Here is a 72,089-nt window from a genome sequence, read left to right as displayed (position 1 = left end):
TCTGAGACTTGGTCATTTGTTGAGCTGTATTGATGTCAGCTAAAAATATAACTTTAAATTCATTTGATTAAGATAACACAGAAGGCTCTGTGTGGACACTCATATTTTTGATTATTTTTAAGTCACTTTAAATAGGCTTTAACTAAACCAACCAAAACAGAAGGATGCCCAAATGGAAGTTGGCACTAGTTTAATTAAATTGCAGCAACTCTCTGTATAAACAAGGCTTAAATATACAGACTGTAAATTACTTTTGACTGTAACATCACTCATTTCATTTTACAAAATCACAGGAGAAGCTCAGTTTCTCTTGTATTCAGCCAAAATGTAGATCAGTCATTCCATAGTAGATTTTGAGGAGCCCCTTAGCGATGTACAGAGAGCCTATGCTAAATAGAGAAAACACCAAAGCACTGTCATTAAATAATCTTGAATATATGACACACAAAAGCAGGATAAAAAATCAATAGCTTCTAGCCACTTGAGGATACTGTTTTGTAGAACAAGTATATACTGAAATTATTCTGTCTAATGTTAGTTACTCGTGACTTGGGTGAGTGAACACTGCAGTTGTCGAAAACTGGCTGGTTGGCTGGGGCCAAAGAGGGGTAGAATGAAGTTAAATTCAGTTGGCAGCCACTCACAGGTGGTGCTCCCAGGTCTCCATTTTGGGACAGTTCTCTTTAAAGTCTTTATCAACTATTTGGATAAGGGGATTGAGTTTGCAGATGGTACTAATCTAGGAGGGAGCATTGATCTGCTTGAGGCTAGGAAGGTTCTACAGAGGGATCTGGAAAAGATGGATCCATGGGACTAGGCCAATTGCATAACTCAAGAAGTCCTGGGTCCTGCCCTTGGGTCACAACAACCCAACATTATAGGCTTCTCTGCCTGGCAGAGGAGGTCCTGGGAATGTTGATCAACAGTGGGCTAAACAAGAGCCAACAGTGTGTTCAAGCAGCCAAGAAGAGTGACAGCAACCTGGCTTGTATCAGGAATAACGTGACAAGAACTGGGGAAGTGATTGTGCTGCTGTACTCAGCACTGGTTTGGTTACACCTTGAGCATTATGTCAGTTTTGGGCCACTCACTATAAGAAAGACAAGGAGGAGCTAGAGTGGGTCCAGAGAAGGGCAATAAAGCTAGCAGAAGCTTTGGAGAACCAGTCTTACAAGGAGTGGCTGACTGAACTGGGATTGTTTAGTCTGGAGAAAAGGAGGCTGAGGAGAGACCTTGTCACTCTACAACTCTCTGGGAGGAGGTTGTAGTGAGGTAGTATCAGTCTCTTGTTACTAGTAACAAGTGATGGGACAAGAAGAAATGGCCTCAAGTAGAATGAGGAAAGGATTAGATTAGATCAGATATTAGAAGAAACTTCTTCACTGAGAGAGCTATCAAACACTGAAATAGGCTCCCCAGAGAGGTGGTTGAATCACTATCCCTGGAGGTGTCTGGAAGATACATAGATGTGGTGCTTAGGGACATGATTTACTGGTGGATTTGGCAGTAAGTTAAAGGTTAGACTCAATGATTTCAAACCTGTTTCCAGACTAAATGATTCTTGAAAACTTAATGTTATTTAAAATACTGCAAATTTATTTTGGTAAATGTATTTCATACCCACCTTATCAAATATTTGCTTTAAGCCTTGAATCTCTATTATGTGAACACGTTGACAGTTAAGTATTCTCTACAATAGTGGTTGGGTGTCATATGAAAGTTAAGCAAAAATGCTATAATTTTAATTCTTAACTTTAGGAATCCAATGTTCTATTAATTAAAGACACTGTGGCCTTGCAATGTGAGATTTATGACAGACTGGTGTGCCAGGCAAACCTGATTTTCAATATGTTTCTTTCTTACAGTGCATCTCAAATTGAAGTTGTGGAAATGAGCTGTCTTACTCAACAGAGTATATTGAATTTAGCATAACAAGTATGCAGTGCAACTTAAAGAAGTATTTAATGGAAATAATACCTCTCGACTGGGGAACAGAATAATTTTCTTAACTAACTGCCTAAATCAGGTTTCAGCTACAGTACTAAGTAATGCCCTGGGTTTTGTCTAGTACTGTCCTATGCCATTTAACTGATAGAATTGGTATTTATAATCTTTTTGTTAAGCTTGACCTTGCCTTATGTATTTAAAGAAGTGCCTTCTACAAATCCTATCCTTTGTGCATCATAGTGCACCCAAAAGTGAATGGAAAAATAATTCGACTCCTTAAAATATTATCAAATGATTTTTCAATAAAGTTTCATATTCCTCCAATTCTGTTTCCCAAAAAAATTGATCTCAAGGATGAAAAAGGTCTGGAGTATTCCTGTTGCACCTCGATGATTGAAAAAATTCATTTAGTTTCAAACCTATCATACTTACAGACAAATTCCTTTTTTCAGGAGAGAAGAAAAATACTCTTAATGAAAATTCTTAGCCAACCTTAAATCTGTATATTAAAATCAGTGTTTCATTGTGTTTCTTTGAATTTTATTGTCAATGTTTTATTTTCTTTTTTTTTTCTGTTTTAACTTTATTGTTACCCTACTACTTGTTATTCAGATTCAATTTAGCATGATATTTAATAATTTAGCATGATATTTAATTGGTGAGAGTACTCAGGGCCGTACATTTGCTGAAGTAGTTGGTTCCACTGGTGTTGTATCACCTCAGTTTATTGTAGGGAAGCCAGGCACTGTACTAGACACAGTTAAATATTAAGAAATCTCTAGAATGAGCAAGCAGACCTGCAAAATCCAATGCTAGAAAATTCTTAGTTTTTCTGTGTATGTGTTGTTGTGATATTTTCTTCACACAAAATCTTATTAACAATGTGTTGATTTGCTCTCCACTCACACAATACTGAAGGATGAATACTTTTTAATAGTTCTCTAGCAGAACCATACACAATTCTTTGCTAGTGTTTTGCCCCTTTTGCCCTCATAGAATCATAGAATCAACCAGGTTGGAAGAGACCTCCAAGATCATCCAGTCCAACCTAGCACCCAGCCCTAGCCAGTCAACTAGACCACAGCACTAAGTGCCTCATCCAGGCTTTTCTTGAAGACCCCCAGGGACGGTGCCTCCACCACCTCCCTGGGCAGCCCATTCCAATGCCAATCACTCTCTCTGTGAAGAACTTCCTCCTAACATCCAGCCTATACCTACCCTGGCACAACTTGAGACTGTGTCCCCTCGTTCTATTGCTGGTTACCTGGGAGAAGAGGCCACCCCCCACCTGGCTACAATGTCCCTTCAGGTAGTTGTAGACAGTAATAAGATCACCCCTGAGCCTCCTCTTCTCCAGGCTAAACAGGCCCAGCTTCCTCAACCTCTCCTCATAGGATTTGTGCTCCAGGCTCCTCACCAGCTTTGTTGCCCTTCTCTGGACATGTTCCATCACCTCAACATCTTTCTTGAATTGAGGGGCCCAGAACTGGACACAGTACTCAAGGTGTGGCCTGACCAGTGCTGAGTACAGGGGCAGAATAACCTCCCTTGTCCTGCTGGCCTCACTGTTCCTGATGCATCATAAGGTCATGAAGCATCCAGGCAAATAATTGACATATACTGCCTTCTCTTTCGTATATCTTTATGTATTCTCAATCCTGGATTAAAGCAAACAAACAAACAAAGCCCCCCCAAACAAACAAACAAACAAACCCAAACAAACAAAACAACCCCACCAAAACCCAAAAAAAAACCCCCAAAAACCTGTCAGAAGAAAACATAAATGTTCAATCTCTACAGAAAGTTCATCTCTGTCTTGAATCAAAGCAGATCACTTTTCTTCCCTGTATGCCTTCAAGACTGGATGGAACTTCAAGAACTCAAAGAGTTCTGGAAAAGGAAGCAAACTGCTCTGGACAATGTAATATTATATTCCAGGTTACCCCCCCTTTGGAGAAAAACTGCTTGGCTTCTAATGACTCACCCACTTTGTCAGGAGCAATAAACTAGTTGTTAATTATGAGATGCCTGGCACAATACTTGGGCAAGGGGATTTGTAGGTTACAGCTAGTCCTGAAGTCATCTTGTGGTTATGGAACTTGACTGGGATTCAGAAATTCTGGGTTCAGTTCCCGGCAATGCCACAGAGTCCCGGGGGCAAGCCATTAAAGATCTTTGTGACTCAGTTCTAAGTCCAGAATTAGCCTTTGACACTGGAAGTTGCTATCTTTCCCAAGTGATAATGATCTGAAACTCTTTCCATGGTGCTCACTAATACTATATTCCTAAAAGACGTTTTCACAGTTTCTTCCCAACTACCAATTATAAAAGGAGTTTTAACTGAGAAAGAAACACCAAAGAAACAGATTCCAGAACAAAGCTTTAACTAATATTCATGTTTGCAGAACTATTTGGATATGTTTGGACTCACTCCCACACATCTGACTGGAACTGATCACAATCAGTAGTGGTTTCTTCAGTGGCTATGGCCAAATCACTTTATCTGTAAAAGAGGACTACTAATGCACATAAAAGAGGATTATCTAGAAAATTAGCTAGTGAGGGCAAATTATGGCATTGAATCATAGCCTACATAATTTGAACTGGATAAAGGGGAGGAAGGAGAAGGAGGAACAGAGAAGCAGGGCCTCCTGCAGCTATGGTGTTCACACTGTGCAAGGACAGTACTGCCATGACACTGTTAAAAGCAGGATTGTGCTAGTGTCAGCTCTGATGATCAGTATATTCTTACTTCTGGAACTGGTTAGCATCAGTATCCAGACAAAAATAGGTTTTCATGTCCCATCTAGTTAATCATCCTGGTGCACTATTCACAAGGTGAAAAAAACTTATATTGTCCCCTTTGTCACACTGTCACACAGACAAACCTCTGCTCTTTAGAAAAGCAGTGAAGAGGAGAAAGTTGTCACTGCTGGCTTCATATATGTTGTGGTTAGTAAGAGGAAAGAGAGCAGATCTCTGCTTTCTCTTCAACTTTTGTTTTGGTTTAGTTTGGGTGCACAACGAACTATTCTTCTCATGTTAGGGTGTTATTTTTCTCTATGGGGACTGTCTTACAGTATAGCTCTGCTTAGATAAGTTGCTCACACGATAGGTGATGAACTGGCAATGCAATGACTTTCACTAACCAAAGCTCTCTCATTTCAGTACTCTAATAGGTAGCCAATTCTAAGAACAACCCTGCCTGTCAAACACCCAATCCCTGGAACTGATTCTTTTTAAAACACATGTACCCAGAAAGAACAAAGTTAAATACAAACATATAGCAGGGAGACCAATTTTACTGTGGAAACACATCCTAGTTATACCATTATTTACATAGCATTTTCTGTTCTAGCTACACATACACTGGTGCAGCACTAAAAAGCAAGGCTTTTGTGTTAGTCATCTTAAAAAAGAGGAAAAGTACAGCATTAAACAATCAGACCACAGCAGTTTTGCCTGGTTTGTAAAAAAAATCTTCTATGGGATTTTCATAAATCTCACCTGAGTATGCAGCACTTATGCACCAAAGAAGTGTTTAGTAATCAAGGCATGTTACACTTATCTCAGTTCCTGTCTATACAACTACATTTAATTTGTGGCCTCGTCCGTCCTTTGATGCACAAATATCTGATTACCTACACAGACAACAGTTCTAGCTACTTTTTCAGTACAAGTAGTCAAATCATAGAATCATAGAATCATAATCAACCAGGTTGGAAGAGACCTCCAAGATCATCCAGTCCAATCTAGCACCCAGCCCTAACCAATCAACTAGACCATGGCACTAAGTGCCTCATCCAGTCTTTTCCTGAAGACCCCCAAGGATGGTGCCTCCACCACCTCCCTGGGCAGCCCATTCCAATGGGAAATCACTCTCTCTGTGAAGAACTTCTTCCTAATATCCAGCCTATACCTACCCTGGCACAACTTGAGACTGTGTATATATTGTTACATCAACACAGCTACAAATGATGAGTGGAATTCCCTAAATTAAGATCATTGTTAATAGTGAGTCACCCTAATTTTTTCATTTGCTGTTGAGGTATCCATTTTCCTAGTTTTTTCTTGGCTATCTAAATAAATAATGATATAATTAATAATAATGTTAAATGAAGAAAATCAAATTGGATTTAAGGATGGAGATTCTTGTGAGATTTCTGGAAAGGTTTGATATTATGTTTTATTTGTGAGGCAACGCTGTAATTTAGGAACTTTGGTATGAGGAACAGTGTGGCCAGTAGGGTGAGGGAGGTTATTCTTCCCCTGTACTCAGCACTGGTCAGACCACACCTTGAGTACTGTGTTCAGTTCTGGACCCCTCAATTCAAGAGAGATGTTGAGGTGCTGGAACGTGTCCAGAGAAGGGCAACAAGGCTGGTGAGGAGCCTGGAATACAAACCCTATGAGGAGAGGCTGAGGGAGCTGGGGTTGTTTAGCCTGGAGAAGTGGAGACTCAGGGGTGACCTCATTGTTGTCTACAACTACCTGAAGGGAGGCTGTAGCCAGGTGGGGGTTGGTCTCCTCTCCCAGACAACCACCAATAGAACAAGGGGACACAGTCTCAAGTTGTGTCGGGGGAAGTGTAGGCTGGATGTTAGGAGGAAGTTCTTGCCAGAGAGAGTGATTGGCATTGGAATGGGCTGCCCAGGGAGGTGGTGGAGTCACCATCCCTGGAGGTGTTCAAGAAAAGCCTGGATGAGGCACTCAGTGCCATGGTCTAGTTGACTGGCTAGGGCTGGGTGCTAGGTTGGACTGGATGACCTTGGCAGTCTCTTCCGACCTGGTTGATTCTATGACTCTATGATTTCTAATGCCTGGTATGGGTACTGTCCTCCACAACTCACAGAATTCTCAGTGCACACATTTGTTTATGAATTGCATTGCATGACAGTAAGTTTCCTAAAGAACTGTGATCCAGCACCAGTTATAGCTAATGGGAAAAAGAGAAGAACACAACAACAACAACAAAAAGCACCAAAAGTTAGTAAACTCAGATGGTGAGTACTTATAGAACTCATTGGTAGAAAAGTGGGAAGATTATTCATCCTAGTTACTAGAAGGAAAAAGCTGAGTATAGATTCCACTGGCTGAAATTAAATATATTCAGTGAGTGGTTGTAAAATGTCTCTTTTATAAAATCTTTCATTTAATGACACTAGACAATAATTTTGGATATGCTTTCATCTAAATTGTAGTTGTCTTTAATCAAAGAACAGAAAATCCTACCCGTTAAGCATTGAATAAATAAAGCAAAACAAAACATGAATAATTTAGCATTTTTTAATTATTTAATAATAATACAACAACCATAAGTCCCCTCAAAAGAATATTGATCTCTCTCCTCTTCCATGTTATAGTGACCTCAATAAATGTATTCAATTTTTGTGCCTGTAATTACAAATCTGCTTAGCTCCTTGCAGAATGAGAAGCTGTATTAAAGACAACCCACTGAAGGCAATGGGACAAATACTCATCAAGTCAGGCATGAATCTAAGATATTACAAGTTCAAAACCTAACTGATGAACTTTACTCACTTTGCACGAATCCTGTCCTTTGCAGTGGGACCCAATTTACATTTTTCTTAGTGAGTTTACAAAGCAATGGATTTATCATCTAGGGAGAATAATGAAAGAAGAAGGAATTAAAATGATCCATATGAGCTGCGTTTTCCTCTACTGCCTGCTTCAGTAGCTGTGATGGTTTGGGTGTTACCTGCCCCCCCACACTTAAGAAAGTCACTCAAACTAGCACAGTAGCCAAAGCACTTTAGCCTACACATCCTAATAACAACTTTAAGAGTGAGATATCTCTACAGCCAGGAAATCTGTACAGCTGACACATAACTGACTTATAAAACAAGTAGTGCTATTGAAAGTTTTTGGGTTGGTTTGTGGTTATCTCTTTTTGTTCTCTTTTTAATTCTCTGTCTGAGAGGAACATTAAAACCTGAGTTGTGGGGGCTGTGTTAAAACTACTTGGAAGAATGAAACATTTCTGTAAATTCCAGGTGTTTCTTTATAACAAGAAACCTTGAAAAATGGGCCCCAGCCCCACCCTACACAGGAAAGCCCAATAGCAGCAACATAGATTTCATATTTTTAGGGACAGAGAACACAGCTAGAGGTTTCAGTCTGCATATGCTGTCTAATATATGAGAAATCTTGGAGTCTTGATAGCCTTAATCCCTGCCACAGAAGTGTATAAAATTTCACAGCTAAGCTGCCAGAAAAGCCAAGACCACACCAGGAAAGCCGTCTGCTTACAAGAAGATACCTGCCAGGTCTTGTCTGCCAAAGTCTGGACTAATGAATGAATACACAATATCCCAATCAATCAAACTGGATTTGTCTTTGCCCCAGGTCTAGGTGAGGTCTGGTATGAGGTGACCATATCTGTCAAGCATGCAGTAGTTGTGGCCAAGAAACTGTCTGTGCATTTATGCATTTATCGAGGCAGATATGAATAGAAGTCTTTATTTTTTAACTAAATGTAGCATATATACACACACTGGCTGCATGTATTTAAATGTATAGTCGTATAAAGGGAAAGAAGGAGATATCTACAAAGGCACACTACCCAATTTAGATATGACTGCATGCATATACCTTTACTCACATATACACATAGTCCTTTGCTTTTTCTTCTCTGTTTTGTTTTGTTTGAGGGTATTTTTGGTTTATGGTTGTTGTTGTTGTTGTTGCTGAAAACAATTCCAATCTTGCATATATTTTTCAGTACAGGTACTAGGCTTGTGATTACATGAAACACTGAAAAATTCCAGACCACAGATGCATTTTTTTAACCGTGGCGGAAATTTCTGTTTCTGAAGTTTTAATCTTACTTAAGATTTCTGCCTGTCAGGTAAGTAGACTACATTTGCACATATAAATGTATTTGTATGAGAAAAAGTAAAGGTATAGTATGACAATAAGCTAACAATTTATGTAGCCCTTGCAGATGTATTAGTGACTATTTTTGTATATAGAGGTTCAGCCTGACAATGGTAACAGACCTGATGGTTGCTGTCATGTACAGGGGCTGCACAAAGCAGTAAGAGAATTTTACCCAGAGGTAATACCTTGTTCTTTTAACTGAGGCTTCCTGAAGGTAATAACTACTCCTAGCTTCCTGGGAACACACTTCTAGGTGCAGAAGAGAGCAGGGTGAATCAGTTAGTGGTCTGGTAAAAGTTAAAATGGTCATAGACTAGTCACAGATAAGCTGTCACTTAAGGGATGGTAAGATGATACTACTAAGATACTCAAATGAAGTGATAGTAGCCAGGTACACTGGTGTGGTAAGTAGAAGGTGTGACAGTAGAGTGCCTTTCCATTCTGTCGTGCTTCACTAATTCAAATCTATCATTGGGTCTGTCCTACCTCCAGGTTGGTCTAGTGACAGTGGTTCATCACCAGGCTCAGTGCATTGCAGAAAAGAGCTTTCATATAAAGTCTCAAAGATGTAGGAATGTTGACTCATACACATGGTGATTCAAAAGTGCCTTGGCTGACACATACTTTCATAGGCCCCTCCATATCCCCTTTAGTAGTTTAGTGGAGTGCTGTGAAGTGACAGCTGAGAGTCCCAGCCTTGCCCAGGAGTTTGGTTGCCTGGTCTCAACATCATTGTAAACATGGCACAGATAACTGTCCTACAGTGTTTAGCAAGGGCAGATATGCCTCTTTGCTTGAGAGCTGCCTTTAAGCTCAGGTTCTTGCTTTTGGCTCCTGACTACACTGCTACACTGACTTACTGGCTTCACTTTGGACCTGCCTCATCAATATGGACTTGAGGATGACCACCAAACTTTGACTAAAACCAGTAATTGCCCCTGCTTTATTCTTCTTGGTGGATGTTGTGGGCCTGCCCTGCACACTGGTGAGGCTTCCACCCTCATCTGCCCTGTCCCTGCCTCCAGCTCCTTAGGCTATCTGAGCAGCCTGCTCTTGCTGCAGCTTTGCAGTAAAAAAAGATTTCAGTGGGAGTCTTTAGGCTGGTGCTGAGAACTTTTGCAGTTATGATTTTTAATTAAAAATCTAAAACTTTGCTACGTAGTATAAATATGAAGAATGTTTAAAATCCTACACGTCAGTCAGTGTCTCTGCAGCTATGCCTACAGTTGCATAGAGAATATGGTACTCTCCAAAAAAACCCTGCTGAATACCCAGAAGTTATTTTAATGCAAACACTACATTTTCAAAGACAAGATGACTTCCACAGATATAGAGCCATTGTTAAGGAAGAAAGGTAGTATGGTGGCTACAGCAGTTGAACTTACTATCAAAAACTAGGGTTCAAGACCTCAGGCAGGTACATACATATATGATGATCCCAAAGCAGTTGCAGTCACCTTGTGTAATGTGAGTTAGTTAAGTCAACACTTCTTGTATGGTCAGTAGAGGGAAATGTCAGCCCTAAAGGACCAGTTATCTTAACACTGTTGTGGAGGGGAAATTAATGAATGTGAGATGGCATTTTTCCAAAATTAATATTGTTTATTAATTTTGCTATTCAGAACTCTCGCCACCCCTGACCACTAATTTTAATAATATTTAAATCCTTGCACGGTCATGGAAACATCCTATGGATAATATCTAGATCTAGTAATAACCAGTAAAATACATAAACATTAATCCAACTGGAAGAGAAGGCTCCCGTGGTCAAATGCCGCCCGTGGTCAATATGCTGCTTAACAAGAGGATGGACTCAAGGAGCTCTTTCTGCTCATGGCAGAAGGTAGTAGAGAATTACAAAGAGGCTTTTAAGCATTTACTCACAAATTATTATTACCCACTCGCAGAGCTTAGCCTCAGTCCAGACAGTGTCCAAATGCTCTCAGGGAACTCTGTCTTGTCAGATGTTGAGACTTAATTCTTCCCGGCTTCTGGGGAAAGGGGGCAGACAATCTCTGACCTTGTCTCCTGGCTTCTGTAAGCAGGACTTTCAGGTGTAGAGGCAGATGTCATGCAAGGTAGTTTCAGCACGATGTCACACTGACTACACAGGCTGGTCACACGCAGGTATCCAGGGTCTGCTCCCGGTAACTCGCGCCACCAAACAATAAGGCAGTAGGCAATTGCAGCAGGCAATGGCAGAGCACGGCTGAGCACAGCAGAGAGAGCACAGCAGAAAACACGGGAGCAAAGCAGGTTGTTTACCTGCGTATCTCCTTTTACCAATGTGGGCCAAGATTAATTTGCCTTTGGACACAGAATGGCCAATAAGGCTGACAGCCAAACCTTACCATATTAGGCAAAGCCATGGGCTCACTTTTACCCAAAGCTGGGAAAAACACAGGAAAGCAGAGGCCTTGCACAAGCTAAGCATCAGTATCTTGTTTACTACAGGACCCTGGACAGGCCAGACTCAGTGGCTACAGGTTCTTTTGTGTCCTTTTCTCATACTTGCCTCTCATAGAGCAGAAAAACATGCCTAGGCAAGGCAGGACATGTATAAGCCTATTTGGGGCCTGTCAGACCTACCACAACAAACATAACCAGAATCTACAAGCCACTAGAGATAGTTTATGGTCCTTATGAATATAAAAAGAGCCTAGAAAAGTAGATGAAATTGATTTTTAGACAATGAAGGTTAGGTGAGCTGCTTTTTTCATCTGTAAAATGGGGATAAATTCCTGAGTCTGTTAAGTAATAGGGAAAATTAAATGAAGACAGGTTTGGCTTTGGTGGCCTGTATTTAAAAATATGCCATCTCTTTCATGGGGAACGTTGAAATTGGTGAACATTGGATGCTCCATGTATTTTGGACTCACAGTCTGAACAGTGCACAACACCCGGTTGATTTTACTTGTTCCTCACCTACTGATTTGCAGTAACTTATTGACATCATTTTGGCTCCCAAGGCTACTGCTGAATCACCTCCAAGTACACATTCATATTAAACAAAGGGTCTGTTCTCCCCTAACTATGCAGATGTAACTTCTATTAACATTAATGAGAGTTATACATATGCATTGAAGGGAGAATAGACCCTGAGGGCATCATATGGATGGCCCGTCAATATTCTGTGGCTCTCAGTGGAACTTTGTACAGTATGGCACACAACATAATGGGTCCATTGACTTTGTATCACTCTAGGTCAGTAGTCCTAATATGATGTTAATAGAAAGCTTCTCATTAAGATCCTAATTATGTGTGTGGTAACAAGACACACACTATATCTTCTATATTGCTACTTCCAAACCACTACAGTGCATTTTCTCATAGGAACAATATAAGAGTGACCATATCAGATGACCTCTGCTACATGTTAGCAGCACTCATAAATCCTAATCTGTCAAATTCAATCTATTTTGTGACTAGAAGGACGTTTTAAATCTAGATACTTCAATCTTGAATCTGAGAGAGAAGTGTATTAATGTAGTGCTGATACAGCTATCAGATCAAATACATTTTTTCGTGATTCTGCCTAGGATGGATTAAAATGTAGGTCCCTGTGATCAAAGGGCAGTGAATGAAAGCACAAGACTTGTCTCTGTCCTCTAGTTGCATAAACTCAATGTGTTTGCCTCTTTTTTTATTCAGTCTGCAGCGTCTAACACACTATATTTGGGGCTGCAGGTGATGTTTCCCAAACTACCTGTACTATGTAAATGAACTGCTAAAACAACTGAAGTGTCTGATCTTTATCAGCCTGAAAGTGGAACAATCAAAACTATAGAAGCTGAGAAGCAGAGCAGTTCCCTGCAATTACCTGTTTTGAAGGAATACATTGGTTTGACATTCTTAAGAAGTCAAAAATGTCTGATTTCATTATATAATTTGTAGAAGTAAAAAAAGGCAAGTTAAACATTTGCCTATACAGATCATGTTTACACATGTTCAGAGAACTTCCCCAAAACTTTGCGTTCTCACCAACCATCATTTTTTTTGAGGCTTGTTCACTGTCGCAGGTTTGCAAACAAACTCAGAAACATGATCCAACTCAGCTTGCTTTGCTTTTGGGGGTCTCTCCATATTTCAGTGCTTCTGTATGTGTGTGTGTGCATGTGTATGTGTTTAATGAATACACAAATGCAGGAAAAGAAAAACCAAAAAGTTTCTGGTTTTCTCCCATAGGACACATGAATATGGCATTAAGCAAAGCTGTTTTGCCATATATCCTCAAAGCTACAGGAAGGTGAAATAGATGTTATATGCATTTCTGCAACATATCAATTCATCCTGCAGTGAGCTGAGCAAATAATTTGAAATGCATAAATCATCCAATGAATGTATCTTCTTTTCCTGCTCATGAAAAATCCACAAACAAAGCTCTCTTCCAACAAAAGGGGTTTGGCATTAAAAATATATTAGACCAGGACTTCTTTCAAAATTGTCACATGCTCTTTCTATTCTTGTGTGACTTTTCCCACACTTTTAAGGACCAGAACTGATCTTTGAACAGGTCACACCACTTGCAGGACACTGTCCTTTCCTTACCTATATATTTTCTGAAATCAAATTTATTTCCATCTATCCACTGAAAGGGGATCTTCGTTGATGGGAGAAGTAAACCATCTCAATTATTCCTCGCACTGTGCTCTCCTCCAATGCTCTGCTATTTATTTGTTCAGTTACATATATGTCTGCGTACCTTGCTGAATCAGGGCTACAAAGAAGAATGTAAATGTTTAAAGTCATCTCTGAGATAATCATGAACAGCTGCCTCCATATATTCCATATATGGTACTCAAGATGTGTAATGGAGTTACAAGTGCTTCCGTAAGTCATGTGGCACTGGTTTGCTCCCTGTTGAATGAGCAATCTCCTATGTGACTACTCAGGTTGTTGAAGGCCCACATATGACTTTGAAATTTGCTGTCCATGAAATGTCAAGAGAATTAAGCTCCACCATGTAAGTGTTTACTGTAATTGCGAATGAATGTAATAGTGAACATGGACCAGAAGGCTGTGCTAATGAGTGTCAAGGAATCTCAGCAAGAGGCTTTTTAGCAAAATCCTCAATCTGTGTTTTCTCCCAGCTCGTGTTGCTTTCAGATTACAAATGTCTGATGTGGTATAAGGTGCAGCTTCTAAATGCAGGTAGAGCAGAGTGAGAGTTTTGTGTGAGCAGATTTATTTACCAGTAATACAACTACAGATCAATCAAGTACCGAGAAGCAGGTGCCTCAGAGGATTTTGGCATTCCTCAGTTTGTTTTGTGAAACCATCCTAGGCTTATGATACTTAGGTAAAAAAGCTTATACAGCACTACATGTGCTTTTTATTTTATTTTTTTTTAAACAGGAAGAAAATTCTTCTTTTCAGATAATGATTTCCAAAGTTAATTTATTTCAATAAACTGATCAGGACATTTGAGTGATGGGTAGGTGGGGAATAAAATATTCCTCTCACACTTGAGAAGTAAGAAGTGTCCACACATTCAGAAATATTTACATTTTTCCAAACTGATTCAGTGGTTCTCTTGTTCCAGTGTCCTGGGGAACATGCTGGGAAAAGAGTGTGACTGAAAATGAAATAGAGAACTGTTGCAATTAAATGTAATTTTAAGTGGCATGAAATTAAGCAAGCCTAGAATAAGAAAATAAACAGAGTGGCCCCAGATTTTCCTTAGTATAAGTTCCCTGACTTCAGTAAAGTTACATGAAAAATATATTTGTACTCATTCACTCACTCACTCTCTGTGCTTGAATTCTTGAAGTCAGTTTAAAAAAGGAGAGTAACTCAAAGGGAGAGATAAAAAAAAATAGAGAAGTGTATGGAAATTAACGTTTCAGCTTTCAAAAATGTACATTTAATGAAAAGTTTGAAAATAACCAACCTTTCGTGCCCCAAAGAATTACTGAGAAAGATCTTCTGTGTTTGCAACCTTGTTGGCAGTCAGGCTGTCTTGGGCAGCAGTAATTTTCAGTCAGAGGGTTGCCATAAAAGTCTGAAAACCCACAGAGCTAATAGAAAACAGGCAGAGAAAGTGAAGTCTAAACCAGGAATTCATAGGCAGAGGCTTCCAAGCTCAGTTCAGCTGTGTGAGGTCTGGCTGAGTCACGCACTGCCACAGATTGGACTGGTACGTATAGAATAGCACCAGACTGAAGAATTTGGCATGTGAAGTCTAGGGTAGGGCTCCAAAAGCTTTCCCAGTGAGATTTCATCCAAGGGAGTATATTAGTCTCCCTGCCTGCTAGGGAGCATCCCTGGTTTTAATTCTCTGCCCTTCTATGTTTAAGTTCCCATAAATATCATGGAAATTGATTTGTGCATGTCCCTGCTCTAAACTGTGGCAATGATATGCATGATGCATCTTTACGCTTTCAGAGACTTTCTAGTGTGTAAATCAGTCACTGTGGACTGATACAGGCAAACCTTTAGGGAGTGCTACAAGAAGAGTAGTGAAAGAAGACTTACCAGGAAATGAGGGGAAGGAGATAGGTATGATTGCATTAACATACAAACATAGACTGAGAATAATATCCGTATGAGTCACTTACTAGAAGAAAAAAGGTTTGGACATTTGCTACTAGATATGTTTTCTCTCTAAGCTGTTGAGAAATACTTTAAAATAGACACAATTCCCAAACTGGTAAGAAACAAACAAACAAAAAGTCATCAATGTCATTTACTTAAGAATGAGACAATCTGCTTCTATTATTTTTTTTGACACTGTAAATGGGGGAGGGGTTTGGGGTTTTGCCTTTAAATTTTGTCGTTGTTGTTGTTGTTCGTGGTGTTTTTTTGTTGGGGGTGTGTGTGTATCTGATTTGTTTGGTTGGTTTGGATTTTTTTTTGTTTGGTTTGGTTTAGGTTTTTTGTGATACATTTTTCCACTCTAATGAGTAAACAGATGCTATCATTTGTGATTGTACAGATTGCATAATAACCTCACTTCTAGACATCATGACATGGCCCTGATTCTGGGTTGCTTTCTTCAGTGATGCTCATGATGGGACAAACGTCAGGGAAGCTGAATTTGACTGGCTTTCTTTTGTAGACCCTGACAGTGTCACACATCTCTTAAGTCTCTTTTTGTGGTTTAGGACACTGAGGCCACTGGGGTAAAAGCAAGAGGACACAGGCAAGCATGAAAAAGTAAAAAAAGAAAATAAAATCTAGGTGTTTATGATCTTGGTTAGGGTAGGCTAATGCCAAATACTATGCAAAAAGACAGTAAAAAGATTATGAAAACAAAGAGTATTTCTAATTTTAGAATAGAAAGGAAAATAAAAACAAAAAACACAATCAAGATGAGCTCTCTACCTGGAGACATCTGCAGATGCTGCCAATGAGTGTACTGTAAATGTCTGGGTGCTGCCTTGGGAATGGATCCACAAATGAAAAAGGGTCAGGGCTGGGAACAGAGACTTCAGGGCACACCTGCTCCCCCAAGCAGGCAGTACTCAGATCCAAGGTATCTGGTTGGTTCCTGTGTAGATGTTGTGCCAAGGTAAACCTCAGACACAAATCATCTCCCATTTTGTGAAAGTTCAGATATCTCTTTGCCTTCTTGGCTTCAAGTCATCTGCAGTAGCCGAGACCATCACAGGGAAAACGGTTCCAGCACACTGTAGTTATAGGAAAGACAGTTATTTTACCATCTAATATATGTGCAGTACTTTCCACAGCCTCAGAAAGAACTGAAAATGGAGATTAATATGAGAACTTCTAGGTGTGTTTTTTACTGGTAATGAGAAGATCTAGAAGAACCTAAGAGACATTGAAGTGTGAAACTCTAAAATGGCTACAAAAATTCAGTTCATGTGAATGGAAACTCCAAGCACCTGTACCATCTTGGAATGGTAGATTCTTGCAAGACAGGACTTTTTTTGGGAGGTTGGTATAGAAGTGAAATTAGAGGAGCTTTTTTGATCACCAGACAATGCTTTAGATGGATAAGTCAGAGGGTGTTCATCTGAGCTCTCATAAAGGTTTTGGACTTAGTTAGGTGTTTGGATTAGCTCTTATTTTAACTGGCTGCCCTTCCAAAGAAGACATTTACAGTTCATTCTCTGCAATACAGAACTAGGTGGCTTCCTCAGGGAGCCTGGTAGCCTTGCAGTCTATCTCTGGGTACAGTTACTCTGTTTGAGGAGCTTTTCAGAACAGCTGAGAATTGAGGGTGCTTTTCATGGACAACAATGAGTAGTAAGCTTACTATCTCAACAAGATCACCTCCTTGGGGACTGCTGTCCTCTTCCTCCGTATGTTATCTTTCCTTTGATAGGTTTTTGTTTTGGTTTGGAGCGGCCAGGGTGCCAGTGTTTGAACTGAGCTTGGTGTTGTCTTGGTAAGACTTTGAGTTCCAGTTGTAGATGATTTGCTGCTGGTGAATTTTGCTTTAACCATGGGTTAGAATGGTCATCTTGGTAGGATTTGAGATTGTTTTGATGCGTGTTGGTCACTTTAGCAGCAAAGAATTTCACAAATAAACTACAGCTTTGGATAGTAAAGTGTTCTAGACAACATCAATATTGTGTCAGCCTGTGATTCAAACTGTAATCTGTCCTGTGTGCTGAATGACTTTTTATCAGCTTTTTCTATTCGGTCTTGCAACAGTGTGATATTTGTCATTATTCCCAGCTTGCTAATACAAGGCAAGGAAGATCAAATTTACCCTTCTGTAATTTTCTTCTTATTTCCCTTCTTGGTAAGATTTGCGGTATGATGCTTGGTAGGTATAGGGACAGTGCCTGAAAATGTACCAGGACCTGGGTAAAAGTAGTGAGAAAGTGCAGAATAGTTCCCTTTTGCCTTTTCACTCCCTATATATATAGGCTGGACACATACTTGAGTGGTATTTTTGCCTGGTAAGAGTCCACTATGGGGGAAAATGCTTGGAATGGTTTATTAAGTTCACTTCAAAAAAAGACAATACTAAATTAGCTGGGTTCAGAGTTTTTCTATCCTCAGGAAGTTCTGTGGTTAAAAAAAGAAAATAAAAAACTGCTTAGTTCCTCAAATCTGAAAGCCAAGATATTCACACACAGCATGGACCAAATCCTGAAGAGCGTTATGATATGTTTCAGCTGTACAGGGACGCCAAAACCAGGAGGAATCTCCACACATGCACTGCAGAGAAAATCTCTGTGGCAGCTGTTCACATCGCCTCATGGAGGGAAGGGTGAGAAGTGGGTATTTTGGGGCCTGAATTAGTAGCTTTGAACAGCCCACAAAAGCACTGCAGCCAGCGGTGGTGTGGGGAGCAATGGGTCATGTCCACTAGTCCTCAGCCAACAGTCAGCAGCAGCCCAGCTACAAGCCAGGTTTGTAGTTTGGAGGCCCTGAAGCTCTCAGATTTGAGGGGTCTTTTCCCTCAGGCTTGTGGCACTTCGGACAACAAACTTTTCATCCAGCCTCTAGCCCATTTTTCAGGACCTGGTTATGAACTCATCACAAGGCAAGCTTCTCAGAGACAGCATCTTTTGATTACATAGAGAAAACACATTGCAATGTTAGGATTTCACTTCCCCTGCCTTCATGAACAATTTTTCTGTTCAAATATAGAAAAGTATCTATTTGGGGTTTTCCCTGGACTTGCATTTCAGTGGCATGACAGTGAAGCTGCCTGCAGAAGTCCACAAACTTTCTTACGCTCTGCAGCCTAAGTGGAAGCCTCAGTTGGGCAAATACAAAACGAAAAGTTCTGGTGCTCGTTACAATAGCAAAACCTTTTAATAGCACCAGAGAGGCAGGGGAACTTCACCAGATAGCTAAATCCATTGATCTCTAATCCGTTGGGCCATACTTACTGTGGAAGTCTTGCATGCATGGCTTCAGTCCAGAACCGCACGCTGCCAAAAAACGCTTAGTAGGTTAGCAGCCAACAAAAATGTAAGAGGTCTGCTCTGCATGTGGGAAACAACATAAAAAGAAGTGGCTTTCTAGCTTAGTCTGACAAATGCTAGCATATAACACTGATATTAAAATGAAATGGCAGAAATTCTCAATCATATCTTGGATGTACAAGGACTTATATGTACTAATTAAAAGGGACTGGGTGGCACTTTAGTCTGCTCTGTTGTAAGTTTCTTCTCAAGTACCCCAGTTCAAAACATTCCTCGGGGAATAAGTTGCTATTAATGTGCATTTCTTGCAAGATGAAACACTAAAAAGAGAGATCTGCACAAGGCAGATGCATTTCCTCCTCTATTTAGACACAAATACAGAAGTTATTCATACCAAATATATATATATATATTATTATCTGTCTCTGGTGACTCATCTTTTGGAGCTATAAAAACTAGCTAAATATGTTGATGACTTCATATTAGAGCCCATATCCAGATATTTCTTAATGCTTTTCTCTATAAATATCAATTAATTATGCTCACCAAAGATAGATATGTCTTAAATGAGAATTCATGTTATGCCTTCCAGGTACCATTGATAGTTTCAGGGACTCTGTAAAAGTAAATAGTCAATAAGTGATATCAGCACTTGTGACTTTCACTGTTTACTTGGTGTTCTCTGCTTTTCATCTTATTGGCATTTTTTCTGTGTATATGTACACACATCTCATATGGGATGTACGGAATATATGGAAACTACTTTTCAGAGTGGTTTAAAAAAAATATATATATATATATATTGGTGTGTCAAATGCAGTTCTTTTATAGCAGAGAACTGAAAAAAAAATTCAATTGACAAACACCCAAAACTGGATGAGCATCGATTTTTGTTTGTACTAGGGTGAATGAAAATCAAATGTATTCCCTCAGTCCTCTGACTACATCATTCAGTGATAATCCTTGCAGGCAAATTCCAGCTTTCTGGGGACTGGTGCAGCTCCTGTGCCTCTTGGGACTTTCTCCCAATAATTAGAATTGAAGATGGGGATGGTCACAGTTGATGTAAGATTATGGACACGTTTAATTTCTTTCAGAGGTACCTCTTAATCTGGCACCTGTTCCCAGGCACCCTGTACCAGGGTGACCTAGCAAAGTCAGACATGCTTGTTCTGCAGTTGGCACATCTCAGAAATCTAGAACAGGTTGTTGATACCATAATAGCCAGGATTTGTGAAACATTCTGTCTGGAATTTGTATGAACAAGAAAGACTCGTGTGTTTATAAATGCAAACTAGTTATGTCTAAGCCACGCTCTGAGCAAATATTTCTTATTTGAATTCTACCCTGTGTTTGTATTCACTTTCTAATTCCATCACATGGACAGAAGCCTTTGTCCAGAAGTAAGTTTTGAGTCATAATCAGCAGAAGACATGGCCAGAGCTACTTCCTTGTATGGGCCCAAGACACAGCACAGTGTGCTCTACAGAAACAGAACTCACATAATATATATATCCTGTGTCTTGCATCAGCTATATCAGCTCTGGTGCCCTTCTGGGAATGCTTTGGAGGCTGCAAAGTGTATAGGTCACCTGAGTTTGTATCATCCTATGGCAGAGTGGCTGGACCATGTTGTGATAGAGGTGTCCAGAGTCCACTGACTGAAACCTGCAAAGCTGAGCAGCAAATACACCAAGTGTTACTCTATTGTCTAAGCCAAGCCCTCAGAATGCTTTTTAAGGCCTGTTTCAGATGCCTCACTTCCCAAATCCAACACAATATGCCATTTTTGCAGAGGCAGTTTAATCAGATAGAGGCAAATCACTTGAATCTTCAGGAGACAATCATCAACTTTCAAGCTGGGCCTTTTTTAGGTAGACTTTTGGTACTGTAGCCATAAATTAGAATGGAACCACTAGCCACCACTGAGAAACATGTCATCTGCCTTGACTTGCTTGGATTGAAAGACAGTTCACAGAGTAAATATAAGCTAGTAATATCCTGTATTCATAATTACTACCTTTCTTTGCCCTCCCCCCCCCCTTTTTTTTTTGTGTTACTGACAAACCCTACAATAATCTCCAGTCCTAATTCTACAAGATCACTTACTTCTAGTTTACAATAATGAGATATTACAATATCATCTGGAATTCAGAGGCATTGACAGAATGCACTCCAGCACTGCATATTCTACCATACCACAGCACAATGGGATGTCCATTACTGGAAACCAAGTCTGTTCAATCTTGTTATGTCTTCCCAGAGCCAAATCTTACTTGATTTACTCACAAAAAAATTCCTATTGAATTCAGTGGACATTTTTGCCTCAGAAAGGAGTAGGGAAGAACCCTCCTTCATATTCTTTAATCATTTCACTGAGGAAGAGCCTGAGAATTCAAGATGTTGGGTTAATGTTGTGCAGCACAAGACCAAGTATCTTCTCAGGAGAGGTCCTGTAACCTCTAAGAAAAATTAATCAGGTGATTAAGACCCTGTGATTTCCAACAAGCTTTAGAATTTTGGTTTTGTTTTGTTAATATATTAGAGTAGAACTTCAACCAAATGCTTCCATTTATAAACTGGTTTGATTTTCAGCAAGGTTTTTATTGATTTTAGATAAACAGCACAAGCAGAGCATCAAAAACCAGCAGAAGAGCATTTATTTTGTTCACCCAAAAGTTGCAAGCAGAAATGAGAGTTTTGCACTATAGTACTTCAGACCAATTTCCCTTCCCAATTTTATGATGAAATTTTAGTAAAAAAGAAGATTTTTAAAAAACAACAAAGGTTTTTAATAACTCCAATAGCTGAGGGATATTCAAACCAAACCTAGGGTGCTGTCGCTTTCTGTTGGTTATTTCATCTAACAAGTTCATATGACTTGTTTAATCAGTTACTACTGTTCTCATAAATTACAAATGAACCTATTAGTGCATGAATTATACCTAGGTGATGACCTATTGATGATAATCCACTATGCCTTCTTTTTGAATCCCAAGATCTGGCCTGTTGAATACACGTTGATTTTATATGATAGAATAATTTATCACATTTTTTTGGAAAAGCCCATGAGTGAAGCTCTAGATTAGCTTGTAGAGTTGACATGCCCAAGTGAAAAAGTGCTGAGAATCCCTCAAGAGCATTTTGAGGTTTTCATGTGGGTTTCAGTAAAAGTAGTCACAAGGTTGTATCTCTGATCCTTTCTCCCACCACACTTAACCTAAGGACTAAAGTAGTAGGTTTGTCACTTAACTACACTTTTTGTGGCTTATTTCTTTTTTGCTTTCACAATGATTCATAAACTTTGGTGTCTGTTGCTTGTTTAAGAACCCAAACAGTAGCAGGTAGCCATAAATATCTTTCTTTTCCCAAAAGCCACAAGAGTATAAACCCAGGAAATCCACCTTCAAAGCTTTTAATGACTCTTTCACAAGGTCAAGTCGTCTTCAATAGACATATTTTTGTTGATGCATTTTCCAGTTCATGTTACCTAAGAAACTGTGAGTTGTTCTTGACACTTAATTGTATTCACTTCCTACTGCCAAAACACCAGATAAATATATATTGGTTTTGAGGAAGGCTTTTGGTCAGTGTTCTGTAAGAGATCAGTTTTTTAGGCTGTAAGGATGCGAGTCTGTGCTTTGCTTGGACTAAAAATCCTCCGGCTGATTTTATGGAGCAGTGTAATGCATCTACAGAGTCAATAGGAGTGCTCAGGTTGGAAGGTTAATGAATAAATGATAGTCCTCCTCCCTATTCATCTCTTCTGATGTTTGAGTGAATGGTTCCAGTAGTAATAATTATTTAATACAAATTTATATAAAGGAGATATGTGTCATGACACTACACTTGCATGCCTAATAACGCGCCCTACTTTGTGGGGAATAAGGTACTATTGCCGAAGGTATAAACAAGCAAGGAAAATAAGAGAAAGATGTCCTCTTCATTGACATTCCTCAAATTAACTCCATGTCACTTGAACTCCACAAATAACAGAATAACAACTTATTAAGGCCTTTTGTTGTTGGTTTGATCAATCACATTTTGCTGAAATAACTGTGAGGGGGAGATATTTACATCAGAATTAGTGAGCAGGATTGCACAGAGTTTCAAGAACATGCAATAAGTTTTTGGTAACCCATTTTTTAAAGTTGTGCCAGTATTGTCTTTCTAAACTGAAGGTGGCACCTTTCATCACGCCTCTGAGAATAATTACATTTCCTATGGACTGCTGCAAGTCATGGAAAATTCCTGCCTATAGGTTGGGTGGACTTTTGAGAGTGATCTCAGGCACTGAACTTCATAGCTGTGCCATGAGTAGCCTTAACTGGTAAAAAGGACCTACTCCTGAATATGTTTATATTGCCTCATCCAGGCTTTTCTTGAACGCCTCCAGGGACGGTGACTCCTCCACCTCCCTGGGCAGCCCGTTCCAATGCCAATCACTCTCTCTGTCAAGAACTTCCTCCTAACATCCAGCCTATACTTCCCCCGGCACAGCTTGAGGCTGTGTCCCCTCGTTCTCTTGCTGGTTGCCTGGGAGAAGAGACCAACCCCACCTCACTACAAGCTCCCTTCAGAAAATTAGGCATAGACATATAGAAATGTTTAGGTTAGAAAAGACCTTTAGGGTTATGGAATTCAATCATTAACACTGTGAAGTCCACCACTAAACTATGTCCTTAAGAGTCAGATCTATATATCTTTCAAATGTTTCCAGAGATGGTTACTCAATGACTTCCTTGGGCTGCTGAAGTGTTGAAGAATACACATCCAACATAAAATGTAGGTGTTACCAGAAGACATAGAAACATAGCATCGTTGTGGTTGGAAAATATCTTAAAGACCATCAAGTCCAATTGTTGGCCCAGCACTGCTAGGTCACCACTAAAGCTTGTCCCTGGACACCACATACACATATCTTTTAAATACTTCAAGAGATGATGACTACACTACTTCTCTGAATAGCTGTCCCTGTGCTTGACAACCTTCAGTGAAGAAACGTTTCCTAATATACAATCTAAACCTCTGCAACAGCCTGGTGTTGGTTCCTCTTCTACTGCTGTTACTTGGGAGAACAGACAGACTTTCATCTCACTAAAACCTCCTTTCAGGCAGCTGTAGAGAGGGAAAATTTGTCCCGTCAGTCTCTTTTTCTCCATGCTGAATGACCCCGTTTCCTCTGAAGACTTATTCTCTAGACCCTTTACTGGCTTTGTTGCCCATCTTTGGACATGGTCCAGTACATCAGTGTCCTTCTTGTAGTGAGTGCCTCAAAACTAAATATAGTATTTGAGGAGTGACCTCACGAATACTGAATACGTGGTGACAACTTTCTTCCCTGGTCCTGCTGACCACACTTTTTCTCACACAAGCTGGGATGCTGCTACCTTTCTTGGTCACCTCGGTACACAACAATGTCAGACTGACCTATGTGAACATATCCAAGTAATGTTGCTTATGTTGCCTAGGTAAGACAACAAAGTGTGGCAATACATCCCTTAACTCTGTGTTGTCCTGTGCTTGCAGCTTCAACTTCTTTGGTATTGCTGAATGGAGAAAAGTTGAGATATGCTGGAAAATATGCCTTGATTTTGCTGAGCATGTACTCCCTCACAAACTTTGCAGAAGGAACATTATCTATACCATGGCCATTTCTACAGTTCTATATGATGCAGTTTTTCATTCTAATGGGCCTAAACAGCTCACTAAAATGAGGGAGAAGTGGTCACTGTGGCTTAATTTTGAAGAAGTTTTTACAGTAACAATGCAGTTGACAGTTATGTATCAGGGAAGCTTTTAAATAGTTAGTTTAATAGTACAATGTCAACTCTATGTATAGCTCTTAAACAGGGAAGTAAATCCTAATTCCAGGTTGGTATCCTTAATTTCCACCAGGGAGTATTATGTTAAGTTCTTCACCTTCTTCTGCAAACACCCCCACTCTCCACCCCCCAGTTCTTTAAACTGGTGAACTGTGACAGAATTATTTTGCAAATTAACAAGTCTGCAAATTATTGTCATTTCCACTTTGCCATAACTCCTCAACTCCTCAAGAGTGTTAAGTACAAAACGGTTTAGCAAGGTAAGGTTTGTATATTCAAACAGCTAGATTAATGCACAAGAGTAATTTCTGGCTTTGGTTAAGCATCTCTAACCCTGAACTTCATGAAAGTAGCATTGATGAGTTGAACTATTAGGTGCTGAAGTGTACAGCAAGAAGAGATGATGTCTTTCATGTGATAATTGAAATCATTTCAATTCATTTCCTTCTTGGTTGGACAGAAACATGTTTTTAATAGTGAAGAAATCTTAAGGGAATCCATTGACCTAACCAGTCATATAATGGAAGAAGTTAATGGACAAAAATGATATTCATCTCCAGTTTATAATAGCATTTTCTTTTCACAAAATCAAAACCATACAAAAGCAAAGTACATTATAAGAGCAACTGCTGCTCTGGTAGATACATTACCTTTGTTTTATGTGACCATTATTGGGTTGGTGGGAAAATCAAATAATTAAAAAAATAAAATCAAAACAACAACAACAACAACACTTTTTTTTTCATTGTCAAGATAATAAATTATAAATTATGAAAGTCTAAGGCACTAAGCAACTTGTAAGCAACAGTCCTGTCTCTTAGCAACGAGCCAAGTAAAGCAGCTTGTTGATACGAACAGAGCAGACAGGATTGTTTTGCAATGATTACCACCAAGGAACTAGGAACAACATTTTAACACCTGCCTCAGGGCACTTCTGCACCTAGCTATCCATCTCTCCAGTGGCCCACAAAGCCTGGGCTGGATGCCAAGTGGCTTCTGAGTCCTGTCTCCTTCCCCAAGATAGCCCACTGCAACAAAAAGGACCCCAGAGGAAAGATCAGAGAGGTGGAGTTCAGGTGTGTTGGACACTTTCACTTGCTTCCATTTCTTTAAACGCTTTTTTACAAAGAAAGTGTGATCATTAGTGTCAATGTTTATTTTTTTTCCTCTCTCTGCCCCGTTAGTGATGTGTGCTAAGTGTCTAATCTATAGTTAGCATTATGAATGAATGCAGACAAGTCTTTGATATGAAGCCAACTTTTTTTTACTGTAGTTTTATTCTTAAATATGTGACATTGAGATTCAGAGCAACACTGCAATTAAAACCACTTAGTTGTTATTTTGCCACAGTGCTGACTTCAGAAACATACAAAGAAAATGTTTTCAGAGATAAAGTGCATCAGAATCAGACTTCAGAAACATACAAAGAAAATGTTTTCAGAGATAAAGTGCGTCAGAATCAGTCTGCTAAGACTGTGGACTAGCATTAGTGATGGTTCATTCATGCTCCCAGGTAAAATGCTATGACAGAGAAGGGAAGCTGTAGAGAAGGATGGTAAAAGTAAAGGGAAAAAAAAAGTTGATATGAAATCCAGGCTGGTGAGGCAAATAATTTTAGAAGAGGAGTGAAAGTGAGAGATTGGAGGGAAAAGAAATAAAATGGAGTGAAGGTGAGCAGAGCATGAAAACAAAAGATCGAAGTGGGACAGTGGAGAAATAAAGAGAGAGAAAATACCAGGAAGACATATGCCACGTTGCTGTTAGCAAAAGTAATTTCCCTTGCAGAAAAGAGTATAGGGAGTACTGCTAAAAGCAGAATTTAATTCTGAGCTGCTGGAAATCTATCATTGACTCATGAGACCTGGCAATTCTTCCAGTCCACTCTAAGCCCTAAGTGAGTTGGAGTGCTGATCAAAGCCTACAGGCCAGCTTAGCCTATAACCCTGTCTATCTCCATATTATACCTGAATTTATTAAGCAATACAACTGTGCTAAGCACTTTTCTATCAACATAACTTTCCTGCTGCTGCCTGGAATGCATATATGCCTTTTTTTTTTTCCCACTCTGGACCAAACTGTCCCATATTTGCTAAGAATACCTAAGGCTGAGTTAGGATACATAGCATGAGGTGTTGGCTTGCAGGCCAGACTCTCAGTGTAGAAAGCCAGACTTTTGTTACTTCTTTTTCTAATTTCATATTGAGAGCAGACTGATTTAAACTAAATTTGCTAAATATAACTACTGCCATAGCTGCACAGGCACATGAAACAAATGCATGGCTCGATCCACCTCAAGGAACTATTTGTTTTCCCTGATGCAAAATCCTGAAGGAATTGGTCATTGTGTCTTATACGATGTTGAGGCTCACCAGGCAAAAGTGGGCTTTCTCCTTCACTTTTCTTTTGGGTGATTGAATATGAAGTCCAGCTCACTTCACATCCTTATGTGAGATAGTTTAACACAGTACCTCGAGGCTCTGTGGTCCCAGAATGCAGCGCAGCTCACTGGCAGTAGTTCAGCTGAAGACTAAACATTTGGCTCAGTGACAGCAGAGCTGCCAAGAGTTGGCAACAAGAGACTCACAGGGAAGCAGCAGGCTGCTAAACCCTTTCACATTTTTAATTAGATCCACACACCCATGTCTTTGAGCTATCATAAATATACAGATGACATAGAGAGCATTATTTGGGGTAAGGGGAAAAAAAAGAGAAGAAAAGAAAAAACTGTACTGTGATATCTCTTACCTTATTAAAATAATTTACCTACAGCTAGTCTTTGGAACTGAGGGGGGGAAAGGGAGTTGTGACATTTAATTCAGATAAAAGTCTCTTCCTGGCTACAGTTGAATTCATCCTGTATATCAAAAATGCAGGGTCCTCAGGTGACTGACATACCAACTTAGTTGCAATACCATTGCCAGAAGAGGGCATTATTGGAAACTCCCATGCAATTTCCCAGAAGAGCTGTACGTTCAAGCTTGAAGTATTCTTAAGTGCGTATCTTGATATGACATTGTTCTTAAAACTATTTTTCTCTTGCACTGTCATTACTATTTTCAAAGCACACCTTGATATATTCAAAACCTTTTTATTTATATTTTATTATTTGATTAATTTCTGCAAAGACACTTTCCCAGTTCAGTTCTTCCTAACCTGTCTGTCTTCAAGATTCTCCTCCCTCCTCCTTCAAATAACAGTGAGGCTTGGTTGGCTGTTTAATTCAATTCCTTTTTTATTAACTATTACACAGAGCAATTCCTCTGCCACTCATCACTTCTTCTTTTTCTTTTCTTTTTTTTTACTCTGACACTGTTGAAAACTTCAACAAAGAAGACTGGGTAAGTTGGACTGGATGATCTTGGAGGTCTCTTCCAACCTCGTTGATTCTATGATTCTGTGATTCTATATATAATATATTTTGTGTTGGCAAATGGCATGATTCAGGAAAGCCCAATGTGTAGGAATAAAAGGTGCCACCTTCTGTCCAGGAGCAGCGAATCTCAAAGTGTTTTCGCTTGTCTTCAAAGTGTTTTCTCTTGTCTTCTTTGTTACAAAATCTAAATGTTTTATTCAGAATATAAACTGCAGCTGTATCATCAATGTGCAATATGAAACGTGTAAAATGGGCCTTTGCAACTGGCCCTGAAGGGTAAGAGTTTTCTTCTTCCATTTCTCCTAATTTTAAAGAAAACTTAATAAGGAAACAAAATCTTTGAAATGCTGGAGGGGGCAGGGGGGAAGGAATTGCATGCTGTCCTGCTTGCAAGCATAAATTTTATAAATAGACACTACAGCAAACATCAAAGAAATTGCTGTGCAGAGAAACCAACAGATCATGTATATTTTACATTGCCCATTTATTCCACACTGTGTTAGCCACACACTGCCATTTAACTCTGAATGTGCAAACCACAGTCTCTCCACTCTGGATGTTTGGAAAATTCTTCATGTCATCCTTGTTGTTTTCTTCTGTGTAAGTCAAACTTGGCTGTATGTTACTTCTCTGGATTTTCTCCTCACCACAAACTGAGAAGCTCAGAGTGACTTAGTCTTTCTGCATGCTTCAGAGCTCATGTGGGGTCCATGGCACATATTTCAATACTGAAGATCCACGACCATTACCAGCAAAACAGCTCTAAACTGTCACGTCCTCGGGAGCTTTATTTCTTCCTTAGTATTGACTGTGCTCTGCACCAAAGAGCTGCATGTATAGGAAATACATGTTAAAAATAGAAACAGGAGCGGGGTCTAAGGAGTAGGTTGGCCCTTAGGCTATGCAGAAGCAGAACTACTTGAGGTAGTTCCCTCCTCAGAATATAGAGGAAATGTTCAGCTTTGACCTTTCTTGGCCTTGCCTTTTCTTTACTCCTTCGTATGTCCACTGGAGTATTCCTGTGAAATGCTTAGATGCTCCACAGGGCAGCCGAAGGGAAAGGAAACATCCCAACATCTTTCCAGAAATTCAGAGCCTCTGGTACTATGAGGCGTTTCATTGACAAATTTAATTGAGGTGGACTGGGTCACTACAGGCCTTCATATAGGAGGGTCATAAGGTTTTAAAATAAGACATAAGTCAAAGCTGTTAAATCGTTGTGTGGAGGATTTTTTTAATATCTGTGAAATGTTTAGTAAAATGAGACTGCTGTCTTGCTTTGGGCTACTCGCGTGCAAGTGACCGAGTAAAACTCAAAATACAGGAAGAAAAAAACCACAAATTAGCCTCTGTTGCTGGTACCAGTAAGCTAACCTTCTTAGGGGCAGATCTATACATCTGAAGTGAAAAAGAAAGAAAAAGAAAAAAATCATAAATAGATGGTTAAATAACCTGCCTAGTGAATTAACCCTAGTTTTTTACCACACTACTGCATGCTAGTAGCTTGAGAATGAACATTTCATGGTTAAAAATGCAGAAATAGCATTTGCTAATAGTAGTACTTAGAATCATAGAATCAGTCAGGGTTGGAAGGGACCACAAGGATCATCTAGTTCCAGCTCCCCTGCCATGCTCAGGACACCCTACCCTAGATCAGGCTGGCCACAGCCTCATCCAGCCTGTCCTTAAACACCTGCAGGGATGGGGCCTCAACCACCTCCTTGGGTAACCCATTGCAGCCTCTCACTGCTCTCATACTGAACAACTTCGTCCTCACGTCCGGTCCTGAATCTCCCCACCTCTGACTTTGCTTCATTCCCCCTAGTCCTGTCACTCCCTGATAAACTCAAAAGTCCCTCCCCAGCTTTTTTTTTTTTCCCTTTTTACTTATAGTACTGTTTCTTATTAGAGGCACTCAGTGCCATGGTCTAGATGACTGGATAGGGCTGGGGGATAACTTGGACTGGATGATCTTGGAGGTCTCTTCCAACCTGGTTGATTCTATGATTCTATAATACAAAACACAGTTTTCTTTGATAGTAAAATCCTGTTGTTAATACCTTCTGTGTGAGTTGTGTCAGGATTAGGCACGTGAGTTTCAATGCAATTAATAGAAGAGATCTTGTACCTCAATTACATATATATTATTTAGAAGGAGATGTTTTATGAGAGATGTATTCTTTAGTGAAGCTTGGGCTTTAACTTTTTAGAGATTCAAAAGGAGGAGTGGTGCCTTTTTTGTTCCACCTCAATGTCTTTCTTCCTTATTTTTCTCTGGAAGTTACTATCTTGATACTAACCAGCCCCAAGCATGTTTATTATAACTGTCCAACGGTGGTAAATACCTGTGCTGATTCATTAAAGTTCTTGTTCAGATCTGATCAAACCCCGGATGTCAAATCCGTGGTCTGCCCGTGCAGGCTTACCCACACCACCTTCTTTCAGACATGCCAAGTTACTAGGCCTCTGGCTATTAACAGTTTGGTTCACAGGTTTCAGTAGAAAAACGGACAAGTGGAAATTAAGGATGGAAAATCCGCTTTAAATCATCTACTCCATCTCCATGTCACTGCTGGAAACTGCTAAATTTACAGACTTAGTTCTGTCATCAGTGCTAAAAGAGGTATCTGTGCACAGGCTTTGATGCATGCAGCAAGCTGTTAAGAAAGATAGGGGAGAGGGTGTGATTTTGACCGTTCCAGAACGAGTCATGACTGTGGGTATAGAAAGACCTAAGCTCATACACATTGTTGAAAACATTCCCATCAACTCTGGTAAGCCTAGGGTCAGCCCTAAGCGGAAGAGAACCAAGAATTCAGGCTTATGTTTCTTTTTTAGCAACAACCTCTTGTACCTACATACCCACAGACTGAAGTAAGACTACACAGACATGGCCTTTGACTATTCATTTACAGGTAGATGGTTTGAACTGGCTAGATACAAGACATCCCTCCAAACTAAAGCTGGATACTGCAGCACAGTAACATAGCTCAGCACCTTTCCCTGCAGAGATCATTCACTTGAGCATAACATATAAAACTTCAAGAGCACATTTGGTCCAGAGATGGTTTACCTATGAAGCTTGGAAAATGACGCAGAGTGAGTGTATGTCTGACTGTAAAACACTGTTGGCAAACAGTAAGTGAAGCACAACTTTCTAGTGTCCAAGCACAACATGGTTTCAGTGTTCCCTTTTTCCAGCATTGAAAGCAGACAGAGCAAAAAGCCTTTGTGCTGCCATAAATCTGGTTTAGAGATGCTCTGCTTTGACTCAGTCACCAATCAGTCCTTCTTGGATTTCTTTACTTACAAAAATGACTGAAGCATAGGTAGGTTTGACACATTCTCCCCTTACTCCAGTCCACCATCCTTACACCCCAGCCATGAAGGTAGCCTTTACACCAGACAACAGAGAGCACATCCCTGAGAGTCTATTACTGGGCACTGCTTGGTCCAATGCTCGCCATTACACTGGAGGGGTCAGATTTCTGTTCTGACAAACTGCAACTGAAAGTGTAACTCATTCCTGTCCCCAAAGTTTTCATGGTGGGGCTTATCCATTGCAATGTCATACTAAATTGCAAGAAAGGCTTTTTGACTCTGAAAAACTCTGTTCACTCATGTTTATTTCTCTGTGCTGTGCCATGTAGAAAGGCATGTCCAGGAAGTATTTATTTTAAAGTGACATCTTTCTCAGTCTCTTTCATCTTTTAATGAGACACAAAAATACACTAGTTTAAATCAACAGCACTGAATCCAATTAAAATATATGAGAAATGATATCTGTTTTACTGTCAGACTTTGCAGATGCCTCATGTCTTACAGGCAAAAAAAAAAAAAAACAACCCAAAAACCCAACCCTATACACTCGCCTGTCAAAATAAAATAATTTAAATACTAACTTATTTTTTTCCTGGTTTGTTATATAAAAAAAGAGCTATGCTTTTTAATTGTTAACATACATTCATATTGTCCTTATTTCTGTCAGCAAAATAGGTCTGAACAACACCGTTTTAGCAAGGAAATTTACTACAGCTATAAATAAAGTTATTATATTAGTAGTTGTAAAATGTTCCAATATACACTGGTGCTATTTCTCCAGTAAAGTTTTTAAACACACCATTTCGTGCTTTACATGTTATGAGCATGTGGTAATTTGGGATTAAGAAGACTATTTTCAGTCAAACCAGCTTTAATCAAGTCAAAAGCTAAACTTGCTCTCACAGAAGTTACAATAACATTATTCCAACCTCGTAAGACTGGAATCACGGCAATACATTCCTAAACAAATAAAATGGACACAAGAAACTTGCTTCTTGTTGCACACAAACAACCCTTTGCCCTATCATTCTGCAACAATCCTGTCACCCTGAACTTACTTGGAATAAGAAAATGTCCAGGGACTTTCCTGCTATGGAGACATCTATGTGATTTGGGGGTGGGGTGGTTTTCTAGGGGGAGGTTGTGGTGGAGGGGCAGCAGCCCCAAAACAGAGGCCTCTCTATGCCTCTACATGCCTGGACATGTTTTTCTGCCAGGGACCTATGGCAGTAAACAGGCTGTGACACACACATGCCCAGACCGTGTACCCCTGTGGTCCGCCCAGGTAATCCCCTATTGGGAGGGTCCAGGCAAACAGCTACTGCCTATTAAGGTAAGCTTTGGCTTACTGCCAACCTGATTGGTCACTTTAGATGGCCAAATGAGCCACGAATCTCAGCCCAGAGTCTATAAAGAGGGGTGCAAAGGAGCACCACGTGTTCAGAAAGTTCAAAGCATTCAGAGCATCCAGACTTAGAGGTCCAAGCTCAGCTCTCTGATCCACATAGCAGCACAGACCTGCTTGCATGGCCTAGATGCAGAGTCAGGCCCTTACTTACACTCTTGCAAACATTACTGAGGCACAGACCTCTTGCATTGATCTCAAGGCACAGTTAAGCTGTCTGCGAACCCTTTGAGAAGCAGAGTGCATGCACCTTTACATATAAGGGGAGCCGAGAGCCCCCTGCTTAAGCCTAAAGCAGCCGTACATACTGGCTTGCTATCCTGCATTTATCTATGGAGCTCAAGTCTCCCTGCAGCCTGGCATAGAACCTGCTTGCCAAGCTGTCCTGCAAGTCTGGAAAGATCCAGAGCCAGCAGACCCTTTGCAGATAGTCTGCAAACCTACAAACACAGCTTGCTAGCTGTACAGATGACAAATCCTTCTCCTGCATCTGGAAATCCTGCCAGCTGATCATCCCTGGACATGGCATCCAGAAGAAGCAGCAGCACCGAGGCAGAGACCACTTCAGGAGAGAAGGTTAGAGAAATCCTATTTACCCCAGAGACTGAGAACACCTTATCATTTCCCTGCAAGCCGGGACAGACTCCAGCTTCACCAAGACCCGAATACTGGGCACACGCTGTGACACAATCCCGGGAGGGTGATCAATAATTAATACTTAAGAGCAACACATTTAAGCAAGCTTTAATTCCTTTGTGATATAAGTTACTTCTACCTTTAGGGCACACACAGTTTCAGCCCCTACTGGGCAGACAGTATAGTTGTTAAGAGGCATTAAGCCTAAGGGAATCTTTCTCTCTGTCTATAGTCATTGATAATTTGATATTTCCATTTAATAATCAAATCCCTGTAAATATATCCCAAGCTGTTGTCATAATCTTGCACATACGAGCCTGATTTCATAGTGGTTGGGGGTGGTACAAATTTGTAAATATTAATTTTAATAAATAATTTTATAAAAAATTAATACCACCTCAGATTAATTTCTCACCTCCCCCTAACAGAGGAGGAATAAGAGAAACCCCTTCGCAACAGAGGTTTATTGGTTTTTTTTCTTTTTGTTTGCTTGTTTGTTTGGTTTTTTGAGGGGGGTGACAACACACAACAGTGAAAGGGTAGGTTGTTTTGGGTTTTTTGGGGTTTGTGTTTTGTTTTTTTTTTTTTTTTTTTTTTTTTTTTTTTTTTCCCAGGCAAAAAGTACTGCAAAGAATTTATTTAGTGGGGTTTTATTTGAGTATAATTAGGAATATCTGATTTCAGTCTTCTCTTCTATCCTCCTGATCATATCTGTGCACTGGAGGCTGAGGGAAAATCCCAAATCCTGTTTTCAGTCATTGCAATTTTTTTTCTCTAACTTGAGAGGCCAAGATTTCTCTTTCAATAGTCTGTTGTTTATAGATGGTGATATCACAGTATTACATCTTTTGGCCACAGTATTTCACTGGAACCTTTTATTTAGGTTTCTTTCTTTTCTCATCCCCTTGCCCTACTTCATGTCCTTCTTTGAATCTGAATTTAGAGGAGTATAAGAGTCTCAGACACCAAGGACAGGGATTAGGGGTTCAGAGATTGGAGCACTGCCCTTTACCACAAACACATCTGTGGATGAAATGTAGAAGGGTTCAAAGGAACTCTGGTAGGACAAGCTTAGTTCAGCCTGCCTCAGCCTTTTCTCCACTAGAAAAGTTTATTCAAGTGCCAGTTTCAGATATTCTTTAAAACCAAATAGGTGCTAATCACACACAAATGTTACCATATAGATGTCACAGACTGAAACATGTAGCTGATTGCCAAAAAGTAGGAACAGAAGCATGCAAACTAATCACTGTAGCAATTATGTATTTCAAATTTAGCCCGTTTTCCATTAACAAACAGAAATAACATCTCATCCCACTTTCATCCCAGATGCATTAATTCTGCCAGCTAAACTTCCTAAGATTTCCCTTCAACCATGAACCACAGCACGCTGAAACCAATAGGAAACTTTCTTGCTTGAAACACTGTTTCACAAAGGGCAAGTACAAGTCTTCTTTCAACCACACCCAAAGAAAGGTTTCCTCATTTATGACACGTCTATAAGAAGGGAAGATGTTTCCATTCCTTCCTTCCCTGGCGAGGTCCCAGATGCAAGCAGCTACAAGCATAGAAGGCTGATATATAATCTGCTCAGCCTGACTCCAGCATTCTTCATGCTTCACATGACAGATCAGATACTTGGTCAAAACATCTCTGACAATGCTGCAGTTCCTACAGGATCATGGCAGCCCGCTTTCATATGGGAAAACTCAATCTACTTGTTATTGCCTTCTCTATTTGCCCTAAACGAGTTCTAGGCATTTCTTGCATTTATCGCCTCTTTTTTGCTTCATTTCTATGTAACATTGTCATTGCTAAATACAGAAAAAAATACAATTTAAAGGCACTTTCTCAAAACAAAGTTGTATGATTCTTCTACTAAAAAAGAATCACACTGTGTGCAGTTTTCTTAGAAACTGTGCCATGGCTGCATCTGAGGCAAGAAACATTGAGGACCCTTCAGTGCGTGAGGCAATGTTCTATTTGTGTCGGTGCTTTAATGAGGAGGAACCATTTTCGTCTCTCTCATCTAGTTCATGTGTGTGAAATGTAAAGAAAAGCTGAAGACTAGATATGCTGATAGTGAAATGTGGAAAACTTAGCCAGGAACTTCATTAGGTCCTTTTCCAGAGAAAGGGAGTCACTGAGAACATACAATATGTTATGAAGAAACACAAACAACCCAGCAAGGACTCTTCCTCACTTCTCCTCCCCAGGGGTCAATAATTACTTCACAGGCCATTACCATGCCTTTTTGCATTGGAAAAAGTGTGTGTACCTGTGACCTAGATGAAAAGCAGTGATATTACATTAAGCCCAAATGAGATGCAGCGTTGAAAGTGTCTAATACAAGGCATATGCAATAATCCTGATGGCACCATTGCAGCTGTGAGGGTAGAGGGGCTCATGTTTTCATGATTTACCAATTTATTAGCAATCAATGTGAACAGTGAATGTCTTACACACTTACCTTGGTGAGTTCTCATAAACACACATTAGGTCATCCTGGTGGCTCTCAGTACGGCAAATCCATGCCACCAAAATGTGCTGACTTTGTCACATGCAGTATTATTGCCTCATGACTGTGGAGTGCTGTTGAGACCAGCATGACTGGGAAGTGAGGGATAATGAAGGTGCCTTGTTTTAAGGGATTCTTTTAGGAGCTGTAACAGTTTCATGGGAAGTTTATTTCTCTCAGGACAGAAGCAACTTGCTGTCTTGGCTAATAAAAGGAGGAGTATTGTGTGATGATGGATGTGTGAAAGTGACACACCAAAACAAAACAGCACACCCTGTTTCTCCCCCAGGGAAGAGAATGGAAGAACAAACTACACACGACAATGTCAGTCGTGTTGCTCAATGCACTGCCCTGGGACTGTCAGATGCTACAGTAATGTGGACAATGTAAGAATCTGTTTGTGGTTGCACAGCACAGTGTTGGGAAAAAAACTTGAGGTTGGTGTCTGTGGTTTTTAGAAGGTCGATAAAACAGTATGTCATCTTCTTGACATGATAACCTTTGTCTTCATTCTGATCTAGAGTCTTTCAAAGGGGTCCTCTCTCTGGTTCTGTATTTGTGGAGGACAAATGGATTCGTGAGGAAATATTCTTGAATTATTTCAACCATGAATTTAGGAAGAAAAATACTCAGCACTGGTCAAGCCACACCTTGAGTACTGTGTCCAGTTCTGGGCTCCTCAAGTCAAGAGGGATGTTGAGGTACTGGAACGTGTCCAGAGATGGATGACAAAGCTGATGAGGGGCCTGGAACACAAACCCTATGAGGAGAGGCTGAGGGAGCTGGGATTGTTTAGCCTGGAGAAGAGGAGGCTCAGGGGTGACTTCATTGCTGTTTACAACTACCTGAAGGGAGGTTGCAGCCTGGTGGGTGTTGCTCTCTTCTCCCAGGCAACCAGCAACAGAACAAAGGGATACAGTCTCAAGTTGTGCCGTGGGACGTATAGGCTGGATGTTAGGAGGAAGTTCTTCCCAGAGAGAGTGATTGGCATTGGAATGGGCTGCCCAGGGAGGTGGTAGAGTCTCTGTCCCTGGAGGTGTTCAAGAAAGTCTGGATGGTGCACTTAGTGCCATGGTCTAGTTGACTGGCTAGTGATGGGTGCTAGGTCAGACCGGATGATCCTGGAGGTCTCTTCCAACCTGGTTAATTCTATTCTATTCTATTCTATTCTATTCTATTCTATTCTATTCTATTCTATTCTATTCTATTCTATTCTATTCTATTCTATTCTATAATTTTCTCTTCTATTATATTCTAAAACAGAAAAAAAAAGTCATTCTGTAATTAAAGAAAAACAAATTGACTGGCATACTCTTTTTTCATTGAAATAATTTGGGCACACTTTTTATGTATCTGCTCTTATTCCTTTAATTTTATTTTGGTCACAGACTCTCTATTCCTAAGCCTATGTGAAAATAATGTAGAAGGCCACCATAAAGACAACTATGTGGATTCTAATGTATTCAAGGCGTTCTCTAAAGAAAGGCAGTCCTCTAGAAATGTCTTTTGATCTGTTACAGCAGTATACTGCATTTAAAATTAACCTGAACAACTAACAATTCTTTTGGGTCAGGTTTTGCACAGCAGACCACAGGAAAAAAAATAAAGGACTAAATAAAATCTTGTTCTAGATACTTTACAATCACAAGAGGGTCAGGTTTTGCACAGCAGACCACAGGAAAAAAAATAAAGGACTAAATAAAATCTTGTTCTAGATGCTTTACAATCACAAGAAGAATGATCTAGAGTATCTCTACTTTTAATAATAAAACTATTCACACAGGTGTAGAATCATAGAATCATCAAATAAACCAGGTTGGAAGAGACCTCCAAGCTCATCCAGCCCAACCTAGCACCCAGCCCTGTCCAATCAGTTGCCTCTGTTTTTGATGAAGAGAGAGATATACCTGAGGAATATGATTCATCCCACTAGTCTTAGAAGGGGATGAATCATAGAATTAACCAGGTTGGAAGAGACCTGCAAGATCATTCAGTCCAACCTAGCACCCAGCCCTAGCCAGTCAACCAGACCATGGCACCAAGTGCCTCATCCAGGCTTTTCTTGAACACCTCCAGGGATGGCAACTCCACCACCTCCCTGGGCAGCCCATTCCAATGGCAAATCACTCTCTCTGTGAAGAACTTCCTCCTAACATCCAGCCTGTTCTTCCCCTGGCACAACTTGAGACTGTGTCTCCTTGTTCTGTTGCTCGTTGCCTGGGAGAAGAGACAAACCCCCACCTGGCTACAACCTCCCTTCAGGTAGTCGTAGACAGCAATGGAGTCACCTCTGAGCCTTCTCTTCTCCAGGCTAAACAGCCCCAGCTCCTTCAGCCTCTCAATGAAGTATACACTGCATTTTTCCAGTGATATTTAAACGGGAGACATATACAATCTCTGACATAAAAATCACAAAAGAAAATCAAGGCTCAGTTCACATGTAAAATCAATGACAAATTTTTTTAGAACAATTCTGCATTGTTCTTTCATCTCTTTGTCTTACTCCTTAAACTCAAACTATGGATGAGAAATAAGAGACAGGAATGCAAACTACCAAATGGATTAAAAACACAATAAATAACAGAATACACATCTAGGTACCTACATAGTTTAAACTCTGTTAACAAGCCTTTTAAAGGAAAACAGTAAGTTGAAGTTCTTCTCCAGTAACATTATACATGAATTTATGCATACAAAAAAGAGAAGAAAGTGAAGGAAAAGCTGGATATTTGCTGCAAAGTATTAACCACATTCCTTCCAATATAAATAACCCAAAGAAAAATACATAAGGAACCAAGTTCTGGGATATAACTTGCCTTGAAATTGTAAAGGCCACCTCTGAGACCACGCATTATCTATTTAATATACACTGATATTATCCAGCACCCCAATGGTATTTATAAACCCTTTCTTCCTTTCTGTTATTTTATTTTGGACCCATGGCTTTTCTCAGTCTTCAGTTCTGTGCTGAGGGAAAATAATAAAATAAACTTAGAAAGCTGGTAATGCCTACTCAAATACCTTCAGCCTTATATGAACCTTTCAGCAATTTACTGGAAGAATAAAAATCCAGGCAATCTTTAAAGCATCTTAATTGTTCTCTGAGTGTAATAGAACCCTCAGGAGACATGACCCTAAGTTGGCTGTAAATCACACTTGATTCTATGGACTATGCTGTTTCTCCTTGTCTGTGGAACATACATGATGTTAAAGTACATTAGGAAATCACATGCATGCTTCTTTTTCAAACAGGTTCTATAAGTTCCTGCCTTTACTTTTTCTTTTTTTTCTTTTTTTTCCTTTTTCTTTTTTCTTTTTTTCTTCTTTTTTTCTTTTTTTCTCTTTTTTTTTTTCTTTTTTCTTTTTTTTATTTTTTTTTTTCTGGAAGAAAAGTAAGAAGTGGATATGGAAATGGCAGGGGAACGAATGGTGGCTTGAGAATGAAAAAGGGTGTGAGAAAACAATAATTAATCTGTCACGGCCCTTACCATTTTTTCTAAGAAGCTCTAGTCAATCAATCTTCTTCTAATCTGTCTACCATTGCCCTTTACCACCAGTACATCATTTATTCACCCACAAACTCATTTAACAGTTGTCTCTGTTCCTTTCCTGAATTAAAACTCTGCCAGTGTGAAATGGTTCAAAATCTCCCTCCAAGTTATGCCAAACAGCTTCTCAGGAACCTGCATACATCTATCCTCTAGGCTGGAACCATTTGTCTCGTTATTTAACTTCTCCAGAGCTTAGCACCACTCCCTTGGCTCAGGTCCGACACGGTAACCACCTTTTCAGCTTCCAAAAGCACACAGGCATACTGTCCTCTAAGGCAAATAACCAATTCTTCCACTATTTTTTTTTCCTTTTATGACACAGCCCTCAATGGATTTAGTCTTGCTTGTTGTTGGCTTTGAAGAACCAGAAACACATAGAAGAAATAACTGAGACTTTTAATCTTTGCTTTGATAGGGAAGAAAGAAAACTGCTGTAACAAAGCTTATGTCTCCTCTACCTTATAGTTGTAGCAGTAAGGCAAGAGATTTTCTTGCCAGATAAGATTCCCATCTCCAGACCCAAGAACATCTTTTGGTTGTACTACCACCAAAAATATACTAGCAAGGTAATAACTCTGACTTAGTGTACTGAATCTACAGTAATCAGCTGCCTCTTTTCTACTCTACACAAAATGCAAGTACTTGGCCCACATCAGTAGCTTAGATGGAGTAGTGAGCCACCAAGTAATAACACAATCAAACACAACTAACTAATTCCAGTAAAAAATAACTGTTTTCAAAAGACTCTATGCAAGACTTACGGACAAACTTGGGGCTAAATTTATTCTTCCTGTGCATTATTCCTTGCAGAAGCATCTTCTATGAGAAGATTCTGGGGTAATGTGGTGAAAATGCTAGGCACAAATTACAGTACAGGAAATTACATTTAAAGTAAGAAGCAGTTTTTCTACCTTGAAGATGATCAGTCAGTAAAACAAGCTACCCAGAGGCATGATGTAATCTTGATCCTTACAGATATTCAAACCATAAATGTGCATGATCCTAGGAAACCTGTTATAGCTGACCCTGCTCTGAGATGTATTTTGGATTAACTGATCTCTAGACATCCTTGCCAACCTTAACCACTCTTCTATTTTTGATTCCAGGAGTGATGTTTTAGCTTTACTACTTTCTCAAGGGCAAATATATTTGCCATGAGGGCAAACCATAGAATTTTGTATAGTACTCCTCTCTCCCACTATTGCTGTGGTGATCAAAAGCCACCAGTGTAAGACAGAGAGCAGAGTTGTTTCTGTAAAGACCCTTGATGTTGAATGTTGAAAAGGCAGATGGTTTTGAAGAAGGCAGGAATCACAGAATGGCTTGAGCTGGGAGGGACCTGAAGATCATCTGGTTCCAATCCCTCTGCCATGGACAGGGACACCTCCCACCAGTTCAAAGCCTCATCCAGCTTGGTCAATGTAAATGTGCATATGGACTGCAGAACTCCAAGAGTACTGATGATTCCTGAAACTGACTAGCTCATGTCCAATTTTCAGATCTACACCACAGTATGCTCTGGAAGCAAGATGTGATTCCTCCTGTTTGGTGCACAGCTGAAGCATTGAGACACTGCAGTACATTGAGTAAAGAGGCTTACATCTGGATGCTTGACCACATCCTAAGGTGCTTTACTCTCTCACCACCTCCAAAGGGAATCTAAGGTAAATGGATTCAATTCCCTAAGATAGTTTCCTGACGGAAGTGCCTGAAGGCACTTGTGTAATGTGGACTGAAAGGTGGCACACATCCTCCTAAATCTGCCTTAGGGTGCTAAACTGCCACACCATACCAGTTCAGGGCTTGTTTAATGCTGCAATTCTGTGGTCCAATTTGAGGAAAAATGCATTCCCATTACAAACTCAAACCAAGTGGGTTATATAGCATTAAATTTTTTTTGTTTGTTTTTTCTGCAAGGAAAGCAGAAGGGTGGGAGATGCAAAATAAGCAGTGAAAAAACATGAAGCACCCACCAGGGTTTCCTTAGCAAAGATTAAATGCCAGAGATTTAGTCAACACTAAGAACAACTACAGAGCAGTACGCCTGCAGTTCCCTTGAAAGCTCACTACCGTCTGTTACCTCTTTAATATCAGAATTAATTGAACAACACTGAGAAACTAACTCAGATTTGACCTCTGGGTATTCTGCTCGGAAAGTCCAGTTTAGCTCAAAGGTACCTAACCTAAAGAAAATTGTTAACCCACTGGGTGCTGGCTTAATACATGCCAGCTACTAAGCAATTATCCTGCAGTTTCAAGGCAATTTATTTTGATCCTAAGAAGGGATGTATCTCACTTCTCAGAAAGACAATGAAGTTCTGTGACATGTGGTTACAGTACAGATGGAGTGCTGGTTGATTGCATAATGGTCTGGTGTTGGAGGATGCAAATATGAGCTGTCTTCATAGATCCGCAGAACCTTTCTTGCACCATTTCCAGGTTTGTTGTCACTCATAATATCTGAGAGAATGCTTCATGAACCAATAATGCAGCTGCCCTTAAAATGTTCCACAAAAGCTGTCAACCATCCTATTAGCACACTTACTGACACTGGCCACAACTGAGTCTCTTTGAACACACCAGTCTCAAAGTAAAGATTAGTTTTATTGAAGGATGTACTTGGCATTTTTCAATATTAAATGAATAAATAAATAATGGCATTTTTTTCCTTTAAAAATTTAAAATGCATCTGTATCTGTCTGGACTTGCTTTGCAGGCATACATTAATTAATTTAGATATAGTATCTGAAAATCTGGCTCTCAACTTGTCAGTAATATGAACCTCCTAGTGAATAAGGAATTACTGCATGCCATATTTTCAGTTGCTAATGACCATTAAAGGTACTATACATACATGTTTCACATAAAATTTAAAATCAGGTGGCTCTCCCCCCCAAAAAAATGTCTTATTTCTACTTTGTTAGCTATTTTCCAGAATGTGGAGTACTGAAGTGCCCAAGACACACTGTTCTGCTACTAATCAGACAAAACATATGTAAATCTAATTGCTTTAAGAAATGTGGCTTCTGATAACTTTCGGAAATGAACATAGATCTCTGCTGTAATATGCATCTCTTTCTTCTTGCTGTGTTATCCCAAGTATTACCTAAAAGTAGTGTCATTTATCTGTATTTTTTGGTAAGTCACTTGCAGTTTGTGACCAGTCTTAGAAGAGAAGATGGGAAGTCATAGGCCACTCAAGTGATCTTGGTTTCCTGAACTCACCAATTTTGTATGGTTTGGCTATGATGGAGTTAATTCTCCCCAGAGTATCTTAGTTCTATATTTTGCAGTGATGCAGTGGGAGTTGATAACATACCACTGTTTCAGCTACTGCTGAGCCAAGCACCAAGGCTGTGCTTTTCCAACATTCTCCCCTCCACCAATAGCAGGCTGATGAATGACCAAGATCTTGGGAGGGGACACAGCCAGGTCAGCTGACCCAAACTGACCAAAGAGATATTCCATACCATATGAAGGATGTCAGCTTCCTTCTTGTAATGAGGTACCCAAAACTGAACACAACACTTATAGTGTGGCCTCACCAGAGCAGAGTACAAGGGGACAATCACCTCCCTACTCCTGCTGGACACAGCATTTCTAATACAAGCCAGGATGCCATTGCTTCCTTTGCCATCAGGGCACGCTGCTTGTTCTATTCAGTTGCTCACCAAATAAAAGTCCCAGGAAATCTAGACAGCTTTCCAGCCACACTGTGCAAGCCTGTAGTGTTGCTTGGGATTGTTGTGACCCAAGTGTAGGACCTGGCACTTGGCCTTGTTGAAAATCATCCCATTAATGTTGGCCCATCAATCCATCAGTACTGTCACTGAGCACCACCAAATAGAGTCCATTACCTTTATCTTGACATCCACCCCTCAGATATTTATAGATGTTGATAAGATCCCCTCAGACTTCTCAAGACTAAAGAGCCCCAATTCTCTCAGTTTTTCTTCAGAGGAGAGATGTAGAAGTCCTATGATCATCCTTGTAGCACTCTGTTGGACACTCCCCATCAGATCCCAGTCTCTCTTACAATGGGGAGCCCAAAACTGGACACAGTATCCTAGGTATGGTCTCACCAGAGCAGAGAAGAGGACAAAGAATATCTCCCTTGACCTGCTGGACACAATTTTCTTAATGCACCCCAGGATGCCATTTGCCCCCTTGACCACAAGGGCACATTGTTGTCCCATAGATAACTTGCTGTCCACAAGGATTCCAAGGTCCCTTTCCGTAGAGCTGCTTTCCAGCAGGACGACCCTTAGCCTCCACTGATGCCTGTCATTACTCCTTCCCAGATGCAGGACTCTGAATCTGCCCTTATTGAACTCCATTCTTTGATTATTTTAATTCTTTGATTATAACTGGGATTGGTGGTGGTTCCTGATCTCTGGGAGTACATCAAAGTATGTAGACTTCAGGACAAGTAGATGGATGAGATTTTTATTCATGAAGAAAATATGAAAGAAATAAGTTGGTTTAGGTAAGAGAGGCCAGAGCTGGAACATAATATTTTTGTTCTATTCCTTAATTTGGTTTATCTTTAGTTCCCGGTTTAAGGCATTGTGACTTATAAGGCATGTTCCATGTAAGGCAAACCTCTACCCCAAAATCTGGAAATAAGACCTGAACAGATTGTCCTTTTCCTACTCATGAGCATAACAGATCACATACTCATGGTTTCCAAATTTCTTAGCTGTCCTGTACATAGAACTCAGATTTTGGTCCTGAGCTCATGGATTACTGCGGCCTCTAAGAATAAAGTAAAACTTTAAACTGATTAGAGTGGATGTAGCTTGTCACAAGTATCTCTTTTTTCCAGTAGCATTTCTAGAATCTTGCCTAGATTTAGCTTGAGCCAGAGACTGTTAACGTGAAGTGGTCTTATTCATCCCTGAGATAGCAAGGATGTTATCATAAGCATTAAGCAGCCTTACGTACACCAAATACTGCTTTGATTGCAGCAGATATGCAAAGTATGGATATTATACCACTGAGATGAAGTCCCTTTTTCAACTTTGGAGAGCTCATGAAATGTTTTGTGCAACATCTACATCTTTAACAGAGCAAATGATCTTTGTAAGGCCTTCTCTGTCTTGGGAGGATTAAGAATTTATTTGGTCCCACTGGCATTTCAAAGAGCAAGCATGACCTACTCCCAGATCACTAAACACCACCTTGAGAATTACAAATATTTGCAGATGACCCAGCACTCCTCTCAGCTCCCACCTCCCTGCATCCTGAGCAATGAGGGAAACTGAGACTTCTGTGCCTCTTTATATAAAGCCAGGTCAGATGGGGTCACTGGTCTTTGCTCTTCTGTATTTCTTCATTCTTGTTTGAAACTACCCAACCTTTCTCACATTCTCACAATTCATGACAGTGAAAACATCACCTGTCTTCTTCACTTTCTAACTAATAGCTTGTGTTCAGAGCAGGAGGGAAAAGTGGCTTTATAATAAATTAGGATTTTCTCTTGGAAATCCAACACTTCATGTGATGTCCTTGCCTCCCCTCCAACTCCAGGAATACCTACAAACCACCTCTGTTTTCCCTTTGTCTGTTTATATCCTTCTTCCTCTCTGTGAAACAGCAAGAAGCAGAACTTTGCTACCTTTGTGATTATTAGCAGCCCTGGGTTCATAATGATTAGTCCCAGTGGCACAGGGTTAATGAGTTAAGTGTGCTTATTCAATTAAGCCACCTCTTTGTTTTAACTCACATAAATTTTAACCTGATCACTTCAAAATTGGCTTTGGCACTATTCAGTAATTGAATACATTGAATACATTGAATCAAAAGAAATATGAATGCCTTTTTTCTTAAGTATATGTGTACTTTATTTGCTCCAGTGAAATAAATGGATGGAAAGTGTAGTATGGGTATTCTGATGAGTTCATACAAAATGTTGTGATAGTTTGAAGCTAGCTAGAATGTTTTGGTGAGAAGTATTAGATCACAGGCTGTGAAAGAGAAACAATGGTGATGTCTACTTCACTCATAGGCTTGCTGAGATGTGTAAGGAGTATAAACACAGATAAGGGAGTTCGAGCACTGCCTGAGCTCTAGGCTGCATTTTTTTTTCCTCTCTAACCTCACCCTCCATGTCTCTTATTAATCCATTTTGCTTCCTAACCCCCCTGGCTGACCCTCCACTCTTTCCTGGGGCGCAAGGCAACATCTGGGATAAGGTAGAGGGGTGGGAGAAGGTGGAAGGGTGGTTGGGAGCCCCTCCTGGGAATTCAGGTTTCTGAGAGGGGAGTTGTGTTTCTGTATTACCTTTTACCTTGTATATTTCTGTATATAACTGTATATACTGTAAATATCTGCTTGTATATTGTGTTAAGCTGTAAATATAAGCTTCATTCAAATTTCCAGAGCTGGCTGAGTGTAGTCTGGGTGATTTCCAAAGTGTGGGGGGAGTGAGTAACACCCAAGCCACCACAAATGTACATCACAGAATGTGGGCATACTGGAATACTTTCTGCTCTTAGCTTAATGTTTCAAAGTATTTGGTGCTGTTATGAATTTTAGGATGTTTCCTGTGAAACTTACTCGGTTACCTATTTTTCCCAAAATGCCCTTGGACTATACCTCCCTTACAGCAGTTACTTCAGTTACTGAACATAGAGTGAATGAGTCATCACATTCACAATATTGTAGCACCTTTCTAGAATATAGCAGTTTGTTTCCATGAGATTTGTGAGTTTGGAACTGTAAAACAATCCTAGATATCACACTGCATCATGGGAAACTAACTAACCACTATGGTTAAGACAGTGGAATGAAGTGGAAGAGCAGAACACAAAAATCTTTTAATCTACAAATGTTAAAAGAAAAGCCAGTCTATCCATGTCCCCACTTCTCTGCAGTGAGGAATTGGCATACTGAAAAAAGATATTTGATTTTGAATTCTGTTTATCATTGAAAAGCATTGCATTTGAATATCTCTGATTAAATGGAGAACTTCCACAATGGCATTACTAATCACATTTGTATACACACTGACTGCCCTTAAAAATGCCTTCTTAAGGTAACATTCACCTCATCTAACATTAATAATTTAAAAATTAGGCATCTAATCTAAGTCAATTATCTCAGTTGCCTCTGTTTTTGATGAAGAGAGAGATATACCTGAGGAATATGATTCATCCCACTAGTCTTAGAAGGGGATGAATCATAGAATCAACCAGGGTGGAAGAGACCTCCAAGATCATCCAGTCCAACCTACCACCCAGCCCTAGCCAAGCAACTAGACCATGGCACTAAGTGCCTCATCCACTCTTTTCTTGAACACCTCCAGGGATGGTGACTCCACCACCTCCCTGGGCAGCCCATTCCAATGCAAATCACTCTCTCTGTGAAGAACTTCCTCCTAACATCCAGCCTATAATTTCCCCCAGCACAACTTGAGACTGTGTCCCCTTGTTCTGTTGTTGGTTGCCTTGGAGAAGAGACCAACCTCCACCTGGCTACAGCCTCCCTTCAGGTAGTTGTAGACAGCAATGAGGTCAGCCCTGAGCCTCCTCTTCTCCATGCTAAACAACTCCAGCTCCCTCAGCCTCTCCTCGTAGGGAATCTGTTGTTGATTCGTTTCTCTTCATAGAAACATAGAATCATGAAATCATTAAGGTTCAAAAAGGCCTTTAAGACTATGAAGTCAAACCATAGCCCAACTAACATGACCACTAGACCATGCCCTGAAGTGCCACACCTACATGCTTCTTGAACACCTCCAGTGATGGTGACTTCACCACCTCTCTGGGCAGCCTGCTCCAGTGCCTCATCACACCCTCAGTCAAGATGTTTTTCTTAATGTCCAATCTAAACCTCCCCAGGCACAACTTAAACCCATTTCCTCTCATCCTATTGCTAGTTACTTTGGACAAGTAATCAATACCAGCCTCACTACAACCTCTCTTTAGCTAGTTGCAGAGAAAGATAAGATCTTGTTTTAGACTCCTCCAGACTAAAGGATCCCAGCTCCCTCAGCTGCTCCTTGTATGACATGCATTCCAAGCCCCTCACCAGCCTTGTCACTCTTCCCTGGACACACTCAAGGACCTCAACGTCTTTCTTACACTGTTGCATCCAGAACAGAACACAGCACTCAAATTGTGGCCTCATCATGGCCAAGCAGAGTGGCACAATCACTTCCTCACTCCTGGACACTTTGGTTTTGATACAGGCTGGGATGCCTGATTTTGACACAGGCTATCTGGGCACAGTGCTGGCTCCTGTTCAGCCAGCATCTACCCGTGCTCCCGGATCCTTTTGTGCCAGACTGCTTTCCAGCCACTGATCAACACTTCCACACAAATTATTAATAAAGCTATTAAACACAAGTAGCCCTAACACTGAACCCTAGGGGACACCACCTGTGACCAGCTGCCTGCTGGATTTAACTCTGTTTGTCACAACTCTTTGGGCCTGGCTACACAGTTTTTAGTCCAGCAAAAAATCCACCTGACGATGCCATGGGCCACAAGTTCCTTGAGGAGAATGCTATGGGAGACAGAGTCAAAGGCTTTACTAAAGTCCAGATAGACATCATCCACAGCCTTTCCTTCATCCATTAGTCATAGAATGAGATGAGGTTTGTCAAGCAGAATCTGCCTTTCATGAGCTCATGCTGGCTGGTACTGATGCCACCATTGTCCTGCACTTACCATGTGAGCATACCCAAGATGAACCACTCCATAATCTTTCCTGGTACTGAAGCCAGGCTGACAGGCCTGTAGGACTCCAGATCCTCCTTTTGACCCTTTTTGTAGATGGGTGTCACATTGGCAAGCCTCCAACGGTCTGACACCTGCCCTATTAACCAGGACTGCTGAATAGATAATGAAAATGTCTCTTCTTTGAGAGTTTGCTTTATGACACATGGGGACAGCCTGTCCCTGCAACTTTAAGACTTCTTTCTTGAAAAATTCCCAGCCTTCTTGGACCACTTGGCCCTTCAAGACTTTCTCCCAAGGGACATTTTTAACCAGTGTCCTGAACAGTCCAAAATCTGCCCTCCAAAATTGCATGGTTGATGGTTATTTTAGTGGTATACTGAATGCCCTGGACTCGAGGCAAAAATGAATCTATTGCACTAAGAATCATTCAAGCAGTAGACAACTTAAATCTCCTTTCATGATAATTCTATCAACTGCAGTAACTACACCTCAAAAAATGTCTGACATATTTTGCATTTTCCTCTAACATCTGTAGCTAAATTTCCAGCTGTGGCATACTTATTTTATTTAGAGTCTTCTGGAAACATTGCTCTTCAGTGACTTTATGCTATTGGTAATGTCACTTAATGGGACATTTACCTGATTCATTCCTTGAACCGCAAGTAATTGGCTTTTCTTCTGGACTGTGTTCTTCTTAATCACATGTCTTTAAATCAATCTGCAGCTTGCCCTGGAAGACATTCAGAAAAAAAAAATCTTTCACAATAAGTGTTTTGAGGGGCAAAAGAGAGCAGGTTTGCCCATGAAAATGTAAAATAAAAATATAAATGGTTGCATTAGGGTCTTACGCAGAATAAACTCAAATTAAAATAGTCCTAGAGATCACTTACTTATTTGGCAGTTTAATCTGGCCTAGGATCCAGAACTGATTGCTGAACTATCTCCTAGAAATGTCATCTTCAAACTTCATCTTATTCATGGAGTCCTTGGCAGCACAAACAGGCAGTACATCACTCTAGCTCTGTCTCTGCTGCATTGGCCTCTGGTTCTGAATTACAGCATCTATCACATTCTGGCTTTTGCTTGCCAAGCTTTTAAAGGTGTGCTCTTGCTCACTGTACCTTATGAACAGCTTTCCCTTCCATCACTGGGCCTGCTTTTGAAGTTTACTGATATCGACTTATAAAATATTCTCTCTCTGCATGCCTACCCTCTGACTACTGTGTAACTGAGACATACATGCATATTGCAAGTGTCAAGTTCCAGTTTGAAAGTGCTTTGTCTTGCTCACACAGACTGTGGAAACTTTTGCCCATAAATATCTGAACCTCATATGCTTTTAAAACTAGACATAACATACATCCTTTGGTTAGGATCTATTTATAATTAATAACGTAACCTGGACTGGCAGACTATTCACTGGAAGGTCTGTAGCCATAAACTCTATGTATATATGTATACATCTGTATCTGGAGATGTGCTCTACTGCTGTTTTCTATTTTAATACCATCGTATATCATATTTGTTTTTAAATTATGCTTTCATTTGAATTTTTATTTTACAATAAGAAGATGAATTTTTGCATGCTGATAAGAACTGGTCTCAAAGTCACATTTTCACTCTTTATCTGACTGATCATGGAGACAAACCTGTAATTTTCACTCCCCTGTCCCTGATTTTGTTGCATGGTACCCAGAAAGTTGAAAACCACTGAATTAAAAAAAAATAAAATCTGTTAACTACTTAAAAATTGTCTTTTGTTTTTTGAAGGCTATAAAGTTGTTGCAATACAGTGCTTTATATTTACTAAACATTAAATAAGAATAAGAGATGAGCTCCAGACTTGAGAAAAAATGCTGTACTCAATGATCTACTGTATTTTTGTCTATTCATACGTAACTATATACCATGAAAGGTTCTGCCAATACTACTGTGTTTGGGCATTCTGCCCAGTCTCCTCTTCTGTGGTGTGCCTGAGGACTTCATAACTGGGAAACACTCAGAAGGATCAGCCTTCATCATATCCCCTGAAAAGGAAACATGGAAGTATGGTAGGAACCATAACTGCTACAGAGGTGCTAGTCCAGATAGTGGGGAGTCTTGGACTAGACTTTGTTTTACATCAGATGGTTTGTTGTGGCACAACTTAGGATACCTGGAATATAGTAGTCTGAAGACAAACTGCACAATGTAGTAGTAGACAAAACTGCACAAACTCATGAGTCTCATGGTGTAGTATAAAGAAAGAAGTGAAGATATGCTATGCCAAAAATATTAGCCCAGGTTCTGTGCTGTTTAGAAGTTTAAGTATGAAGGCTTGTTTTTTCCTTATTATTTGATATCATAGAATCACAGAATCAACCAGGATGGAAGAGACCTCCAAGATCATCCAGTCCAACCTAGCACCCAGCTCTAACCAATCAACTAAGTGCCTCATCCAGCCTTTTCTTGAACACCTCCAGGGACAGAGACTCCACCACTGCCCTGGGAAGCCCATTCCAATGGCAAATCACTCTCTCTGGGAAGAACTTCCTCCTAATATCCAGCCTATTCTTCCCCTGGCACAACTTGAGACTGTGTCCCCTTGTTCTGTTGCTGGTTGCCTGGGAGAAGAGAGCAACCCCCACCTGGATACAACCTCCCTTCAGGTAGTTGTAGACAGCAATGAGGTCACCCCTGAGCCTCCTCTTCTCCAGGCTAAACAACCCCAGCTCCCTCAGCCTCTCCTCATAGGGTTTGTGTTCCAGGCCCCTCACCAGCTTTGTCACCCTTCTCTGGACACATTGCAGTATCTCAACATCCCTCTTGAATTGAGGAGCCAGAACTGGACACAGGATTCAAGGTGTGGCCTGACCAGTGTTGAGTGCAGGTGAAGAATAACCTCCCTTGTCCTACTGGCCACATATGTGTCAATGCAATTAATTTCAATTAAACTGGGATTTTGAAGAATTTATTGGGATTTTGAGAAAGTACAAATCCTAAATCCAGGCAAGAGTTACTGGAGCAATCTGTTGGGAGTTCACTCAGAGCAAGAGAGGATTAGTCAAAGTCTGAACAGAAAAGGTGCTGAGACTCCACTAGATCATTTTTTTCGACCATATGAGCACACATTCCAGGAGTGGTCTTGTTTGTGACATAGCCATATAGCACTACTCTTCAAAAAAAGCAAAGTAAGACCCCACAACAGCAAACATGTCTTTTTGTGCCAGTGCTGTCTTTCTCTTTCACTAACAAATTGATTACATATTCAGAATGATATTTTTTATATAAATTCCTTACTGCTTTCAATATAAAGTGACTATTCAAAATTTAAAAGAAAAAATAATTACTATTGTTATCTGAAGAAAATATATTTGGAGTGTGTAAGATTCTGATCTTTTGAACAGATTCTGATCTTTAAGCAGAAATAGTCAGAAATGTTACCTATGATGTCTGACTCGAAACTTTAAAATAGATTCCTCTAAATGAGAAAGAATGGAGGAAATAACTTTGGAACTTCCAGTGAGACAGAAAAAGGCATATCTTTGTTATCATTACTCACTTTCTGATGCCCACAGATAATCATCTATGGGAAAACAGGAGGTCTGAGGTCTTTAACAGCTGACCCTTCTTCAGACAGATGACAAATGAGGGAATCTGGAGCAATGAAATATTTCATGAAGAAAACACCCACAAAGTGAGTAGAATTGCAGGCTCCTTGACCATCCAGTTACAGAAGGTGCACAACTTCATTTAGTCATGCATTAGATGTAAAAAAAAAAATCCCAACAACAACAAATAAACACATTCAAATCACAGTTTGTGAGAAAGAACGTTGATAGCAAACTGTCACTTTGCTGATAAAAACACTGGGGGTTTATTCCATACTTTTAAATCACAGAGCCTTTGAAGAAAAGGGTTAAAATCAGTCCCTGGAGAATGAAGAGTGAGACAGAGAAACACATGAAAGCTAATATACAGTTAGTTAAACCATCTTTGTTATATACAGGAATTAGTTGCAGAGAACTAGGGGAAAGCACTTCAACAATGGAAAAAAATGTGCTGCATTTTTATATTAAAAGAAATCACTGAATTGAAGTGGCTTGTAAAATCAGAAGATGTCACAGAAGTTCTGCTTCATACAGCACTTCACTATATGATCTGGGAAGGGGGGGAACTTTTGTCACCATTATTGTTTTTATAAGCATCATTACTGCCACTTTTCCACTTTGACAGGACATTATGATATATTACCTCACATTATTGCAGTTTATGTTATTATGTATATTCAACAAATGACAAAGTTTGGAGAGCACAGGTATTCTTAGAAAGCACCAAGCAAACCATAAATCAAATCAAGATAATCTGGGGACTTGAACAGGATCACAAGTTGAATAGCTTTGTGTGGCTCAAACATATAATGGCACTTTTACTTGCTGACAACAGCATCAAGCATTGGAAAGGACATAACATCTAAGGTAAACTGTAAAGGAGATCTCATACCTAATTTTCTCCTCAGTTATTAGGTACTTTATAGATTCATAGATTCAGAGAATGGTTTAGGTTGGAAGGGAACTTAAAGATCATCCAGTTGCAAACCTTGTACTATGGGCAGGGACACCTTCTACTAGATCAGGTTACTCAAAGCCTCATCCAGCCTGGACTTTAATACATGGGTATTAAATACCCATGGGTATTACCTCCATGGGTAATCTGTTTCAATATCTCACCACTCTCACTGTAAAGAATTTCTTCCTGATATCTAGTCTAAGTCTAGCCTCCTCAAGCTTAAAGCCATTCCTTCCTGCCCTATCATTCAAAGCCCTTTTGAAAAGTCATTTCCCAGTTTGCTTGTAGGCCCCCTTGAAGTACTGGAAGACTGCTGTAAGGTGTCCCCAGGACCTTCTTTTCTCAGGCTGAACAGCCCCAACTCTTGTAGCCTGTCACAGAACTACAGAAACATTCCGGATGGAAAAGACCTCCAGGATCATCAAGTCCAACCATTATCCCTACTCTACAATATTTGCCACATCCAAACAACTTTTAACCACATCCAGGTTTGGTGATTCAACCACCTCCCTAGGCAACCCATTCCAACGCCTGACCACTCTATCTGTCCTTGTAGAAGAGCTGCTTCAGCCCTCCAATTATCTTCATGGCCCTCCTCTGGACCCTCTTTAGCAGCAGCATGTCCTTCTTATGCTGGGGGCACCAGAACTGGATTTAGTACTCCATGTGGGGTCTCACAAGAGCAGAGTAGACGGGATAAACCACTTCCCTCGTCCTGCTGGTCATGCTTTATTGATGCATCCCAGGATAAGGTTGGCAATCTGTGCTTCAAGCACACATTACTGGCTCATGTTGAATTTATCAACTGACACCCCCACATCCTTCTTCTCGAGACTACTCAAGCTGCTCCTTGCCCAGCTCATATGTGCACTTCAGATTGCCAGCTGTAGGACCTTGCACTTGGCTTTGTTGAACTTCATGAGGTTGACTTAAACCCACCTCTCAAGACTGTCCAAGTCCTTCTGGATGGCATCCCTTCTCTCCAGTGTATCAACTGGACCACATTAATTTATTATTGCTTATTTCTATCTTAGTAGTAGTAAGAAGTTTCAGTTAGAGATCAAGCCTGCAACTTAATAAAGAAAAAAGTCTCGTCTCCGTGTAAAGTGAAATACAGTTAGAGACAATGTGAGAGGAGAAGGAAGGTGATAGTGTTATTATAGCAAAGAGCAGTCACCAATTGCTGACCATTGTTTATCTTTCTTTGTAAAATGTAGTACATCTGGAAAGGAAGTAATCATTAGTTTTATAGCTCTCCTAAGTTTCTGTAGACTAACAGTGTTCTTCACAGTGTTCTGTTTTTCCCCAATGGAGAAATACATGCGGCTTCACATTTTGTCTGTTTGTCACAGTGTTGTTTGTCAGTCCAACTCCAAACTCCACAAATGATATCCAAGACATATTGGACAAAAGTTATAGGTAAGTCCCTTATTCAAACATTAAAAGAGCATAAAAACAATAAGCACCAAAATAAGGTCCCAGGGTGGTTGTGGCCAGGAGGAGGTTGCTCTCTTCTCTCAGGTGGCCAGCTCCAGAACAAGGGGACACAGCCTCAGGCTGCGCCAGGGGAAATTTCGGCTCGAGGTGAGGAGAAAGTTCTTCACTGAGAGAGTCATTGGGCACTGGAATGGGCTGCCTGGGGAGGTGGTGGAGTCGTCGTCCCTGGGGCAGTTCAAGGCAAGGTTGGATGTGGCACTTGGTGCCATGGTCTAGCCTTGGGCACTGTGGTAAAGGGTTGGACTTGATGATCTGTGAGGTCTCTTCCAACCTTGGTGATACTGTGATACTGTGATAAGGTCTCTGCGTGTAATGGGCTCTTTTGACAATGTGAACAGAAAATGAACACGACATAGCTGGTTTCTGTAGACAACAGTCTTTGTCTGAAGCTCAAATGCACAAAAACCAGAGGGATAGTTATGTGGCTAAACACACTACAATTGTCTGGGGAGATGTCAGGAACTTCCTAGTAAGATAGGAAGAGCTGAAGCTGAAAACCTCAGAAGCTGATTTCCTCAGATTGTCTATAAATAAAGGGCCTCTGTACTGGTTAAATATTTCAGATTCGTTACCACAGTCCTCTGACTTCTGCATTTATTTGTCTGAAGGAGGCGTGTGCTGGGAAAGCAGAAAGATTGAATATAGCTGTTTCTGCTGTTGTTTTGTACACTGTACTGAGGTCCTGTCATGAACAGCTTCCAGCAGGGAACTAACATTACAATATTGAGACTTAGGACCTGATTCAAGTTACAGTCTGGTCTACTACAGAATGAAATCAGTTGCATCTCACACTTCTGCAACCTCTTCTCATCTGCAGAGATCACAACCCTATTCTCTTTCATTCCTTCTTGGGCGTGAGAGTAGGAATAAAGCAGCTTTTCCAGACACCCTATCTGTATGTAGTTCTAGTATATGTCTCTTGCTTTCCTTGTTTTCCTCTGAACCAGGAGGAAAAGTCTTTCTATTGAAATGCTAATGGAGGAATAAACTGTATAATAAGACTACATCCCCTTTGGGCCTACATGTAATTTACACATAAAATGAAATTGCACATGGTCTTGTTTCTTAGAATATTTCTTTAATTATCTTTCTTAAGAAGCATTTATCAATTAATTTTCAATATTTTAAAAAAGGAAGAAAAATGTCAATTTATCTGTGTACCTGATAATTAAGTATAGTTCAGGGAATAATTACATTATCTAATAGCAGAAATTTATCCAACTCTGATAACTGGCATTTTCAACAGTTTTGTTTTCTTTCTTGTCCTCCAACTGCTGTAATTTAAATGAAGTTTACATTCTAGACATATCAGTCAGCCCATCACTCATCACACTAAACAGTTGACCAAAACAACTTTACTTTCCTGCCTTCCTTGACAATGGATCAGAAAAGAATGAACAGATCCAGGCTACCTTAAATCTCTCCAAGAGGGCTATTTGTATAGTTCCAGTATGTACCAGGAAAAGTACAATCAATAGAGCTAAGACAGTATTAAGTTTTTCATGAGCTCTCATTGCCTTTGAGAAATCTCATTCTGACATTCCGTGTTGAATTCTGATGACCCTTTCTTTTCCAAGAACAGTGAAACATTCTTGTTCAATTTTAGTTCAAGTTCAGAGGTGAAAGAGAGATACTGATTGCTAATCACAAGACAACATTTTTGGGAAAAAATGGTTCATTTGTATAGTCAAATAAGGACTAAAAAAATAATAAATAATTATTGTCCAAAAATCAAAGCAAATGACATCCAAATAGCAGCTTTTAGGTCAAAACTGGTCTGCTGACTTTTCCACTGAGGATGTAGGGATCAGCTGTTTGAGAAATACATCCTATATGGACAGATATTTCCTTCTTTCTCCATGTAACTGGCCTAAAAGTAGTCATTACAGTTTATTACAGTGCTGTGAAGGGGTTGAAGAGGCATCTTCATGCAAGTAAAGTACCTGGCCCTGCATTGTCCCAAACTGCTGCCACCATTGCTTCAGCTCACTATAAATGGTAAAACCTTAGTTCAGAGATGCAGCTTACTCCTCTCTGAGAGTCAAAGCAATCTGATTTGAACTGAAGTGCAGGAAACAGGATGAGCAAAGCAAGCAGCTTGAAGTTTCAGTGTAAATAAATTAAATTCATTATCAGAACACAACTAATATTGGTTATTATAAGCATAATGAGGGCCAGAACAAGAAGCATTGATTCCTCAAGAACTCAATGTCTTCATCTAATTCAGTGTGCAATAGATAGTAGTGTAATTGACTCTGCACTTCTGTGAGCTCCTCCACCACAGGAGGAGCTGGAACATTGGAGCTGATACAAAAATATCAAAGATCTATTTTATTCCCTCAAATGTAACTGCTGCTGTACTGCTTATCTACAGAATGCTGGAATGTCAGAACTGTTTTGTTATTTAATAGTCTGAATAAGCAGCACAAAGTTCCACCTAACTTTAAGGGAAATGCTTATTACCTATGGGAGCTGTTGTGCTGGTTTTGTAGCTGAGACTGAGGCACTAAGATGGAAAGCAGTCCCATAATATGTTTCACCAATCTCAGTGTTATGAAAGGGGTGATTTGTGCATTCAGCATGGTAGGGGAAGAGGTAATGAGAATGCATTAATGAAAATTCTTCTTAGAAGGTTTTTCTAATATCATTATTAATCGCCAGTTATAGTCTCTGTTGCTGACTCACATGAGGAATGCAAGTGGGACAATGGGGTTTCAGGTCAAATACTTGTCAGCTGCCTGACAAGGTAAAGATCAGGTTTTCTTCAAACTGTCAAACATCTTTAGACAAAGCACACTTTATCAGCTAATGCTCTCCACTCCCCAAGAACACAATGCATCTCTCAGCCTGAAAGTCTGACAGAGTAGCAACAAAAAAAAAGTTGAAGAACGTTACTAGTTTAATTTAAACCTCCCTTTACAATTTCTCAGCTTCTAGATCATAACAGTTCACATTGTAGTTAATCAGGCTGGTGCCCACAATTAGGCTTGTTAAAACTCTCCTTTCAGAAGGCTTGCTCTCCAGTTGGGCTTCCTGCCTCGTTTCAGGAAGCCTATAGCGACTGTTTACTCTGTTGTATGGTATTCGCTTGAATACCTAAACATCTAAGGCTTCTGTAATGAGTTTGGGCTGGGACAACGACTACACAAATGACAACTGCTCTCTATTAAAGCCTCTCCCTTCTCAGAAGACAGAAGAAAAAGGGAATAAGGGAAAGAGACCTATGGATTGGAAAAGGAACCTCAAACAATTTTAATGAGAAAAAAAATCAACCAACAATAAAATTAAGTATATACAAATATTTGCAAATCAGTGTCAAACCCAACCACTCTGATGGCAATTATGTCATTGTAACCACTAATGCTGTGGGCAGGCACTGGGATATGCCCAGAATGGACTCTGCAGCATGTGGGAAATGGGTTCAGGAGTTGGATTTTGAAGCTGGATTCAGGAACTGATGAATTGGGATCAAAGGTGGAATACAGTCTTCCTCAGAGGTCAGTCATTGAAGAAGAGGCTTAACTCTTGTGATCTGTCAGCTTTATGCTTAATATGACATGCACTGACATTGTTGGTCAGATTAAAGTCCTGTCTGCAGGTACAAACTCTTACTTACTGTACCTCCAACGTGGTACATAAAGTTTACCTTTTCTCTACAGAAGCAAGTACAACACATATGTTTTCTCTGCATACTAATCCTTTATAGTCACTATACACATCAAGCATTGTCACTTCCAGAGGAAGACAGTGTCTGCAAAAAATATGCTGTTCATTTCAGAAAGTGCAGTTTCTTGAAAGAGACTGAGCTGAAAATTAGAATCACTAAACAAGATTAATTCTGTTCTAGGTCAAACAGCTTCTAACTACAATTGTAGGTACCCACATACATGGAGAAATCTATCTTGGAATGCTTTCTGTGAAAATGAACATTCATTATCTGTGTTAGGTTGATGGATCTGAAAGGCCATTTATATTTATTTCTTAAAATATTTGAAATTCTTCTTTATTGTGTCTAAGATAGTTCAGTCAACATCAGAAGTTTCTACTGCTCCCAGCAAAAAATATCCAAATCTGAAATCCATTTTTCTATTCTGAGAATACTACTACTTGTTATTTTATGTTTTAAAGTATGCCATCATAAACTACAGAAACAGCAATCATCAGAAGTTGGAAGAGAGAAATATGATGCTCTGGAATGGAAGCTCTGTGTAATTAAAGCTGCTGTATGGATAAAGATGTTGCTTTCTTGAGTTACATTGTACATGAAACTCCATCACAAAGCATTTAACATCTTTGTCTACATAGTCACTGACTAGGGTCTTAATTCTGGTTGCAGCTGTTCTCCATGTAGTCAACAACTGATTTACCATCATGAGTTTTGACCATGTCATCTCTGTGCTGATTGCTCTCACTTAATTTGATATATGCATTCCAGCTTGCTTCAGTATAGCACTATAAAGTGTATGATGATGATTTAGACTTGAGGTAGAAATAGTTGTGAAAGTATCAGCAGCAGTCACGAGATATAAAGAAGCATTGTTGTTTTCAGGTTATGAATTGAGACAATGATTCTCAGAGAAGTGATTTGTAGCTGGGGCGAAGAACATGCCCAGGCTGGGGTCATGATACCAAAACTGCTCCAAATGAATTTCCAAGAAATACACTGTGCATTTATGTGTGAGCATATTAATTAAAAAGAGCCAGGGGAAAGATGTCCATGGCTGTTGATGGCATGAGTAGATCTGTAGACTGAGTGGTTGTAAAGAGTTTTCATTACTGCACTACAGTCTGTAGTTTGGCGGTGAAATGGCTAGATGTCAAATGACACCTGTCAAACACAGAAATGTTTAACTTCATTCTTGTGCTAGGAGCTATACTAGCAAGTTAACAAGACCACTTCTCCTGCTGAAGGTCAATCGTCTAAGTATTTATAGTCTTATTAAATATAAAATAAATTCTGGAAAACAGGCACCTATTAAAGCCAGCATTCTTCAAATCAGTCAAAGTTTAGCAATGTTTATTTTGCTCCTTACACATCCTTCATGCTATGTGTCTGTGTCCATTTATTATGGAACTGTTTTCAAAAGGTAGTAGTAACATTAAACACCAGTGGCTTTCTGTAATGGAGGGGTAATTAATTAGTAAAAGTTAACATTGTTTATTAATTTTCAATATTCAGGAGTCCTCTCCCCCCCCCAACCACTGAGTTTAATAATAATTGGTTCTTCATAACGATTATGAAAAGCATTACACAAAGGAATAACTGGATCTAGAAAAAATAATTAGCAAAAAATATAAACATTAAAACTCAATTGAACTGAAAGAGAAGGTTCTTGTGGTTAGAGGTGGTGGAGTCGCCGTCCCTGGGGCAGTTCAAGGCAAGGTTGGACATGGCACTTGGTGCCATGGTTTAACCTTGAGCTCTGTGGTAAAGGATTGGACTTGATGATCTGTGAGGTCTCTTCCAACCCTGATGATACTGTGATACTGTGATACTGCGAGTTATACTGCTTGCCCACTAGGTGGACTCAAGAAGCTCCTTCCTGCATATGGCAGAAAGCAATTAGTGAATTACAAGATGTTTTTACTCACAAACATTGTCTTCTGACTCAAGGGGCTAGCACAGCTTCAGACAGTACCCAAAACACTTGCAGGGAGTTCTGTCAGTGTCTTGTTAGGCACTGAGGCTTCTGATTCTTCCCAGGCTTCCTAGGCTGCTGGGGAAAGGAGGCAGGTGATCTCTGACCTCCAGGACTCCTCATCTTGGCAGGTGTAGACAGGATGTCTTGCAATGTGCGGTCTTAGGGGGTTAGGAAGCAAAGTGGATTAATTAAAGAAACGGAGGGTGCTGTTAGATTAGAGCTCCCCAGCAGGCAAAGTGATTTTCTATGTTTTTATTTCTTGTTCTTATACATCTCAGCAAGAGCATGAGTGAAGTAGACATCACCATTGTTTTCCTTTCATAGCCTATAATCTAGTTCTTCTCACCAAAACATTCTAGCTAGCTTCGAACTAGCACACAGAATTAATGCAGTATAGAGAAAAAATAGGCAAATATCTCCGGCATCAAACAAGAATGTATGATTGTCCTCTTCTTCAGACATGTATTGCTACCCAACTCCACTGCAGAGGAGCAGATCAATGTGGAGAGGGCAACAATAAAAAGTAGTGGATATAGGAATGATAGTTGCAGCAGAATGTGCCAAAATACAGGGAATAGCAAGGGTATTGCAGAACTTTAGAGCAAAGGAAAGAGCCCTGAGACAGGGAGATGTGGGCAGAGTATTTTGCAGAGATGCTCACATATGTTCTTCCTTAGATGGTGGTGGTTTTGACAGAACAACGTTTTTTTCTGAGAAGTTTTGTCATTTGGGAGAGCATTTTAGCTTGCTCTTATATTTAAAAAAAATGAAAGAAAACAAAACCAAAAAAACCCCAAAACAACCCCCCCCAAAAACCTAAACAACCAAACCAAACCAAAAACAACAAACCAAAACCCCCAAAAGAAACAAACAAAACAAACTATAGACATTTTGGTATCTAAAAATTCAAGGTTGTTTGTTTGTTTGTTGATTTGTTTTCCCTGCATGACAATTTTAAGGAGACAATGTAATATTTAGAGAACCTGTTTTTTAGGAATAAAGGATTACTCTCTCCAGAAAGAATTTCTAGTATTATCATAAAACCAGAAATTGAAAGGGTGATAAAAAGATGAACAAAAAGGACGGGTTTGGAAATAAAAATATGAAAAAGAGAATTGAGATTAAATATGTCTGAGGGAATTCTTATGGACAAGAAAGTTTACAATCAAAAGAGTATGTGCACAGAAAGATATATTGTGGACAAATAATAAGACACAAAAAAAAACCCTCAAATAAATGAAACAAAAACAAAAACAAACATATTGGCAAAAAGTCACCTTCCTTGTGTCTCCTCGTAAAGGTAATAGAAGTCCTGGTTTTGACATTTGAAGTCTGGCAAGAAAATCACAGAGTTTCAACTAATCCTATTCATTGTTTTGCTTCGATGTATACTTTTCTTAATGGAGCCATCTTTGAAATCAGTAGGAAAAGTTAATGGCTGCATATAAAATGTCAGGAAAAAGGCAGGTGCCATTCTGTAGGCAGAGCTGAGGCACAACTGGGATGCAGTGTAGCCTGCCTTTTCGAAGGATGTGGGTTTTATCATGGCCTTCAAAGTTTCAGTCTATACTGCAAGACAAAGTGCAGGAAGACAGTTACAGAGCAGTCGTGGGCATAGGGGAAATCCTGAAGCTGAACATCTTTTTGTTTTACTCAAAAGTTGTAGCCATATACCCAAACTTCCCCAACTACACTGTGCTTTGCCCCATAGTTCTTGTCTTGCTGCTGCACTTCTGTGTCTTCTTTTTGGTTTTCCCCAAGAACCCTGCTGCTATTTCATACATAACTCATGCCCCTTTCAGCTCTCTTTTTTTCTGTTCCATCTTGCCTTTGCTACCCCAGTTCTGATCCCACCTTTGTGGTTTTCTGCAGCACTCAAAAATTCCTCAATACCAGAGTTTAAAAGAAAGCCTAGAGAACAAAGGTTACCCAGGGCTATGTGTTTTTAGGCTTAAGCCCACTTTTTAATTCCAATCAGATTTTTTTTATCCTGTCAATGTGTAACAGCAATGTAATCCTTTCTATAGTCTCCTAAATAAACCAACTCAGAATAGTTTAAAACTGCAAAATGTGTTTATAGGGAGTCATGTAAGAGACTTGCTTGTGCTCTAAGCAAGAGGAAATACTCTTACAGATACAAGTAAACTGAGAGGACGATAGACACTTCTCCTAGATGGAAACTTTTCCTGTACAGAGCAGTAAACCACAGACTTCAACACAAAGGAGGAACCACTGTAATTTCCTTTTACTGTGATCCCTAGATTTTTGATTGAAAGGATCATGTCTAGGGTTCTATGCTCGTTCTTCTCTCATAAGCTCTTAGCACTTAGAAGTCTTTTCTTCCACTCTTAATTTGCCTGGAGCAAGGCTTTTATCTAGACTTTTAGCCAAGAGGCACCTGCTGAAATATTCATTGGCAGAAATTGTGCCATGGGTGTTTTTCCCCATTTGTCCAGTTCTATGTCATTTAGATAAGGTTGAGTGCAATGAAAATAGGATTTGACACAGAAGAATGGCATTCTCACAAAAACTTTATATAATAGGCAATTAACCCTTTTCAGTGCCAGAATTTAAATACTAAAGACTGGTGAATGGTATCCCTTGCCAATGGCTCTTTTGTGCCACATCAAAATGGAATTTAATATTACAACTTCACTCTGTAGGAGAATGAAATGATAATCTCCTATATTTCATAAGGATGATTTTGGTATTTGATTTTTGTATTGATCTCTGCCTAAACATGATGGTCATTTCAGAAAATGTAAATGTAACATCCTGCCTCCCTGCCTGTCTCTTCATAATACTCAGATGATCATGTAAAACAATTCAAATGACATTTGTTTGGATTTAGTCTGGGAATGAAAATGATGATTTTAAAAAATCTTGGAGTAGGCCTTAAATACAGAAAATTAAACCAGAGATATTTTGAACCTCATTTATAAGGTCATCAAAAGTCTGGGTGAACTGTAAAGGTCCCTTCTGATCAAAGCTATTCTGTGATTCTATTTTATTATTCTAATCAGAGCAGATATTCAATGTACAGAGAGAAAGTTGTGTGGGGCATTTTTGTTTGTTTTTCTTTAGTACAACATTTTACATTTAATCAGTTTTGCAAGAGTCATAGAATCATAGAATCAACCAGGTTGGAAGAGACATCCAAGAGCATCCAGTCCAACCTAGCACCCATTCCTATCCAGTCCATTAGATCATGGCACTAAGTGCATCATCCAGGCTTTTTTTGAACACCTCCAGGGACGGTGACTCCACCACCTCCCTGGGCAGCCCATTCCAATGGCAAAATCACTCTCTCTGTGAAGAACTTCCTCCTAACATCCAGCCTATACTTCCTCCAGCACAACTTCAGGCTGGTTGCCTGGCAGAAAAGACCACCCCCCACCTGGCTACAACCTCCCTTCAGGTAGTTGTAGACAGCAATGAGGTCACCCCTGAGCCTCCTCTTCTCCAGGCTAAACAACCCCAGCTTCCTCAGCCTCTCCTCATAGGCTTTGTGTTCCAGGCCTTTGACCAGCTTCATTGCTCTTCTCTGGACATGGTCCGGCACCTCAACATCTCTCTTGAATTGAGGAGCCCAGAACTGGAGACAGGACTTAAGGTGTGGCCTGACCAGTGTCGAGTACAGTGGAAGAATAACCTCCCTCGTCCTGCTGGCCACACTGTTCCTGATACAGGCCAGGATGCCATTGGCTCTCTTGGCCACCTGGGCACACTGCTGGCTCATCTTCAGCCTACTATCTACCAGTACCCTCAGGTCCCTTTCTTCCTGGCTGCTCTCCAGCCACTCTGTCCCCAGCCTGTAGTGCAGAAGAGGGAAAAAAGTCTTCAGTATGGTATGATTTTATACTTTGTTCAAGGGGCTAATCCTAGGCCTGATCTGAGAGCCTTCACAAAATGTAACTCCAGTGACACACAAGACATTTCCTTGTAGGAATACTGGAATTTTTCTTTCCTGATTCCTCTCGGATTTTGTTATCTGATAACCCAGACACATAATACTTCCACAGTCTTTCTCTAAAGATCTTGAAGTACATGAAAAGCAGTCACAAATTAAGCTATATAAAGATCTTTTCAAATAGGGAAATGTTTTGCTGTCTTACATATATCAGCGTGAATACAGGCATAAAGGAATAAAACACTTTTCTCAAGGTTTTATAGGAAAAATATCAGGCACTTACTGTGATGAATCTAAATGGTATAACAGGGCTGGAAATCTGTAGCAACCAAATCAGGACTCACAGAATCATAGAATCAACCAGGTTGGAAGAGACCTCCAAGATCATCCAGTCCAACCTACCCCCCAGCTCTATACAGTCAACTAGACCATGGCACTAAGTGCCTTATCCAGGCTTTTCTTGAACACCTAAGGATAGAAGGATAGCGTTAGCATTACTCTCTGGTTTTGAGGATCCACTAGAAACTGATTGTAGAAGAGAAAAATAGCACACCTGAAAACTCCCTGAGATCACAGAGACTTTAAGCGATTATTTGGCATGCTTGTGTTCTTCAAGCACATGTGTCTCAAACTCTTTACTCTGCAGAGAGTGAACAGAAGAGCTGACCTTTATACTGAGAGGCTTATTTATGAAAAACCTAGACTTATTCCTTGACAAACAGCTCCTGGAAGTGCAAGGCCTTCAGTTTCACTGAGCTAAACTGAACTACAAAGACACTCAGCTTTAAGAAAGACATCTCATAGAATTGCTCTCCACTCCCCATTCTCATTCCTGAGGGATGGGAAAATCTGTACAAATGTTTTGGGGCTTTTTTTTTTGTCTAGAAGTGGCCACAGAAATTTGCAAACGTCCCTCTATTTCCTTTTGCTGAAAATCTCTATAGAATTTGCTCAATTCTTTTGAATTGATAGATATTACTTTTCTAAAGTAGCAAAGATTTAACCCACTATTTTGTATTTAAATATGGAGCTCAAAACCCTAATCACAGTTTAATTTGCCTAAATACTTACATACTTTATGGTCAATCATCCAGATCTTTTACAAGATCCCTTGGCTTCAGAATTACGAATCTCAAATGGTGCTATATATGAGCCTTGTCTAACAGGACATATATTGAAACAGAGTGTGGAACGATCACTTAGAGATTAAAACCTTGCTACAGTTTTAGTGAACCAAGGCTAAGAGGGAAATTATTCAATTACAGTAAATTTACAGTAGCTTAATATTTGATAGAAGTGGTTCTTCCATCATCAGAGCATCGTATTGAAAACTCTTGAAAGGCAAAATAGCTCCAGAAATGCTGAGGAGGGTTTAGCCACTTATTAAAAAAAATTAATCTATCTTGATTTTTTTTTTTTTTAATGAGCAGTTTGGCTTTTGCAGCAATGGTTGCTGAGTTTTGGTTGCTATACTGATGGGCCAATTTACCTTGGATAGCAGTGCACTATAGGGAGTGGGAGAGCAGTGCTAGTGCAGGTAGGTTATGGTAGGAGTCACAGTTCTATAATTACCCAATGTCATTAACTGCTCTAGCCAGCTTCTGTAGAAGAGTAGAATGTAAGAAAGTCTGACCTCCCCATTTGGTACAATATAGTGAGAAATCTGGAGAAGGAGAATTGTGACAGTTCCAAATTCTTCCCCAAACTACACCTCAGGTCATTGTAATTTGTCTGTTGTGTGTCTTTCTCTATAGAGCTGCTTACGTGAGATAGGATTCTATTAGTGGAATCAATCTGGAGAGAGTTTTGTAGGGCAGGTAGCCCAGCTCCATGGATATGAGAACAGTGAAGCCTACAGCAAGCTTTCTAAAGATCCTACCTTGAAAATCATGGAATCATAGAATCAGGCAGGATTAGAAGAGACCACAAGGATCATCTAGTTCCAAGCCTCCTGCCATGGGCAGGGACACCCTACCCTAGATCAGGCTGCCCACAGCCTCATCCAGCCTGCCCTTATACACCTCCAGGGACAGGGCCTCAACCACCTCCCTGGGCAACCCATTCCAGGCTCTCACCACTCTCATGCTCAACAACTTGCTCCTCACGTCCAGTCTGAACCTACTCACCTCCAGCTTCACTCCATTCCCCCTAGTCCTGCCACTCCCTGATAGCCTAAAAAGTCCCTTCCCAGCTATTTTGTAGGCCCCCTTCAGATACTGAAAGGCCACAAGAAGGTCACCTCAGAGCCTCCTCTTCTCCAAACTGAACAGCCACATCTCTTTCAGTTTGTCCTCACAGGAATGCTGCTCCAGCCCTCTGAACATCCCCGTGGCCCTTCTCTGGACACACTCCAGCACATCCACATTCTTCTTGTAATGGGGGCTCCAGAACTGGGTGCAGTATTCCAGGTGAGGTCTCACCAGAGAGGAGCAGAGAGGAAGAATCACCTCCCTCCATCTGCTGGCTATGCTTCTCCTGATGCAGCCCAGGATCTGGTTGGCCTTCTGGACTTCAAGTGCACACTGCTGGCTCATATTGAGCTTCTTGTCCACCAGCACCCCCAAGTCCCTCTCCTCAGGGCTGCTCTCCAGTCAGTCACTGCCCAGCCTGGATTTGTGCTTGGGATTGCCCCGATTCAGATGCAGGGCACTGCACTTTGTCTTGTTAAAGCTCATGAGGTTGGCTTGTGCCCACCTCTCCATCCTGTTCTAGGTCCCTCTGAATGTCATCCCTTCCCTCCAGCATGTCTGCTGCACCACACAGCTTGGTGTTGTCAGCAAACTTGCTGAGGGTGCACTCAATGCCTCTGCCCAGGTCACCGACAAAGATCATAGAATCATAGAATCAACCAGGTTGGAAGAGACCTCCAAGATCATCCAGTCCAACCTAGCATCCTGCCCTATCCAATCAACTAGACCATGGCACTAAGTGCCTCATGCAGTCTTTTCTTGAAGACCCCAAGGGACGGTGCCTCCACCACCTCCCTGGGCAGCCCATTCCAATGGGAAATCACTCTCTCTGTGAAGAACTTCTGAACAAATCAATAGTTTGTCAATTCTCTTCCTACAAATATATTAAGCTTATAAGCAGCAGTTGCATTATTTCAATTTAATACTTGTATAAGTGCAAGGGCAACAGATTGCAATGTCTTTCAGCTACCAATTTGTTCTGAGTTTAGCAATCCAGATGCTATTTTTTTTTCGAAATGGAGGATGTAATTGTTTACAGTCTCAGCTGTGATGCAGTTGTAACACATATATCCCAGAAAACTCTGCATAAGGTAACTACACGTGCTGGTGACAAAATTGTGAACACCAATCCCCTCTCAAGATCATTTCCCAAGTCACTTGCTGTTTTCACTCTGGAAATGAAAGAAATGCTATATATGGCCAGGAAAATGTAACATTCTGTACTTGGATGAAAACATTTGTTTATCAGTAGTAATTGCTTCTCACCCTCAATCTTCTTAGCATTTTTGTGTGCAGAAGGTCAGGCCTTTGTTCCTCTCCAGATGAACGAGTATTTTAAGCAATAGCAAAGGTTCACACAAACTGTGACTGTATGCTCAGGGCTTTAAGTGAAAGGATACTTCTACAAAAAGCAAAGCATAAGAGAGTACAATAAAGATTGCTCTGTTCATAACGTGCACCAAGCAATTCTTTGGGAAATTATTTTTATCTAGGAGTGTACAGGCTGCTAAAATGTGACTACTAAAATCCTCATTTTCTTCAGTTTTTGTTCTCTTTTAGATTCCTAAGTTACTTTTGTTTCACATAAACCTAACAGATTAAATGATGATATTTGAGTGCTTAGTCATTTATCACGGAATTTATTCTGTGCCATGTTTGCTTTTGTGATGTTTATGGTAAGTTGCATTGTGGTTTCTTTATATTCAGCTGCTTATTTATTTTTAAATCTGAAAACAGCAGAGCACCTTTTTGCTATGGTGCAAAAGGTATGCTGCTATTGTTAGCACCATCATCGTTTATTAAGATAACCCTTCACCTTTTTGTTGCTCTTATTGTAATGGGCAATTTAGGCCTGACTAAGCAAAACCTGCTATCTGTAAAGTGGAGAAGACAGAACATTTTTTCTTGCCTTTTAACCCAGGAATTGTCAAGTTCTATCAGCAGTAGCAGGGCTTGACACTTGGGGTAGTTTGAACCTGCTTTGCATACTGTGAATTCTTACAACAGCAGCATGAATTGTGACAAGGGCTAATTAGCATTTCCACCCCCTCTATTTGACTTTCATTTTTGACGACAAGTGTCAGAAGAAGTAAAGGAAGTTTAACTAAACCCAGATTAAGAAATTAGACTCGAATTTTGGAAGTTAAGGAAGAAGAAGATTGATCAACATTTATGGCAGGTACTACGAAGCATGCATGCTCATGCGTGTGGCATGTATGTATTTATAGCTTTGTTCCTTTATGCTGGATATACAATTGCTTGTGACTCTGTGACATTTGAGAACAACACATGCAGTGACTTGCAGCTGCCCCTTCAAGGTACCATCCAGATCCTATTGAAGCTAGTGACAGTCTTTCCCTTGGTTTCACTTGATATTAACTTCTAGTTTTATGTACATAGAATGCAAGCTGCTATTTCTGCAATATGGAAATAGGGTATGACACTTAATTAACCTCCACCCAGTGTAACCAGCTCCTTTTGATCTTCCTCTCGTGATACGCAAGCCTTTCTGAAATCAGGTGAAATCCCACAGGCCAAGGATGAATACATCTGCTGGAGTAGATGGCGATTAAATAGACACGAACTTACAACCTAAATTCATTATTATTATTCCCACTAAATATTACATTACAGTATCTTGTAAGAGCTTCACTCAGAATCTTCACCTGTTTACTGCCACTCTACTTCCAAATAAGTCAAACTGTTGCATCTTGTAGCATTGCACAAAGGTGCAGTGTCACCCATCAGATGAACTAGGAAGTGAACAGGACTCTTTAGCTCTAGTCTGGTGTTTTTGTCACTGAGTATGCTGCCTGACATATTCATGTATTATGTTTCTAAATACAGTGCAATCCAGGTACTGAGTATGGCTGCGCCAGAGGAGATTTAGGCTTGAGGTGAGGAGAAAGTTCTTCACTGAGAGAGTCATTGGACACTGGAATGGGCTGCCCAGGGAGGTGGTGGAGTCGCCGTCCCTGGGGCTGTTCAAGGCAAGGTTAGACGTGGCACTTGGTGCCATGGTCTAGCCTTGAGCTCTGTGGTAAAGGGTTGGACTTGATGATCTGTGAGGTCTCTTCCAACCCTGATGATACTATGATACTATGAAGAACAAATTCGGCGGTCTAATATAGCCAACCACTCTGTCATGTACAACTGACTCCTCTGACTGAAATGTATTAAATTTCTCATTGTTTTCTTGTGTTCATGATCTGGTTATATTCATATCTTGCATTTGATCAAACCTCTGAAAGGCAGGGTTTTTTTGTCCTGTGCTTCTAGCACAGGATGAGACTCTGATCCTTGATACAGATTCTAGTACTGGTACAGTAGGAATGAGTGTCCAAAGAAAGAAGAACAATGACACTAACAACAGTGCAGGGAGGAGGTGGGGAATTCTGAAAGTCTGCAAATAAGTTTAAAGTGGTGATGATGATGAATTTAAAAAAAAAATCCCCAAACATCTAGTATAAAGGAGCCAGTGCCTTTCCTTCGTTGCAACACTTATGCATGTGCTTAACATTATGTATATGAAAAGCCCCAGGATTTCAAGCATACTAGTCGTACACTTGAAAATTAAGCTTCAAGTTAGAGGGAAGCCTTAATGAGGATAATTTGGATCGTCTAATATGCACAATGAATTAATCACCTGATGGACTAATTATGCCTTGTTGAAATGTTGATCTCCACTGCGATCATACAAAACTTTCCAAGATGTTCAGAACTGAAGTAACTTGTAGGGTTGTCTGTGCAGTGTGCATGCAGAGATTCAGCTGGAGTCAGCCTGCCTCACAGTTATCAAAGTTCTGTGAATCCTTTGTGTCTTCTGACTTGTGGGGGAAGTTTTTCATGTAGCAGGCTCAATAGATGAAGGCTTCTACTTTAGGAGAAAGAAGAGTTCCTAAGCATGAGGTCCTAGGAATCAACTCAAATCGAGGGTAGGAAAAACCGCTGAAAGCAATGGCCTGTGATGAATTCCTTCACTAACTAAACTTGTGAGTGACCCATCAAAAACCCCTGTTCCTTCATTATTAGTTTCATACCAACATATCACAATAATGAATGCTCACTTTGGTATTCTTCTCTGGGCAGGGTGCTTATTTTAAAAGATATTTTAGGAAGACATATGAAGGTGGGATCTTCTGGGGCTTATAGATGTTGAAGGAGGTCACATAATGACTTCCAAAGCTGTTCTCTTTACATCTCACTTTCCAGTGCCTAATTTATTGCATTAGTCAACACATGTTAAGTATGAATAAGGGAGCCATTTGATTCAGGTTATTCTGGGAAAAATCCAAGCATTCATTGTGAACCTGGAAAGCTAAACTTGTAGCGTGAAGTCGTGTAAATCACTGTACGTGGGAAGAGTGTGAGATATCTTTTGCTATCTCAATCTTGACTGTTTCATTTATGGGCAGTAACGTTGGGGAGTTTTCAGTCTTTTGTTCTTCTTCCTTCCTCATTTTTGAAGTTTGTTTTTACCAACACCATGTTAGCATAAGTGTTGTAGAAAGCAGTTCTTTCACTTTTAACAAGCAACATCGTAAATACTGCTTTGGTTTCTACTTGACTTGTTCTTTGATTTTAGAAAATGAAATGAAAAAAAAAAACTTCCCCCTTACTCCAAGTGCATTTGGGAAATATTCAGACTCACTTTAAAAGTGTAGAACTTTAGTGCCTTTAGGACATAACAATGCTTTCTTTGGATTCGAGTGATTAAAGAGCTAATTTTCTTAGTGGGAGGTTAGTACATTCATACAGAGAAAATACTTTACAAGAGTATGGATACATTTGAGTTCCACAGGGGCCCAGGGAATTCCAAATTCACATCTCTCTTCTTGTAGCAGCAAAGAGCATAAAAAAACCCCAAACAAACAAGCCAAAGAAATAAACAAAAAACAACCAAAAAAACCACCTCAGTGTTTCATGTCTTTTTTATAGAAGGAGGTAGCTGCCTTCCTTTTCCCCTGGAGGACTAACTTTCCCTGAAGTTTTCTATTTGGCCTTTTTAATTGTAAAGTCATATAGCTAATTTCCTCTTCATTGAATTTCAAGTGATGCTGTAAATATGAGGTTCAGATTCCGTTTCTATTTAACAGATTAGCTAACTTAATTCTTTTAAAGAAGTTTGATTTCTTTCAGGTTAAATATGTGAATACAGGAAAGCAAACATCAGAGCATAAAATTTGGACAATATTGCATAGATTTTTATTGTGTCATAAAATTGTTTCTAGCAGAGCTTTACAACTGCAACATTTTCCTTTCTATGTAAAAAACAGGATTGCAGCAAGTATTTGTAAGAAGTATTTATCTTATTTTTTTATGCTCTACCTATTTGCGAATTCAGTCAGATGCTGCTCCTCATTGTCCTGTTAAATAAGCTGTTTGAATGCTTTTCTGCAGTATTATCTGAATAAGAGTGCCAAGACTTAGATGATGAAGGGTATGGTCTAGAGTTGAAAGCCAAGCAGGCATTTCACCCAAGAGGGATGGAATTAATCAACACGGAGTTTGGCCTGGGTCCAGGAATTAGCACATTTAGGCTTCCAACAGTGTCATCTTCAATGACTATGTGTCATTGACTTTGCTTCATCTGAATGAAGACATCTCTACCAAAACTATCAGCTAACGTTGGATTACCACAATACTGTGTTAGACTGAAATGAGTTGTTTGCTGTGTGAAAGGTGTGAACACTTTTGACCACGTGTGTTTTACTCCTATTTTATCATCCAAGCACTAATCAAAGCCAATACTATTTATAGTGATACAGACGCAGTCAGTACCCATGTTCAAGTGAAGAATCTCCTGTCAGCCCCTGGAGTCTCATGCTATTCCTCTGGCTGAAACCCAAGTTGCATGCCCTGCACACTCCTTCAGCTCACTGGTTGGTGACTCCTGTGGGCTATCCATAACAGTGGAACTGCATTACAGAGAGGAATTTATTCCTCTGTGGTGCAAATGGATGACTGTACATGAGGCTAAAAAATGAAGAACCAGAGGAAGATTCCTTCAACAATGACTTTTTACTCCTTCTCCACCTGCCACTGAAACATTTCCTTTTTTTTTTTTTTTTTTTTTTTTTTTTTTTTTTTTCACAGAATCACAGAATTAACCAGCCTGGAAAAGACCTTCAAGATCATCAAGTCCAATCTATTACCTAACACCATCTAATCAATTAAACTGTGACACTAAGCACCATATCCAATTTTTTTTTCTTTTTTAAATGCACTTCCAGGTGACTCCACCACCTTTCTAGGCAGCCCATTCCAAAGACCAGTCACTCTTTCTGTGAAGAAT

This window comes from Pogoniulus pusillus, chromosome 1 (genome assembly GCF_015220805.1).
Source record: "Pogoniulus pusillus isolate bPogPus1 chromosome 1, bPogPus1.pri, whole genome shotgun sequence".
Taxonomy (NCBI): Eukaryota; Metazoa; Chordata; class Aves; order Piciformes; family Lybiidae; genus Pogoniulus; species Pogoniulus pusillus.
This window is presented reverse-complemented; position numbering follows the sequence as displayed.